The sequence below is a fragment of the Erpetoichthys calabaricus genome, chromosome 10 (genome assembly GCF_900747795.2).
Source record: "Erpetoichthys calabaricus chromosome 10, fErpCal1.3, whole genome shotgun sequence".
Lineage (NCBI taxonomy): Eukaryota > Metazoa > Chordata > Cladistia > Polypteriformes > Polypteridae > Erpetoichthys > Erpetoichthys calabaricus.
In genome coordinates this window covers 67213525-67285613 of record NC_041403.2, presented here as the reverse complement: position 1 = coordinate 67285613, position 72089 = coordinate 67213525, and the positions used below count along the sequence as shown (strand labels likewise).

Genomic DNA, 72089 nt, shown 5'->3' with positions numbered 1-72089 from the left:
CATGATGTTACTTGTCCTACTTAAAATGAACAAGTCTTATTTTTTATTTCAGTGGCATTGATTACAGTAAAATTAATATTTGTAACTATAAAACAGTTCATTTTCAAGTTCTAATCTATTTGAGTGCTTCTTTTAATAAGTACAAACTCTTTCTGAAACAGTAAGTGAAATATGTGCTACATAATGTTTTCCTATATTAAAATCAGAACTTTTGTGTGTCATAGGATCATCTTTTATTTGGTGTTTAATGCCTAATATTTATTTGGTATTTATCTGTGTGTTTTTATTCATTTTGTATCCTTTTTAATGTTGGTGAAGGGCTTTTCCATGAAAAGGGTTTCAAGTAAATAAACTATATTACTGCTAGTATTGTTATCATGCCATGAAATTTATTTTGCTCTTGAAGACCACTGCTGTCTTTTACTATGGTTGGTGTAAGAGAAGGCAGTTCAAGAAGAACGTAGTAATAACAAAATGGGGAGCGCATACATTACAAAGGGTTTAAAGTGCTACTTGTGTTTCAGTGGATTTTGGAAAACACTTGTAAATTAAAAACTGGTCTTAAGATGTAGAGATGGAGTTTGCAGTGTTGCAGTTTGCAGAAGTAGTCCAAACTTTTAGCATAAACTTCATAGTTATGTAGCCAAAGCCATGCCCCCTCTGTTGTCCCGGGGGGTGGGGGTTCCTGCCTTTTGTCAATTTTCTATTATTTATGTTAATTGATTGACTTGCTTTACTTACAAAATGAATGCCCATCTGTGTTTTGTTTAATCGTAACTAAGCTTATAATCACCAAATACTTGACCTAATTTAAACAGTGATAAAAAGTCAAAGCACTTACAGATTTATGGGTGGTGCGTTCATTTATTTGGAAGTTTATTCAGCACCACCACCAAAACTAATAACATGCAATAAATAAAGAAGTAAAAACAGACGGGAACCAGAAAGTGGGAGGACGCATCTTGAATGTGCACAGGACCGCTGCTGCCAGCGGAGATGAACACTCGACACTGTAAGACGGCCTCGAGTCCATGGACCTGTCGGCTGGCTTTGTTTCAGGTGATTCGGTGCATCATGGAGGAGAGCGTTTAGGCTTCAGGCCACGGCCTCGAGTGCTGCTCTTCTGTCCGGGAATGACGAGTAGGGTCTGGCTGCAGACCGTGCACTCTCCGCCACTGACCGCGCAGAATGGGGTGGTGCTCGGTGGAGTGACGTCAACTTCCGCCTGCTTAAAATCAAAGATTCGTAATAATTATATGGAGAATACATGCCATCTTGTATTACAATAAGCCTTTTTTTTTACTGTTTGTAAAAATACAAAATGCATGTTTACATTTAAAATTTACAACTTTGATTAGGATACATAAATGTTTTAGTGAATATCCTAATATTAATTAAAAATGAAACATACATTTTCATAATTCGAAACGCTGCACGTTTGTAAGCAACATGCATGGCAGGGTTAATGGGTCTGTTTCTACATTTGACTTCATTCCTTGAAGATATTGCAAAATAGTGCAGACATAAACATAACTAAGTTCAGATGTTTGTTCACTTATGGTTGATATGCTAAAAAGAAACATTTCGGTACAATTTTAAATTTCTTTAAGTTCTCAATGAAGAATTCTTGACATTTTCTTTATCTGATCAATTTGGGGCTTGCCCTCGTGTTGACTTTGAGCATTTGAAATCCTGACTGTGTGATCATTTGAATTCCACTAGATCCCCGAATAAAACAATAAATTCCAAATATCAGAGCCGACTGGCTGTTTCTTCTTTGTTTTAACTCCTCTGGTTTGCCGTGCTGTTGTTTTGTGTGCAGTTCCTCCTGCATGTGGGCTCACATTACCTACACACTGCTTCTTTATTGAATTCCAGTTCAGGAGTGTACATTTCCTTCATGTCCAAACCTACATTTTCTACTGTTGCATGTTTGTCAAACTTTACTAAAATTGCCCTTTTAATCTGTAATCCCAAATGTATAGTGCTTCATATTTTAAAACATTTAAACCTGTCGGTACCGTTTTCTGTGCACTTTTGTCCCATATAACTAGCAGGCCTACAGGTATAGATAGCTGTAGAGATGACGGCTGCACAGTATGATGGTGTGACTTTTGTCTAAATGATACTTCAGCAATGTGAGGAGTTACAGCACATACTTCAGTTTTCTTATTTATTTATTTTTTGCTGCAGAGCCATGGGTTATACCCCTCAGTTTTGAAGTGTAGCCATAGTCGTTTGATCCAAACTAAAAACTGGTCCTTGTCTGTACGTTCAGAGATGTGTGTATAGTCGATCTCGCCTTATATGAGCAGATTCTTGATATATTGTTATCCACACTCCTCATTCACCTTGCTGTCCTTTACTTGCACACACTTATGACTGCATGGGACAAAGTGAGTTAGGATAAAGGAGGAGTATCAAAAACAGACTCTCTTTCAATACTAAGACTTCAGCAGCCAAAAACGAGTTCTTTAATAGTCGCTCACTTCTTTGATCAGTAACTCCCCTGAAAGGAGAGGTCGTATGGTTTCATTTTAATGCCTTCTCCGAATGATTGTGGAAATGGCCAAGAAGTCTTTGGCAAGAACTTTTGAGAAGAATGCTAATGTACAAGCACCTCGCACATGCACCTTTTGTTAAATGAAATCCTTTACACCTAGCGAAACAATAGCAACATCCTTAGGGCACTGCTTTCTGGAAAACTCAAAAATTAAAACCTTACTTTAAATATATACATTTTTTGCTCCTTTTATAGAGCTATCATATATTTTATGATATCCGCATTTAAATCTACTGTGGTAAATTACTTTATTGGGCATGTTCCTTTTTTTTATCATAACCATATTTATTGTAATGTACAGGATTACTACCAAGACAGGTTTTGAAAATCCCATAAATTTATTTGGTTCTTATTGATTAAAAAAAAAAAGGTTACTTAAGAATTTTAAAGCTAAACTTACCTGTTTCTGTTACAGCATTCCCTGATTTCAGTAATGTAAGTGTAACTTCTGTATTGTACAGTGGGGTGGAGTGCCTAAGAGACTGGACTCCAAGATTCCTGGTACAAATCTCCCTTCCAGCTCCATGTGTGAATCTCAGCAAATCTTTTTATTCAGCTGGGCTCCACACTACCAGAAACAGTTGTCATCTCTGTCTGTAACACAGTATTTGAGATGGTTTGGAAATTTACTGTATAAAAAAAAATGGATGTTTATATTTCAAAAGTATTAAATGTCTTGTTATCCATTCATAACATGTCATTTTTAGTGAAGTTAGTTTGCATTTTTAAGCTCGACTTTAAGTGAGTTTTCATGGTAAAAGTAATCGTCTGAATTCCACGGTCTTCTATTTACAGTAGAGTTCACATAAATTCGCCCACATCTTATGCAATGTCAGTATACGAGAGATGTCAACAAATACAAACTTTCACTTTCCTGTCAGATGAATCAGAAAATTATGCAGTTTCACTGTCATTAGTCTTAAGAAGTCTTAAGTGAAAAATAAATAAATATAGAAATGTTCATTGCAATGGTCTTCTTTGGGGTTTGCCCTTCTTAACCTTTGGTCAATACAACCATAGGTGAGCCGTAAATATTTACAAGTAATATATGCAATTATTATCCCGTGTTTTGTGCAAAAACAGTGTGAATAAACCTAAATATTTCGTTTTGAATTTTCGGGTCATGTTTATTCACTTTGCTTTCGTCATCTCTTTATCAAATTAAAAGATGTTTGAAGTTAAAACTGTAAAGCTCTTTACTTTAAACTGAGCAGTTATGTGATCTTGACAGCTCATCCCTATCGAGTCTACAGAAAAGGCGGATGACTTTGCCTAATCGGATACAAGCAGGTGGAGGATGATGGAAGTGCGTGTAGTCACCGTTATGAACTCACCGTTATAAAGTCACCTGATGACAAAGGACATTCGGTTTTTCTGCTCGAGTCATTAACTGATTTTTGCGCTGCACTTTTCACCCCTCTGTCGTTTACCGTCTGTCTAATAACTCGGAGCTCCTTTTTGGATGCTAAATAATTTATTGTCTTAGTGTCTCATATATAGTCATAATGTCTTAGTTTTTGCCAACGATATACAAATACAATCGGGAATTCAAAACAACTTTAATAACCTCGACAGGTAAAAGGGTGGCTATATGACGTCATTTAAATAAAACATTTTTAACTTTTATATGAGATAATTGAAAAGCAGCAATGTTTATATTTAATTTTAAGTTTATAATGTATTCATTTGTTAAGCCAATTAACGGATAGACGATTCTTTTTACGTGGGTTACAACTGCTCAGAAAATCACTTTGTTCATTTTTTCCCTTCTTTTCATCTCGGAAAAAGCGTATGGTATCAAAATTGAATAAAACCTCCTTTGGTATCTTTAATTATTTTATTCAAAAAGGTTTCACTATCTACCTTTGCTTCAAGTTATTTCTACTAAGATATCAATAAGGCGTTAATCGTTAATTCAGTACTGACTACAGATACGTTTTAATTATTAATCGGTTTCAGTTATTACTTATGTTTAAAATTAATTGTATTTTATATCAATAAATATTCTTCTGTTTAATGTGTAATATCTTTGAATGAAATAATCCAAGTGTTTAAATTCACGGTCAATTTGTCAATTTTTAAAGATTTTGTTATTTTCGCATAAGCACTTTTCCATGAACACCACAAAATCAAACATTTTGCTTCAGTTATTCACAAATAAGTCGTTGGGGGTGCTCTTTCTTTTCGCTTATAATTACGGTGTAAAGGCTTTTTTTTTGGTTCCTTATCAACCACACATTCAAAGCCCCCCAATGCACTGGCGTGTCGCGACTGCATCGAACAACTCTGGCCAGGGGCCAATCTGTCGCAGGGCACACTCGCACTCACACACACCCACACACCAGGATTTGCCTAACCCTGGGAAAATCCATAGGTAGGGACTTTATTATGCCATTTTTGGTCGGTTTTTCTGAGGGGACATGCAAGTAAGACTTTCATTGTATGCTGCTATAGACAGGTTGGCGTAGTGGTTTAGGCGTTGGATTTCAAAGTCCCGCTACTGACGCTCTGTGACCACGACAAAGTCCCATCACCTGCTGTTCTCCAATTGAAAAAAAATCAAAAAAAGTAACCAACCTTGTCTTAAATGTCGTGAGTCGCTTTGGATAAAGGTGCATCTAAATAAATAAATCACACCGACGCGGGACAAGAAACGTGATTGGCCTTTGGCGCACCTGTCACTTTGAGGCGGCGCTGTTGGAACTCCGATGTCTTCAGAATATCCTGCTTTAGCGACAACTGCGTCTTTTTTCCAGTTTTGTCAAATAGTTTTTAAAATAGGAAGCATTCCGAAATTATTGCTATGCGTGCTGCTAGGAAGAACTAGTACAATGTATATGCGGTTTAGATGCTTTTGTGAATTTATATAGCATATTGGTTGAATGTAAAAACTGTTCATGTAGCTGCATACAAATACTTAGAGTAATCCCGAGAGCTCCGATGGTTTAGTTTTCGAGACAGTAGTCGGGTGCTGAGCAGCAATGATGGACTTCTATACATTGTTCTGCTGTTACATCTGGGTCCACATATGCTTCTTAAGCAGTCTTATTAGTTAGTGTGCTCTTAAATAAAACAGTGCTTCTGTAATGGCACTTTAGTGGGTTGTGTGGTAACTCATAGAACCATGGATGAATAACCAATTCATTCTGCAGGGTTTTCTGCATATGAAATTGGCTCTTATGTTTTTTAAAGCTTCGTAATATTTGAATAAAGCAGAAATCTTTAATTATATTCAGCAGGAGTTATTTCAACAACAGCAGACCGCGTGTTATTTCACCAATATGTAGCTATTCGTTGAGCTCGTTGTGGATCTAAATAAATAAAAGTTTCTCTCAGAAAATTTCGTGAAATGGATCAGCCGAGGCATCGCCCCGAAGAATCAACTTGGCACCTTTTATTTTTAAAAGTGTGACTTGACCCTGATTCTTTTATGCAGAACAGTTTGATGATTGTTGTCAGGTATTCCGCGGGTGTTGACATCAACACACAGGCTGGTACCTGCCGCCTTTAACTAATCCACAGCCATCGTTTGCGTACCATTCTAGTTTTTTCAATGGGATTAATTTTGTGTGCAACTCAGCGCGTGTAAAATAGGGATCCTCTCTTTTGGAAAGGCACCGTGGCTCAGTGCTTAGCGCGGCTCACTCGCAATCAAACTGGTTTCGTTTGAGCAGCTCCTTTTCTGTTTGGAGTCTGGGAGTTTCACTCACGTTGACGTGGCTGTTTGGCTCTCTTTCCTCGTCTATTAGACTTGATTAGTCGACATGATATGGGACGCTAAATGAACTCGACACTGAATGCCCTTACGATAAACTGACTCTTCACCGAACGACAGTTTATCCCCTGCGTGGGGGGATTTGTTCAAGTTCCCCGTGACCTATAAAAGTCTAGGTGTCTCTGTGCTCCTTCATTTTGCCATTTAATTGAAAATCATTACTGCAATGAATGCAAGGGAAATGTATAGTTTTTATAGCCCTACGGATTTTCTGAATCAGCTTTTTTCATGCAAGTTCGAAGGCGTGCATTCTGCCATGTTTTACATTAAAAAAAGATAAAAAATAAAGCAAAGTTAGACTACGTGACCTTGTAAAGTGTTTTTCTGTTTGTTAAAAGAAAGTTACTTTAATGTTTGAAATAAAAGATATTGAGCTTAATACAGAAAGATGTTGCTTATTAGAAACAGTTACTGTCAAAATACTGTAACTTGCCCTAAGATCAGCAGCATTCTGGATTTACGACGTGTGCTTATAATTGAATGTGTTCAATGGGCGACGAAGCGCTGACAGTGTAACCTATGCATTGTCACGAAAGGTAAAAAGTGCCGTTGATTATAATTGTGAACGTATTTCTAGCGCAATAAATTGATGTTTACTCCTGTATTACTGCAGAGTCATTTGAAGGGTTAATTTAAAGAATCCAAAAAGGTTCGTAGAAGTACCGTTCATCTAAGCTTCAACAAATCGTTTTCGCTGGTCAGGGCCGTGGTAATTTTCTTGCCAAAGTCTGCAACTTGATAGATAAACTTGGCAATTATTAATTAAGAAGCACTTAAGAAGATGGAGCTGCTCTTTATGAGAACCATAAAGTGCACAGAAGTACGAGGCGATCGCTTTATTGCCGAAGTGTGCGCTGCACTGCGCGCCGGCTGAAAGTGCAAACTCCTGAGTTCGTGAAATCCCACAAAAGCAAGGAGCAGCTTCACGGGACCCCCAAAGAGCAAGTCACTAAATAGAAACATTTGGAAGCCAACCAGATTGGAGCATCGACGTATCATGCATGATGGTGAGAACATCACGAACTGGCTTCATTTAAGAAATTACCACAAACTGATTCTAATGTAAAATATCCCAAATTTTTAATCTATGAGATTTAGATTTTCTGTTGTTTGAATAGCTGTGTGCGCACGTGAATCAGCTAGCTGACGAAATGACGTCCAGTCCAAAGCTGGGTGCTTAAAAACTCCAAGTCCTGTTGAGATGCAGGGAATAAGCAAGATATCAATGAATATCTTTTAACAGCGTAATCCGAATGACTATATTTTCGTAACCGTTATGATGGTGCATTAATTCTGTACAGTTAAATATTCTGACCACTCTTTATGTTATTTTACCAGTCTGCAGAAAAATCAAATATAGCGCCTATCAAACCGATAAAAACAACACTGTGAATAAATCATTGCATGTTAATTTAGTTCCCACGACTTAACAAAGCCTTCTAAAATGGACAAATGGGCTAAATTACATAATGACAAACATATAAGGAAATTCAAATTGAAATAATTTCGTCATTTTCAAACTTTCTAATTAGAGTGAGTAACAAATACCTAACAGAAAAGTAAAGTCTTCATGAACAGAGTTTGATAGTTAAAGCGCAGGTTCAGAGGGGAGATGCCTATTTATTATACTCCGAGATCTGATGACCTCAGCATCAACTGGGCTGTAAGCCAAAGATATGCATTATAGCATCGAACACAAAACACACGGATACTGAAATCGTAAGGTAACTAATTATGGAGACGAGCGGCCATTTTAATTTCCTTATAATATAAAACAGAAGTTGGTTCAGTTTGTGGTTGTACAGATATAAGATAAATTAAGTATTACGGTATCACAGTTTGTCTAGTGCATTTCTTGACTTCAGAAGATGGCTTTAACTTCGAACTGCTCCTGATTTATGTGGAGCCAGTTTCCCCAGACAGGTTGGAAAATACTCTGTAACCTGAGAAGGGAAAAGATGGTGAGATCAACCTTTAGTGAAAAGTCTGAGCCTCTGGCCAGTCATTAGTTATAAAATTTGAACGCCCGGACACGCTGTATGTAAGAAACGAATTAAATTAATTGGATTAACATAAATCATTAATAATTAGGATCTGGCTTTGTGAAACTTCTCCGATGAAGGGGGTAGGCGGGTGAGGAATAGGTGACTTAAAATAGAAATATAATACGCGAGGTCATTTATGTGATATTTTTATTAGATAAATAGACAATTAGTTGAAAATAAACTCGGTAGGCATAATACTTGTAACATTAATTGCGTTAGCAGTTCCCTTACGTTTTACATCACGTTTTGTTTTAATTGTTGACTCAAACTTCATTTAGCTTTTACGTACAGAGTTCACCAAATGAACAGAAAAAAAGCTAACTTAATTTAACATAGTAAACTTTTTAGAATTGTATTAAATAAATCATTGTTTACATTTTTCTGAATTGCACATCGACCAAGCAAGGACCTCCTTGTTCTTTTTTAAACCTTACATTTGATAGTATTTAATAAGTAGATGTCAAGCCTTTAATGCCTATCATTAGGCATTAATCACAAATGACAACATCTTAAATAGAGAGAGAGCTTAATTTACCTCACGCACCCCGAGGACTTCATTTTAGGCTAATTGCCGGTTTTGATTTGGCTCAGTTTTGCGTGTGCCTGCGATGGACTGGCGTCCCGTTTGGGGCTGGTTTGTGCGAGCCGCCGAGGTCTTTGGAGGTCTTTGACACTACTGGAGAATGAATGAACGATATTGACTCAAAAATATATCCACAAAGCGAGCCATTTATTTATGTATTGACTGATTGATTGATTGATTGATTGATTTAAAAACCCATCCACTTTCTGACACCTCTTTTTCCACCTCAATGTATAGTGACATTAGGGAGCAATAGGGACAAGACGTAGGTTTAGCGTTGAACTAACGCGAACTAACTTAACTTAAACGCATAGTTTTAAAATGCGAAGACGCTTGGAGTTATCATCATTGAATGTAACTCTGGAATCTTCATTTCAACACTTAGTTTAAAAACTGTTATTTTTTACCCGTCCAATCAATTTAGCGCCAAGAATAGCGCAAACACATTGTCTAATTACAAATAATTCTTTATAACAAAACAAATAATAATAACAATTAAATGCCCTTAGTCAGATATTAAATTAGATTACCATATTCAACAACAACAATAATAATAATAACAATAATAAAAATATAGCCTCACAGTTCCTGGAGATATTGCATCCGGGCCCACCTGCTCTATGTACATTTTGCCTGTTGCGCCCCAGTGCGCTTAGTTGCCTGGTGTCCTATCACCTCCCGCTGTGTCGATCCTGTGTGTGACTGAATGCGCTCTGCGACTGGCTTGCATCCCATCCTGGCCTGATTTCTAGCTTTTGCCCAGTGCTGTTAGGTTGGGTTTCGGCAACCTACGACGGCGAACGGAAAGTAGCGGGTTCAGAAAATACTACTACTACTACCAACAATATAATTACTAATAATTATAATACAAGATAAATAATTATAATAATGTCAGCATTTTCTTATTTTCACACGTAGGCCTACTCAGCTGACGTACTGATAAAAAATATGAATGTTTCAGACTGAGATTTATTATAACAAATAAAACTGAAACTAATTACAATCTGAACAGGAGAAAACAAACCAAATGAAAAGTTTGACCAGTCGTCGTGCCTTTGGAAGAAGATTTCTTGTCAACAATAAAGGCAAATGAATGGATCTTTAGGACTTCTGCTGTAATGTTCAATGCTTGCCAAACGAGAACTGCAATTGGCTTTTGAGATAACGCTGCATAAACAGCAGATTTAGGGTAAATTGTGGTTCTGATTTTATGAGCAATGTTCATTGAAACGCGAGGGCTTTGGTATTCCTGAAGGCCTTAAGCAGGCTGTTTATAGTCTATTAAGTGCATCTTTATGGGAAAGTCAAACTGCATGATTAGATAGATTTTTAAATGCCCCTTAGAGTTCAGGAATGCTAAGCTGACATTATTTAATAAGACTTAATTTTGACATGAAGCAGCAATGGAAGATAAACTTATCACTCTTATTAGACATTTTTGTTCTAGACAAATACATCTAACAACGTGGGAAATAGATTAATTGGCAAATAAGGAGTAATTGCCGTGCAGTCGTGTCGATTTTCTGCAATACAGTTTCATTTTATGATAGCAAACATCATGACGTTTTTTGTTAGTCTTTACCGACGAAAGTGATAATAATGATTTTCATTCATTTTTAAGTTCTCCGATTATAAGCATTTCATACCCCCCATCATCTTATATCTCACATACCAAGAGGACATTTTCTTTGTTGCAGGGGGGAATTATATCGATGACATTCATTTTGGTTTTTTTTATCATGATGTTTGCAATTTTTACGTTTAAACAAGTAGGCTACCATGCTCTGAAACTCTGTAGTATCGTATATTAAATTTTATAAGAATTTCAATTGTCCAAAAGTAAAACGTTTCTTTCTAAGATATTTTTAAATTGTACTATACTTACTTGAAATTACCCTTAGCAGCGAACATGAATATAGCATTTAATTTTTTTTGTGCGTTTTTGTTATGCATTTTTTATTATGACATCATTCTAAAAATTAACAATTCAAATAATTTACGTTTTCATGTAAACGTTTTAAGTGATTATTTGATAAAAATAAATTGTAAAGAGATATAGTAATATAGTAATTTTAAGCAGCAAATATTATAATGTTTAAAAAAATTTCAGACTTTAAATTTACATTGGGTTGTCACATCGTTTATACATCTGCTTAATACATTTTATATTGCACGTACCACATTTCATTTCTGGTCATTTGTGAAAGACTTTTGCAATGAAACATTTAATACACGCATGTTACATGTGGAATATACAGCTTTAATGAAGTTTGTTTTAATAAACTGCACTGTCAGGACGGCGTGGCGATAAAAATCGTGTGTTGTACACCGGAAGTTAATACGAAATTAGATGGAAAAAAAAGCTCATTAGTGTATTTCTTGTACTTTTCAAAACTAACTCTCTGTAAACCTTGACAATTTTGCTTGCTAATGTTCTTAAATATGTAGTAGTTGTGAAAGCTAATCAAATGCCTTTTTCCTGGAGCAACCAGTGGTGCCAATTTGTCTGCCCAGTTTCTGATTTTGGCTTTCGTTTTCAAGGAGAGAACTTGGTGGGAATGCTGTCCCTCCGGGGGAGAGTTATCGGATACACAAACGGGACCTGCTATGGGGCCAACGTTTCCTTTCAAACATCAAAATACCCTTTTCACTTTACTTGGATTAAATTCTGATCTGAATGTGTGTCAGGACTGCACTTTCCGCTTGGCAATTATGGTCTCTCTCTTTTTTTTTTAAACCTTTAATACAGAAACGGTGTTTCTGAGCGCGGCCTGATTGATTTGATCCCTGTAGCCCTCTTGCTTGCATTGCAGGTCTCCTGTGCAGTGCTGTCCAGTGACCCTGGTGCTGATTAAAGGGGCGTCGTGACCTCGGACTGTTTTCATTTCCCCTACTTGTAATAAAGTTTTACCCTCACTGTTGCTGGACGTATGGTAATTATTTAAAAAAAAAAGTATATTAGACCTTCTACTTTAAAATCAAGGTTACACTCTTTCTTTCTTTCTTTCTTTCTTTCTTTCTTTCTTTCTTTCTTTCTTTCTTTGCTTTGAACCACTTTCCTGTTTTAAAGCTGAGAAACTGCTAACGAATGTTATGCAGATATTATAAAGCGTTTCTTTTTCTTTAGTTGACTTCCTTTCTTGTCTGTCACTTTTATAGAGGTCTAGTGATCAGAGCAAACTTATAGGTGTTTCATAGTTGTATATCACTAAGCACGGTCTGCAGACATCGGGGTCTTTTAATGAGATAATATATTATAGTTTAGTAAAAGATTCTGCTTCCACGGGCTTACACTACCCTCATATGCTCGTTTGAACTTTACTCAGCAATCAAAATCATGCTCGTTTCACTTAGTAAAAAAAAAAAAAAAAAAAAAAAAAAAAAGAGAATGATCAGTAAGGCCTGAAGGTGTTCATTTAAAACACTTCTCAAAAAGCCGCTCCCATCATCACTGTTTATGGGTACCGCTAAGTTTATCTCACCTATTTCTTCAGAAGCGCAAAATGAAGTATGAAGGATAAAGAAAGACACGCTGCTCATAAACCGACTGCCTGTATTAATCTCTTTGTGTTCTGCAGTAATTCTAAACACTAATTACAAACTGCTTGCGGTGTCCCCACATGAGATCAATCTGCTGTGAATTAAGAACGTATATTTTACCGAGTCCTGTGTGAAATTAATTTAGCCCACATCATTCTATCACATATGTACTACAAGCACCTCTTGTTTAATTTTTATTGTCATTGTGCTAATTTATTCTTGTAACTTTATTCAGCTGCTAGAGTACGTTGTCTATAACTGATTAAAAATAGTGGTGCTGTTTCAGGGAAAATATTTATGGCATAAATGAGAATTAAGTGTACGGCATAAAGAGGGCATGCAATTCTATTTATATTCGCAAAACAATACTTAATTTTCTATTAGTCATCTGACTACCCAATTCAAAGAAGTGTACACACTTCTAGAGCGGGTCTAATAGTCATTTTATTTTTTTGTTTATCGGTGGCTTTTGAAAGCTTATAGTCTCTTTACATCAGATCAATTCCTGTTTATGGAGTCAGAAAAACAGAGTAAGTTAAATACGAAGAAATACAAAGACTGTTGTTTATTAGGACAGAAGTGCATGGGAATTTAAAACCCTGCGTCCTTTTAAACCACCTGCTTGTATGCTTTTAGTATAAATTAAAGAGTGTCACTGTAATCTGTTAATTATTGTCTTCACAAGAATGTTGATTTACGAATAAATGTTAACACGGGGATTTTAGCAACGTGTCATCGGTCATGTATACATCAATAAAATGGCATTGCCGAAGGCTATTTATTATACAATTGTAATATTGAGTATTCGCAACCATTACTAAGTGCTGACCTTCCAAGTCACTTTAAACCAACAGTTCAGGGAATCCTTTTATGTCTCCATGTTGATATCATTCCTTAATTTACAAATATAAATGGAATGTCTCGACACGAGTGTAAAATTAATTCCACTGAAACGGTTTAATTTTTGCCTCCTATATTTTAAATTGTAAATATAAAGCTATAGCTGTCCTTGTATCATTTAATTTTGGCTGAAAGTATAACGGATTTAGAATAAGGCATGCGTTCATCTATCCGTCCGTCCATTCATCCACCAATCCGTTTTCTTACCCGGAGCGCTGTTTGTAGTTTATCTGGAAAGCCTTTATCATCAGAGACACGTGATGAAAACTTAATTATCACACTTTTGATGCTTCACATTGGCGGAACAGTAGATACCAAAGTTGTTTCACGTAATAATAATTTACTCTTATATGAACGTAGATTTATTTGCATACAACATTGCTAGAAATAAGTGAAAATACTGTAGTCAGATGTCCAAATAATGTAAATTAACGGAACGTTAATAATAAATAATGTTTTGCTATCTATCTATCTATCTATCTATCTATCTATCTATCTATCTATCTATCTATCTATCTATCTATCTGCGTTTTTCCTTAGACGTGGTATTGTGGGAAACTTAATAAAAGTAATTGAAAGCAGCCATTCCAATTCCAATTAATTTAATGTTAGGGTTTTTTAAACCTTCATTAAGTCTGCTTATCAGTTGTAATTGAATTCTTCAACTTTATGCCACCTTATCTGCTCTTTCAGCCCTATCACCGGTGTTCACATTATTATTATTATTATTATTATTATTATTATTATTAATAATAATAATAATAATAATAATAATAATAATATTATTATTATTATGTTGAATGCAAAGAAGGCCAGCCTAATGTTGCAAGACAATCTTCTCACAACGCAGGATCGCTCTGATCCAGTTTACACCTATTAAGAAGGGCATTGCATGCAAAGGCCTATTTTTGAAGTCATGGAATTTTCACTGTGTAGACTACGAAATTAACACCCGCAAAACCCCTCACCTTTCATTTATTTTTCAGCAATCGTTTGCTCAGTTTAGATCGGCCAGGAATGTGTAACGAGCTGTGTTTAAATTTTATCAGGAAGACCATCAGTAAAAAGTACTTTTAACAAATGGTTGAAACAACTGCTGAGACAATATTTATAAAAACTATCATGATTTTCTTTTTTACGATACTACACGTGCCATCAAAATTATATCTGAAATGTTTTTCACTTCAGCTTGTCAGCAACTTCTTTCAGAGTGCTCATGAGCACATAACTTATCTCTGTACGAGAGCATCACGCAGCAGACACTGCGCGTCCACACATGAGGAGTCACCGGGGTGGATCCAAGTACTGCTGTTACGCTCTTGTGCCTCCACATCTTGGACACATCTGGCTTTAAACACCTCGTTCGCATCTTTCAGGCGGGACGTTTCAGACTCTCTGTAACTAATAAAGAAATTTGACTTGCAATGGCTCTAGGGGCATTTACTGTATGTATAGGCATTTGAGATATTAAATTGTTTACACAGAATACTGCAGCAGTTTCTAAGAATATAAATACGAATTATTGTATCATCATCATCATTGACATCATCTCTGAAGAGATGTGGAAATGGATCGTTATACTGTATGTAGTAATTATATTTTTTTTAGGAAATTGGAAATTGTTATTTAATTCACATAAGTAACACAAACAAATCACGGCTGAAGGAAGATGACACAGTATTGGCATTTGATCAATAATAATAATAAAAATAATAATAATAAGAAGAAGAAAGACTAGTCAGGTTTTCAGGTGATGACCACCATAATTTAACGTGTAAAACATTTTGCACTTAAAATCTACTCAGCACATTAATGTCCTTGTATTTATCTAGAGTTTGTTTTTATTTTTATAACACATTGTTGAGTAAGGATGGAGATGTCACCATAGGGTACAACTCCTAGCATATGCCTAACACTAAAATGCATAACTTACATACTGTGCGGAGTTAAATCTAATTTTAGTAATTCTCATCGAGTGTATAACATTTATTATTGTCATTTTCTTAAAAAAAAAAACAACTTAAAAATAATAAATTGGGGGCGTCCCTACAATATGCAGTTTTCAGGTAAAGTTTCATTGTTGTTGAAAATGTATGGCCTTATTGTTCCATCGCACGCGTAAAACCAGTCGCCAATGAACACATTCTTTGCAGTGTTACATATACTGTATGTTTTGTACAACTATGTGGTTTCAGTTATATTTGGCCATATTTCTTAATTTACCGGAAGATGTATTGAGTCAGATAATATAAATCACTAAAAAGTAATACCCGCACACATTTTCAAATCATTTTCTCGATTTGTAAAAATATACAGGCGAGTGACTTTTGTATTTCCAGTTCTGTATGTACAGTACTGTATATGTACCTATTTAGCGTAAAAATCGAACGTTAAGGTAGTAAGTAGTGCATGCAAGCTGTCTGGCGCCACTTTTTTACCTTTGAATAGGAATCAAGAAAAAAAAAAGAAATAAAGTAAACTTTCTCCAAACACATGTTGTCAGGGGCCTGAATTTAGGCAGATTTGTAGATGAAAAAGACAGACATATTGTACTGGCACCAATATGGGCGCTTCGACTGAAAGGGGGGAAAGAGATCTGGAGGAAAACTAATGATGAAAAAAATCTCCTCCATCCCAGTGCCTTAATTAAATGCATGGAAAGAGACGAAAAAAACACATCTGGTTTCAATCTGTAGCCCTTTGATGGCATCAAGTGTTCTTTTCCCAGATCAGGGTCTGGAAGCCACGGGCTGTCTATGGCAGCTTGGAGCCCAGACTCCTACCATTACAACACATGGACCCCCTTCTCTCCTGTCGAGACCCCTCACTCAAAAGGCACGCGATCCCCGACGTTTAATACCTTTCATCAAATAGGCCTGGTTTGCTGGAAGAAAAAAGAAAGAAAACGGAGACAAGCGTGTGCTAATTTATGTGCTTGACAGATAGCCTAATTCATTTATAATTATAATGCTTATGCTATTTTACAAATAAAAGTGCAATTCTTCAGGTCTTATCTTACCCTTCCTGTGCAACGAAGCACGGTATTTCTTTAGTTAATTTGAATGGAGAATATTACTAGTAGAATTGTATATGTTGTGACTATTTAGTCTTCTGTTTTGAACAGACACAATTTTTAAATAATTCTGGTTAATTAAATTTTTTTGCATATATGCATTTGTCACAATCAATTTATTTCCTTCCCTTCCTTTATGTCACAGAACAGAATACTCTCCGGTGGTGTCTATGACTAAAATTTATGTGATATTAAGAACTGATCGTATAAGTTCTTGTATACCTACAGGTTGCCTTAAAAAATCTATTCTTTCTGGCCCGGAGCGGAAAGCTGTAGAAACAGCAGGAAACAAGAAAGCTGATTGCATTGGATGTGGAATTTTTCCAACCCTCTCCCTGCAGTTCTTATCAAAACATGCAAATACGATTTTTGCAGGATCTGAAACAAATCGGGGGAGTTAATTCACAATGAAAATAATCACTGCGTTTTACAGGGAGTATCCTGTCAATTTCTCTCTCTCTCTCTCTTTTTTACTATGTTGTTGGATGAATATTACGACTCCTTAAGAACTCCAAGGCTCCTTGCCCAGCACACATGTTGCCAAGTATCCCCTTAATCAATGTCTTGGTGTCGATAGTGCTTGTGCGAGAGTTCTTACACGAACAGATCTAGAGAGGTAGAGAAGAGAAGGGGGAGAGTTGGGGGAGAGGGGGTTGCTAGGACGAACGGTGGGGTCTGTAAAACGTCAGAAACAGCACAAAGACATTGCCACGTAATTACAGACTCATATTAAGTCTATCTAACCTCCCATGGGTCTCAGATTTTCATTTATTCCCCGTAAAGTACCCCCTGCATGCCAGTCTTTGTCTTTTGAAGTACCAAAAGTCCTGCTTGATCTAAACTGAGAAGAATCCGCTTAAAAATCGACCATCCTGCCGCTGTAAGCAAATCAATAGAAAAAGAGGGTGGGGGGAAAGGGAGAGAGAGAGAGAGAGAGTGCGTGAGAGAGAGAGAGAGAGAGAGAGAGAGAGAGAGAGAGAGAGAGAGAGAGAGAGCGCTTGCTCACATGTACATCTGTAAGACATCATCTGGACTCAAAGCTTAGTCATTTATTATGAGTTCACGGGAGTAAGGAAAGGAGAACCGATTTCCTCGAAGATGTTGTTTAAAAGCTCAGACTTGGCGATTTAACATCGATTAAGAAAGCATTAACTTCTGGACTTTGGGACACTTTCGTACATTTTCTACTATTATTGTTCCAGTTCCGTCCCAATATACGTGGACTTCCTACTTTCTGATGTGCATGGCAAGCGCCGTAAGTGTCAACCTCACCGACGTGTGCTGGTGACCGCTTCTCTTTCTTCCGCAACAGCACTGGGCAGAAAAGGGTGAAATTCCGTTTAAAGCAACAGGACCAAGTCGTATTTTGAGGTACGCGTTTATTTTGTGTGCAAGGAATATTTTGGACTTTTTTCAGCTATGACTACTAGTTATGCTCATGTAATGGACAGGCAAGCTTCCATTTCTAGTCGTTTGGAGAGTCCGATTACAGCCAATCTGGAAAATCTACAGGCTAAAAAGAACTTTTCCGTCAGTCACCTGCTGGATCTAGAGGAGGCAGGGGAGATGGTTGGGACGCAGCCGGAGGAAGGCGCCACCGAGGCGGGACGGAGTATGCTGGAGTCCCCGGGTTTGACAAGCGGCAGCGACACCACGCAACAGGAGAGTAAGTTTGTGCTGCGTCGGAGGGTTGGCTTGGCTGGCAGGGCGGAGGGGGATGGCAGTTTCTCCTGCGATTATCACCATAAGGCTCTGTAGATTGTCACATTAACACTAGGATGCTAATTAGACGACGTCAGAAGTTTAAACTCCAGGAAATAAACAAGAGCAGAAGTTCAAAAAGACCCAATATGACTATTATAAGTAGAATCATCCTTATAGCCTTTGTCTTACGGGGAATTTACAAAAGAATCCATTCAGTTATTTTGTTGGGAAATGTGTGGATTGTACACCGCACGCGTCATATAAGGGGGGTCATTTTTTGCAAAAAAATAAAAAATGAATAAGTTCGTTTATTGCAATTAAATTAATCAACATATTATTGACATAAGTAAACCCTTGTTTTAAAGAACTGCAACAGTTTGTTGTGCCTTTTTAGCAGTACTTAACAGGACTGAAAGAAAGAAAGAAAGAAAGAAAGAAAGAAAGAAAGAAAGAAAGAAAGAAAGAAAGAAAGAAAGAAAGAAACTGTAAAATTTAAGGGGATGATTAAACATCTTTACATCAATCTACCTTGTACGTTTTTTGGCGGAAAAGCAGAGAACCCTGGGGAAAACGTACGTATACACCAAGATAGCGTGCAAGCCCCACATGGACAGGGCCTGGGTCCCCTATAAGCGAGTAGAGGAAACCGCTGCAGCGCCGTTTAAACAAAGAAATCAAAATATACAGACTAGCCGGGGTGAAAATAATGGACACATTGCTATGCGAGGGGGAGTGTTAAAGCACAAGCTGTCCCCAATGAAAGGTTAAAAACAAAGAATTGCATTTACGTAATCCATTTGTTAACAAGCTTCACCTCAAAGAAACGGAATAAATTGTAAGGCTGTACTACATAAATTCAATGTGATCGATACAATTTTTCAGTCAAAAATAAAATTATTCACTATTTTTTTACGTATTTAAAGGAAGCACATCGTAATGAGGAACAGCGAAATAAACATCTCGAAAATTTCACGTTTTAAAATGGAACTGCTTTCAGCGACCCACGCAAGGACGTATAGCAGCCGAATTGTGTTAACCGGTTTGTTGGAGTTGTTATAAATTCTTAAAACGATAATGCCGTATCCTTAAGGACACCATCCTACACATATACTTCTCGATTGTAATTAAGCCTCTTTGTTAAACTGCTTCCAAGACGTCTCCAGGACCGGATTAAATGCCCATTTCCACTTTCCTGGCTACTTCTGTTTATGCTTAGAGGTAGATTTCACGGGGTAAAGGACATACGACTTTTTTGCACTGTTGTCAGGTCAGGTAATTAGTATGACACCAACACGTCAATAGCTCTCAGTATAACGCTAGCAGACAAACAAATTACTGATTAACTATTCTTGGATGCCATCTAACTCCCTCTACAAAAGCTTTTCAGATCAGAATCTTTAACCCAAAAAGACTTCAGTTTGCATATTGAAAAGGAGAGATGTTAAAAAAATGAGTTAAACCCCATTCCTCCACATATATTTATTAGTACACACGCGCTACAGCAAGTGTCCGTTTGTAAATATTTAAGCTGTTTTTAATGGTGCCTATCTTAACTCTCAAGAACAATGTTAATTTTTCATCCAAGCAAGCCGTAATTAGTAAGAAGACAGTACTGAGTTTTGATTAGAATGACTGATACAAACCGATGAGAACAAACCGTTACGCGTCGTGCTTAAGTCTTTTAATAAAATGTGAGAGATATTTAACAAACAACAAGACTTCCCTTTGATTTGAATGGTAATAGTGAATGTCACCTGGGGAAGTCAAAGTTGCAGGGCTTTGCGCTCAAAGCCTTTGGACTGAGTTTTGATTCCTGGCCCGGCCGATGTCACTCAGGAGTTTGCACGCTTTCTTGAATGCCTGTTGACTTTCTGTAGAGTTCACAGATTTTTCTTAACATTCCAAAGATGTGCATTCAAAGTAAGCTACATTCTCAGAAATAAAGGTGCCAGGGTGGTTCTACCGAGCGGTGCTATTGGGGCACCATCAGAAAAAAGCTTAATTTATTTAGATCCGTCACAGGTTCCATAAACAGCCATGAGTGATGGTGACAGATAAGTGAAATACCAACAGGCTCTTGTGCATATAGTGGCACGGCCCAAGTTCAGATTTTCTTGACCTGTTAGCATCCTGCTAAACACACTACTATAAATGACATATTCCTGTTTTGTCCACATACTAGGAAGTTTTCAAAGTTCAAAGAATCAATTTGACATGTAAGAGCACGTCCAAAAATAAAAATTGTTCTTTGTCAAACAACGGTTCGAGGAACCACACAGTATGCGAATCTTGAGCCCGGTGCTGCCTTCATTGTCTCTGGATCCGCGCAAGCGCAATCAGAAAAATACGGCTCGAGAAAATGGACGGATTGATGTGGCGCTGCGACTGGTGTTTGTTACTTGCTAAAATTTATTGAAGTTTCTGAAATAAAACACCTTTTAAAATATTTGTCTTAAGGTACAGTACAGTGTATTTAGCAGTAAGTGTTGTACAACGGTTTAAAATGCAGTCAATACATTAACAAAACTGCATTTATATTACTTCTAAGTCAGGGAAATAAACCATATAAGAGAAAAATTTGTAATCCTTTATACCTTAATCTATTATATGAGTGATAATTTTAAAACTACATGCACATGATCAATTTTAACATATACCCACCACAATCTGTAGTATAAAATGTGTTTTAAATGTGAAAAAACCTGTTCATTTAAATTGAATTGTATTTCTGTTCTGTTTTCAGTCATTACTTCATCATATCCAAGGAATAATTTAAACAAACATATTTGATTAAAAAAAAAGAAAGATGATCTTTCTTCTCTCCAACTAATACACCATTGAAGTTCATCACTTTGATAATCTGTCACAGGTTTTTAAATGGGTCAGAATGACTAACGCGCACAGGCAGTCAGAATTCCTCAGTGGAGTCATTTTCACATAATTATTCACTTTACAGTTCAATAATAAAACCCTGAATAATGTCTATTGTAAATAAAAGAAACCCAGAGTGATAATTCAATTAAAGTATCAAGTGCAGTGGCTAGTGTGCAACTCACAGACTGACATTTAAATATCAACAAATAATTCAAAGGTAATCAGACTAAAGCTGAATAATTAAAAGGCCATAAGAGATCACTGTAGTAATACTGTAAACAGTACATAGCCATGCCTGTTAGCTGAGGTACGATGTTGCACGGGTAATAATAAAATTAGGATGTCCTCACATATAATTCTGAAATTAGTGGAAACAGATTGCTTTAATGAATGTGCTGTAAGAAACACATGTAAGCATAAAGATTAAGAAGATGAAGTGCATATGAATATAATTAAGTAAACGCACTTGTGTGGTCACTATTTTGATAACTTTTGAGATAAATCGATTAGTCATGAATGGTGTATTAAAGCCGGAGTCCTCATGGGGCAGAATTAATTGACCACTTAAATTGCAAAGCCAAACAGTATTTTTTCCCCTTGTTAACTCCTAAAGAGAGCAGGAAGACCAGACACCCTAAACAGAGATTTTACTCGGTCTCACAGGAATTTATTAAGTGTGGCCTACTTTTAGCTATGCATTTTAAGTTTGCCCTTTAAAGTATTTAAGAAGAAATAGTGCACATGAAAAGGATTCTTACAGAATTAGAAAAGTAACACTAAAAAAAAAGCTGTTTTTCAGAAATGAGTACCCTTTAACATTAACACACTGGTAATGCAAAATAAACAATGCTCCTGTGTTCATAAATATTACATTTTTTTGCTTTACAGGATAAACAATTTAAGGAAACAACAATTAGGGTTGCTAGTATACAACTTCAAGAGTCCCTATCACTACCTTTATGGAGTCTGCATGTTCTCTTTGTGTCCCCTTGAGATTTTCACCGCAAACTCCATTTTTCCTCCCCAATCCCAGCAAGTCTGACTGGTGACTCTAAAGTGGCTCAGCGAGTGTGGGTGATAACCTGGCACACTGTCCACGTTTGGTTTGTCTCTTGTGCTGGATAAGTGCAGGCTCCTTTTGTTCCCTGCATTGCATAAGAAACAAGTCAATGGAAGATTCACAAAAATCGGGTCATTTAGTAATGAGAAGTAGTTATTGCAGTAAAAGTCACTTTGGCTGAGAAGCAAATATGCCTTTGGAGCATGCAATGTGAAAAAAATGTATTTAAATATATGAGGAAATGCATTTTTACTAAGTTGGTGATGTATTATAACAGTATTGCAGAACTCCATAGTGAAAAAGTTAAAAAAGATCAAACTTTAGGTGAATAATGAAACATTGTGTTATGGAAATGAAGCCAAAATCTCAAAAAAGAATTTGATGAATTGCTAAAATTCAAAATTTCCTAACAACTCTGAGGTACATTCAGATGATTATACTCACCACAAAGTGTATCTGTTTAATGATTGTCCGATATCAGCCAAACCAGTTCATTTTAGTTCAGAAAATTTTCAAGACAAACAACTACACAAAATGACTGATTCAACCTGAATGAGGAATGACTGCTGTGAAAGTAGACAGAGACTTGCTTTGCCGTCTCGAGGTGTTTCGGCCCTGCTTTGAGTACCTTGTGTATTTTGTATAATCTCTCAGTGTATCTGTGTGATTCCCTTTCAAAGTATCCATTTTCTTTCCACAGTCTCACACTTTGTCTGAGTATTGGCAGTTGTCCTAGTGTAGGTGTTGGAGTGGTGATGACCTGATGAGTTCTCAAACGTTAGTTGTTGCCACCTCTTTTGAACAGATGAGATAATATATTTGCACAGTGTTTTTGTCCAGTTACTCTAAAAAGCAAATCTTTATGTACTGCACAGCAAAACACAGATTAATAGTGCAAAATTGTCTGCTTTAGATAAAGATTTCATTAGAAACCTCACTCCTTTTCCTATTGCTTAGAGTATTCATACTTCAAACCCAAACAGGGTCTTGTAGTTCACGTTCTCTTTAAGTGTATTTTAACCATCACTCAATTTCAGTTATTTAATGATTTTCAAATTGTGCAGTCAGTACGTCTACATAATTTCATTAAGAAAATCCCAGAGGAATCCCTGGTCATTAGTAGAACCAGATTTAAAGGTACTGACCTTCACTCTTATACTGAATAAACGAGCAGTGTCTCCAACAAAATACAGAAAGTTACTTTTTAGAGCGCAAGCATTTTTATATTCATGTATTCAAAACCAAAGCTGCTATTAGTGTTACAGAACAAACACATAGAGGCCAGATTTTTGAATCGTTCATTTTATTACAGGCTATCAGGATATTCACTAACAGTAAATGAATTTATTCTTCTACTCCCAGTAGGCTTACTGTCAGAGCCACTTACTGAGTTCCTGCTAGCTGTGTTATTTTATTTAATATACTATTTACTTATGGTAATTTTCTGAAAGTCACATTTTGAAATGTTTATATGATGTAGGCTTAAATATGTTTGCATCAACAATTCGAACAAAGTAAGCTGTTATCATATATGTGATCGAGTTGCTTTATTGTTAATAGAGCGGAGGCAGATATGGAACCAGCTGAGCTTCTGATACAAGAATTCACAGACAGGAATAACAAGGAAGTTTTGTTTATAGTGGGGTGCTGGTTATACACAAACATATAACAATGAAAGACTTCTTTTGACTATCCTACAATTTTTATTTAAAGACTGCGGTGATGTTTGCATTCTTCAATCTAGTGGCACGCTGCACACCAGCACCGTAGTGTAACAGTAATTTCTGTCCATGTTATTCACTGATTTCATTTACACAGTGATCTTATAATTTTACTTAGCTAGAAGCATCAGGCTTGTAATTAACCAGTGTTTGAATTGCTAGTCCTATTTTTGAAAAGTCTTAACCCCAAATATGAATGAATAAACTATAGGTCTGCTTTTCTATAAAATGTAGTCTGCAAGGCATTTTGACTGGATGGAGTTTTTTTTTTCCTTTATATAAATAGGCCTGTAAGGCTTTGCCAGCTTTTTAATTTATACTTGTGAGGCTTTTACTAATTGCTTACTACAGTTCCTATGTTAAAAATTAGATTCTACGTAGCTATAATAGCTGGGTTTTGCACGAATCAGTACACAACATTTTTAGGAGCAGTCATGGCTTGTTCAGCAGTCTCTGAAAGCACCGATCAGCATCTGCGGAAGACAAGGGGTCATTTAAAAAAAAAAAAATACATCTTTGCATTTCTTTGTTGGTTTAAATTGTTTAAAAGATTATTAAAAAGTTTTGAACACAAATAAAAAATATTAGATTGATGTTTTCCATGTTTTGTAAAATATGCGTTGCATACGGTGCCGCTTTAAAAAAAAAAAAATATAGCTGTAAACAGCGACTAACCATGGGATAGATCAGAGCATAACCTTTATATATTAATTAGAACGATCGTTTAAAAGTCAGCGATTATAACAATCTAAATTACTGTACGATACAATAATAAAGACAGTGATTACAGTTACAGTAACAACGTAATTATGAAAATGAATTTTGAATGTTCTGAGTTTAATCAGCTGTGTCGTTTCTCCTTCTTCTTCGTATTGCTGTCTAAAATCAGAAATTTTGATATTTTTTCCCTAGAATGTTGTTTTTTTTATGAGAATTCAACCATCATTTGTTTTATATAGCACTCTTAACAGGGCGAAGCGCAGCACGGTGCTTTGCAATGGAAAGAAACAAGTGTACAATCCAGAATATGAAAGTAAAATACATCATTTCACACCTTAAATTACAAGGCAACAAACCTATGACAATGAGTAGCAAAGCTATTAAAGCCAATAAAACGGCGAATCGTATTTGTATATTTTCCCCCTACTTTAAAAGTTGCTCCTCCATTACTGTATGGATGAAAGCTACAGTTTAATAAGAAAAATTCAACCCGATCTGTTCGTTGTCGCTACACTTTCATGTTCAGTGTTCATCCGCTTCAAATGTCAGGGAGGGTAGATACCCACTGAATCCACGGAAAGATTTCAAACGTTGTTATGCAGACGCTAATGAGTTGTATCCATCCTCACGCGCATTAACTTGAAGAGTTTCCAAAGTAGCGGCATGTTAATGCTGACGCTGTTATTATTATTATTATTATTATTGCAGCCACAAGTGAATGTAGCCAGTACTACTCCAAGATTAGTCCGCGAAGTTAAGGTTTAAATCACAATTGCACAGCTGTCCTTAACATTTCAGTAAACACTCGCTCTTAATGTGCTCATTCATATCAATCATTAAATCGCTAACATTTGCCCTTCTAAACCGTCTATATGTTTACTTTTCGCCACTTTCATATGAGACTAACACGAATGAGCAAAGTCGCACGATAATTCATAGCAAAAGATCGTCTTAGATCTCATATATTTTGCATTTATTTAATTTATAGCAAAAGATCGTCTTAGATCTCATATATTTTGCATTTATTTAATTTAAAATTCATTTATAAGGCCACATATATTAAGAGGAAACCGCATACAATATCTAGTTCAAAAATGCTTAACTAGTAAAGAGAAAAGTTAGCACTTTGTTTTAGTATCGTACAGAAAGTTCAAATTTGCTGCTCAGATGTCTGCTGAGTAGAGCGATTGCCCCTTTCATTTTTGTAGCCTAAGATAACGGGATCAGAGTTCAGAGCTGATATATCCATCAGCAGAGTTTCAGCCCCTCTGTGCTCTGAAGTTTTATTGCACTGATTTAAGATCTCTTGGATGTGTATAGAAGGGAGTGTGTCTATGACAGGACACTCTTCCCCCTGAGACGCGTTGTCTGCAGAGCTTTCAAGAGGAAAACACTTCACATTTTAAGCGCGCTTACTCGACCAGCCCAAGCACATATAAACAGTACATTACTGATAACAAAGATATTGCATTCATTGTGGAATTCCTTTATAGTTTTTTTCTCAGCTTTATCTTGTTTTCACCCAAAAGAAGTTGTTTTGATTTGATATTTTGGAGGGTTCAGTACGCTGAAAAAAATCCAAACGATTTTTGTATGTGAGGTTAAGGCGGTATAGGCCTTTAACTCTGTACTAAACACCATATTTTTTAGATCTTGGGTAGCTAAACCAGAAGACAATTTTTCATTAAAAGAGATCAAATGGCGTCACAAATGGTACAGCGCCAAACGAAAAGGGTGCTACTTTTAAGTCAAACACGTTAATTTGAAATTCAATTAAATTCACAATTGAACTTCTAAAAATCAATTATTAATCTGCATACAAACCGCCCTCTTTCCTCACCAGTAATTTATAAAAGCCATTATGACACCAATCAATGAGTGTATTTACTTGGAATGAAAAACTCTTTAAATTTGAGAGTTTAAAGCGCTTGTATACGAAATTAGAGGTTCTGCAAGAATATACCGCAAGCACATGAGTTTTTAAGAAGTATAAAAAAATGCACATTCATTCGTGCATTACATTTCATAAAGTTGTTTATTCCAGATTAGGAAATTGGAGGGCGTATGGCTGATCCCAAATTTGTATAGGATGTCAATCCATCGCGGGACACTCTTAACAATACCTACATCCACACGCACGCACATCCCGACCATCAGTATAAACTGAACGCCTTTTTGTACTGCGGGAGAACACCGAGCTACCATACAAACTCCAACAGAGTTCTCCCGGCCCGGAATGTCAAACTGAACCCGATCTTTTATACGGATTTCATCATGAAAAACCCAAGGCCATTTGAAGGATTAGGCTGGTTTCGAGGGAGTGGTTCTCCTTAGCTTTCTGAGGGCCGAGATCGTAAAGCGGGTGTTTCCAGCTTCGCCATCAAAGAGAGGGGTTCCAAATCATCCAGAGTCTGCTTCGTGGTTGGGAAATTTTCTTCGGGGCCTAGCCCATTCCATCATACCCCTAGATCCGGCCTTGTTATAATCCATTTGGGCAAACGCGTGAAAAGTCAGTCAGTCAATCAATCAGTCTGTCTATCTCCCCACAAGTATGTATGTATTTATTGTTTTTTCTATTTATTATCTCATTTTCAAAGAACTGCAGGCAATATTATCTGCATCTGTCTCTAAACTGGCTCTGTATAAGTGTATGCGTAGCCTGCAGTTCCATTAAGCTCCTGCCTGCACTGGCGACCTATGGACCTGCATTAGATGAAAGGGTTAGAAAACTAATCGCTGAATATTCCATCTAATATATATAATTGCGATGGTTAGAGCTAATGGAATAACGAGTCGAATGTATTTTATTTCGTTAATAATATACAATGAAATAAAATATTAATTATAATAGGGCAAGCAGTTTTTTTATAATAGGCCTAATACTAAAATAAGAACGAGAAAGAAAGAAAGAAAACTGGCGTTTTTTAATTACACAGATACCCAGTCTTATAGATTGAAGAGTATGTTAATTTTATGAAAGTACAAATTGTCTGAAAGTCTTCATAATATGCTATGTTTGTAAAGTTAAGTGGTACAAATGATTACTTAAGCAACGTTTTAAATAAAGATTCGTTCTATGGTTTTATTTTCATTACACAAAGAAAGCCAACCATTATTTGCCTTTTGTCTCACACACACGCACTAGCAATATGTATCGCTAAGCTGCAGAATTGTTTACCCAGAACTCCTCAACATACTTGTAAGCATTAATGTTTCGGTAAAGAAGTTTCTCATAATCTAATTTTGTGAACGGTTATTGTCGTGAAAGGGCTGTCACAACGTTTATGACCTGTAAGTGCGATGCCGGCATATTTGAAGTAAAATATATTTTTGAAAATAATTTAGTTTTTTTTTCCAATTAAATTTAAACACGCTCAAAAATCCTAACGATTTATTTGTAGATGTTGTTTATAAGTAAACCAGATGAAGATGAACAGAGGAGTATTTATTTAATACTTCCATCAATAGAATCCAATATTTGTCCCAGTTGGAAATACCTTCTCAAATCCCTGCCTAGTCTGTGAAGCTGTGCATGACTTGTGTGACTTGTATAACTAAATAAGTAAAAGCTGACTGGATTGACGTAACTGGCCTCATATGGCACAGTAGCAAGAAAAAAATATACATGCATGTATACACATATAGTATGTAGTAAACTTTATTTCATTAATAATTTGACACCACATTTGTTTTGTGCAATGCTAATTTATTTGTTATTTTTAGTATTACTGTGTACTTTATAGAGTTGCACTGAAACCAAAAAAAAAACCAATAAATAAGCATTATGCAGAAGTGCAAGGGCTAAATGTTTTTTTTTGGCAATTTCATTTCATTGAAATCCGTAAGAGAAGTAGAATATGTTATAATCACTAAACACAATATAATATGTATGGGTAGATTTTATATTTACTAAATGTGTATCATCAGGAGTACAGAGTGCATCTTTGGCAAAATATATTATTAATAAAATGGGCTGCTTTGCTGGAAAATTAAATTGTTCATTAAAAATATGCTGCAGCATGCCCAAACAAAGTAAATCTTCCAAAGCAAATTCATAACAATAACAAAGGAGTCACAATGAACCCTATGAAATTGTGTCCCACAAAGACAGCTTAAAACCCAAGGGTTCAAAGAGGTGTTATCTCAATATAAGCTTAGACGTGAATGTAAAATGCTCAGAGTTTTAATATCACATTACTGAATCCAGCCTGAGTGTATGAGGCAATGGAAGTTGGCACACTAATCAGTCTAAGCATGCCATGCAAGTTGTCTTCCATTCCAGTTACTGAACCATATTAGGCTTTGTTAAAGTCCACTATTAACAAAACAGAGGGCTGCAAAAACTTCCACGTCCACCTTTGTTGTCCATACTGACCCATGTATTTTTGTGTCCGTTTTATTGCTACCATCTCAGAGAAGTATCAATTAACTGGGAAAACGTGGGATGAAAAAAATGTCAAGAGCTATATCATTTAAGCAGTTACGCTTCTAATTATTAAATTAATGTCTTTGCAAAAGTGAAGGCTTAAAGTAATACTCCAATCATTTAAAGATACTTTAAATATTTATTTGATATATATTTTTTCAGAAATTACTGGTGCTGTCAAAATTATTCTTAAAGGGATGAAACTTTTGTATGGGTGAAAATTACAGTGGTCACTGATCAAATTATAGGCAGAAGCACTGCTGCTGAGCCGCAGTAAATATGGAGACTTTAAGGTTTGTTGTGTGTCAGCAAACTGAGGATAAGGTTGGACTGGGATGACTGAGCTACAACATGAGTGGCACAAACTCTGTCATTAAATCTAATATAGATTATAGCATACAGTATGTTTTGCAGAATTCTGAATTACCCTCAGTACGTTAAACATGCTCTACATATAGTTATACCTCCCCTTGAGTAGCTAGGCCTGATTAGTCTCTGCAAGTGTCACTCTACCTTGTTCACATTTTTAAACTCATTTGTGTTCTGTAGGAGGACAAAGGGTACAGTAAGTCACACATCTGCCTCATAGTGTTTGGACCCCAGTTTCCTTTCAAGCTGGAGTCCATTAGTCGCATTTCTCAGGCTCAAAGGCCCAATAAATGCCTGTGTTTGTGTGTGTACTAAAATGGACAGACTTCTGCCTAAAGCCACGAGCCACTATATGAAAATTCAGCTGCAAATGGTTCTGTCCGGAATAAGTAGTTTTAATAAAGAGCATAGACAGATGTTCTGTGCTTAAACATGTATTTGCTTGTTTAGAGGGACAAAGATTACCATTTTAATGTTATTAGATACAAGTACATTTATGACTGACCTCTCGTAGATTATGTACAGACATTGCGGGTTGTTGCACGTACAATCATTAGTTAAACTATACCTGATGTGCAATACTGACACTGATTTCAGTTTAAAGAACGCTTAGTAAGGTTAGCAGTGCAGAAGGACATCCCAGCTGTAACTCTGATTACATCTGAAATGACTGACTTTTGTAGCTGTTCACAAAAACAAAATCTAAGATAAAAATATATCGTCTACTCATGTATACACTCACACATACTCATGCCAGTCACCTATTCATTTTTCAGACATGTGTTTGGATTAAAGGAGGAAATTAGAGTACTGGGAGAAAACTGACACACTCATGGGAAATGGATTATTTCAACACTTAAAATATAGAACATTTTATAAATAATTGGAGAACATTAAGTCAATCAAAGCCCTTTGTCCCTATATCATCATACTCATGTACTTTACTTGGTATTTTCATCCTGATTCTAACAACAATTTGTATGCAGAAATGCTTACAGGATTCTGTTGTAAATGTCATTCCATTTTAGTTTCATTTGTGTCTAACAGTACTTTTATTATTCTTATTTTTAGTACTTGGTAGTACTACTGTCCTGTGTGCAGAGTACACTGAAATTTTTATTTCCATTTCCAACGAACATTCAATACGTTGCCACTCTCTAGCACCATGATAAACAAGAACGTATTTAAATACAAAACTTGATTTAAATTAATAGAGAAGTCAAGTCAGCTTTCCTTTTGTACTCTTTATATTTGTTTCCATAGATTGAATAAAAGACTTCCACCTCATCAAATGTATCAATGCCTTTGAGAATTTTCTTGTCCTGGATTAGGTCCACACGCACATCTCTCCACTGTTCAAAAGAAGATGAACACCGTCTAGATCTGCTGTGTCTTTTTCATAGTGATATGACCACAAATACTGATAGTCCTCCTGAAACGGTCTCACTAATGCATCATACAGTGTGAGCAAACCATCCTTTGATTAATATTCAATAGTGTATAGAATATACGCTAACATCTGAGCAACTTTCATAATTGCTTTTACATTCTCCCATGCTAACATACAGTACATCTCAGAATACAGTTTCAGAGCTCAACCAATGACCAAACCAGAAATGCCAAGCAGGGCACTTGAACTGTGTGGCAGCAGACATAGTCAATGAGCAGGGCCGGATTTATATGAAAAGAGGCCCTAGGCTATTCCACTTATGAGGCCCTTTCACCTTCCATTTTTAAGTTTGTAAATTACATGAGAGATAATAAAATTTTGCTAACAATTTGAATGTAGGCCCCTCTTGATCTTGAGGCCCTAAGCTGAAGCCTAGTTAGCCTATAGGAAAATCCGGCCCTGTCAATGAGCCACCATAATATCCAGTTCAGATTTCAGCACATTTTTACATGCAACCAATCGGTGTTTTCTCAATTCATGTGCTATATCATAAATGTTTAATGTGAATTCTACCATGTTTACCAAGATGCAATATTTAGCCAATTGACATTGTGTATTGTTGCACTTATACCTGAAATTATGTTTAAAATTGATTGAAAGGGAGATAATACAAATTCTTATATGTATTGTTATAAATTTCATTGAGTATTTTATAAATGCACAATAACTGTATCCTGCACACAGGCTTTCATACCAATAATATTCACAGACCCTCATAGCTGCAGCAATCCATGTAGTGTAGTTGTTTTCTTTTTCATTATTTTTATGCACTTCCAATGGCAAACTTCAAGGCCAAAGTGCATTCTTTTAAAAGTTCTGCTGTTTGTTTTGAAATGGCTAGAGTCACGTGACTATCTTGCAAACACCGGCCATATACACTGATTCCATATGTGGGTTTCCTCACATGCAGAGTTCAGTCTCACTTAGTCTGTTAGAAGCTCTTTATGTATTTTAATGAATTTATCTGAAATTAGCTCCATTCTTTAACACTAGTCTTGATCCAGTTTTTTTATCAGATGAAGGTCTCATGTCACATCCATGTTTTTTACCTGTGTTTCTTGAATCTCAGATGACCAGTTAAACTCAGAAGAGAAGAAGAAAAGAAAACAACGACGAAACAGAACTACCTTCAACAGCAGTCAGCTTCAGGCACTGGAGAGAGTATTTGAAAGGACGCACTACCCTGATGCCTTTGTACGAGAGGACCTTGCACGTCGTGTAAATCTCACCGAAGCCCGTGTCCAGGTAATACTTGCATGTGGGAAAAATTAAATCACTATTCCATACAGTAATTCATATCGACTTGCCAAAGCAAGTTAACCTTAGCTGACAATAACTAATCCCTTTGAGGTTTGCTCTTTTTATTTTATCATTTTTTGACAAGCAATAATAGAATACATGTGTTTTTAATTATCTGATTTGAAGTGCGTATCTGTGCATCTGTAAAGTTTCTTTATGCATGAAGTTTCCAACTCTGATTTCTTATCACAAAGCATCAGAAAACAATTTGTATAGCAAAATCAAATATGACAATATTCCGATGGTAAAGACAAAAATTAAGAAACCCCTTGAAACAACTTTTCTGTTTTAACCAAATTTGGATTCAGAAAAGTACAAAACATTCATTGTGATTTGCTATGATCATCATGTAGGCTGCAGCCATTCAGTTTTGTAGTTTTTTTTTTTTTAATTTTTCGGTTTACAAAAATGGCAAATATATTTTATTTATGACTTATTCAAAAAAGGAAAAAGACAGCATATAATGCCCTGTTTAGCTGCCTATTCGTTTCAAAGTATTGGTTCAAAATGGTAATTATGTAAGATTATGTACTTTTTACAGACATACTGAATCTTTAGGTCGATCCATTTTTTGAGCCAGCAGGATTTTAAGGCGCCATTGCCTAACCTGGCAATAAGGAGCAATTGGCCTAAGATAGCAGCCAGACTTTGATGAGAGGCATTTCCGGTGCAAGACACAATACCAATTGAACATGCACTCTTAATAGTCTAGGATACGGGTTACCATGAACTTAGCCCTACTGTTTTGGGCAGAAGCAAAGTCCTGGTGGAAATCCACCTAATTTCAGGGTGCACATGTAAACTCTTTTTGAAAGACTTCTCACCTGAGGACTAATCAGTAGATGTAAGGCAACCTTGTTACCTGTTTGCCATTTTGGTTTACACCAGTGGTGTGTGGTAAATGATTATTGCACAGTACTATTCTGGTTAACAGTATCAGAGTCCTGGACTGAATTCCCAGCTCATTTGCTGTATTGAATTTAAATGTTGTCTCTGTGTTGTCATGAGTTTTTAACATTTCCGTTAGATTCAGGTGGTCTGGTGTGCCTGTGTGTACCATGTAATGACCTGCCATTCTGTTTAGGGCAGTTTTCTGTCTTTGAACTTTTGAGATATACGGTGCTCATATTTCCTCAGAATATATTTGGCAAAAGTGAACTAATAATGGTGATGGATTGATGTGAAGAAAACCAGAACTTAATCAAAAGTAGTCTTTAGTTTTTGCAGTTTCTGGAATGTGAACTCAAACGTGAAATCAATATTTTAATTCTCCAGATAACTGACCTACAGAAATTTCAGAGTAATTATTCATATTCAAAAACATCTCACATTTAAATTAGTATGATTTGTTTCAATAATTTCTATTATTAGCTCATTGTATGATGGAAATACTTTTTTAGGTATGGTTTCAGAATCGGAGAGCCAAGTTCCGAAGGAATGAGAGAGCCATGCTTGCCAGCAAAAATGCTTCCTTGCTCAAGTCCTACTCAGGGGACGTGACTGCTGTAGAACAGCCAATTGTACCTCGTCCTGCTCCACGGCCTAACGACTATCTCTCCTGGGGCACTGCTACACCCTACAGGTGAATCACAACCCGAGTGTTTATCTTTGCATTAGTTTCTACATATTCTTGGTGTCCACTTTTTCTTTTTTTCTTGTGACATCTGTCATGGATCACTTTCCTTTCTCTTTTGTGGGATCTAATTTTTTTTGTCTATTTTAAGATTCTTCTTTTGTTTCTTTCCTTTTTTACAAATCAATGCATGTCTATTGAAGAAGGTGTGAAAGTAAGAAATATGAGTTTTGTTTAGCAGAAAGTATGAAAGTTTGAAGTAATCAAAAGGTTGACCTTATACACTACTGAATTCCATTCTTTTAACGTAACCCATTCAGATTTTGTCAAATCAAGCTGTGCACGTCATGACTATAACTGAAAAAAAACAGTTCAGGGTCTGGATGGATAGAAGGATGGATGGCGTACAGAGTGATATTCTTAAGAGGGAAAGAATAATTAATCGCACATATGAGACTAAACTGTTTGTGCTAAATGGAAATCCTAGCAAATAATGCATCAGTAGTAATAATAGTAATAGTATTGTCACATATACAGAGTACAATAAAATTCTTATTTGCATGTTCAACCAACTTGCAACATGTTGTCTCTTTGTGGCTCCATGGGAAACCTTTAAATATTATATCTAAACTATGCTTCCAAGAAAGTATGCCTAATGCATTTATATAATGAATAAATTAATATAGCTCTGCAATGTGAATGGCACTATTGAAAATAATTTTTAACACATGTTAATATTTATAACATTGAGTTATCTTTCAAACATCCCAAATTTCTCTGTTTCTTGCAAATGTTAATACACAGACATTGAATTTGATGGTAAATAAAGAATTATGTTCCAAAATTCATTCACTTCTCTATGGTGATTTTTGAGATGATAACAGATATGTGCAAAATATGAATGGATGTGCTTTTGAAGATATTTTTTTTTCCATTTTTCCCTGAAGACTAGTATTATTTTGTAAGTTCTATAATTTTTCTATTTAATTCACGATTTGGATTGAAGATAAGTTACCTTTGTAATTAAATGTAAAGATACACACAATAGCCTGCTGTTTCACAAAAATCCAACACATTTAAGTGTAGTAAAAATGTTTGAAGATACCAAGAAAATATACATACTTATATTTGCATAATATCATTTATTCAGTATTTTGTCATATAAAATCATCTAAAGTAGAAACAAAAAATGAGTAAAGGTTATTAACAAGCAAAAAATAACAGGAATGTTGGAGACACCATGTTTCAGTCTTATATCTACTTGTACAATCAAGCCAGTTTTTTCTTTGTAGATGCACACCACTGCAGCTCTTTACTGACTCCATTATAATCCATATTCATTTTAAAATTTAGAAAATTGTACTTAATTTAATACAGGAATATAAACTTGAGTTAAGTCTTTTCAGTGATTAGAGTAGAATAAGCACAAGAAATCTTAATAGTTGCAGGGAAAAAAAGTATTAATAGACATTTACCTTGAACCATTTGATTTCCAGTGGGAAGTTTTGCAAATTACTTTTAAATGACGATAATGGAACTGGAGACAAATTTGTCTGACAAGATGATCGTGCATTAAAGAGACCTTCCTGCAGCCAAAACAAATGTCAAAGAAGTTGCAGATTGAAAACATTACTGAAAATGCGGTGCTTACTACTATATATATGGCATATTACATAACCAGCTTACTATTGTTTTAGTTTGATGTTAAGAAATGATATGATAACCCATGGAATAATACATGCAAATATTATTTATGCTGGTAAAAATATTCTTTCAGTTAGGTGTAGCACTGAAGGTGGTACTGTGGTTAGCATAGCTGCCACATGGTTATGGAAATGGGTGCTTAGCTTTCTTCAAACATTTTAAATACATCACACATCTAGGGTTGTCTCCTACTAGATAAGCTCCAGCCCTCTGTGACTGTGAATTAGATTAAACGAATTTGAGATCACTATCTTAAAATACTGTATCTATATGGGGATACTTTTGTGGTTCTACTGTATGCTTTGTCGACCATTCAGATCTGCTGATGAACGGCATCTTGTGATGCCACCTCTGCATGGCATCAGATCTCAATCCAGACTATTTTCATTTGTAGCTCCTAGCTGATGGAATGCACTACCCACCTCCATTTGAAATTCTGACTCTTTCAATGTGTTTAAGAAACGTTTCATAAGTCTCTTGTTTGGTGAATTTCTGTCTAACTGATATTAGGTTTTTGTAACCTATGAATTGTAGCCAGCTTGTTGTTGTCCTCACTTCTTCACTTGTGATGATCAATTGTGTTACCTTGTCCTGTAACTCCAAACAGTCCCCCAGACTAATGTTTATTTCATTTTACTGATCTCATATGTAAGTTGCTTTGGAAAATGTAAATTTTTATCTAATTCTGTTAGCTGTGCTTGATAGTGCACATAATTTCCCTGTAGTCCTGAACACTGAATAATGGTGGTTTAATAATAATAATAATAATAATAATAATAATAATTCTTTACATTTATATAATGATTTTCTCACTATTCAAAGTGCTTTTCATAGTGATTCAGGAACCAATTCAACCATCACTAATGTGTAGCATCCACCTGGATGATGCGACAACAGCCATTTTTGCACCAGTATGCTCAACATACATTAGCTATTAGGTGGTGAAGGCCTGAGAGAGAGAGACAATTAGAGAAAGGGGATTATTATTAGTGGGGGAGGAGGGTTGACTAAGCCATGGAGGGCAATTTAGTCTGGATGTCGGGATTCACCCTGATCTTTTATGACCACACAGAGTCAAGACCTTGGTTTTATGTCTCATCCAAAAGGACAGCGCCATTTTTACAGCACAAAGCACTGCGGCATTGGGATCAATACACAAACCACAGGGCAAGCAATAGTTGATGACCTCACCAACACCTCTTCCAGTAGCAACCCAAGTTTTTTCTAGATGGTTTCCATTCAAAGTGCTGACCAGGCCCGAACATGCTTAGCTTCAGGTGGATGACCTGTTCTGAAATGTATAGGAAATTTACATATATATATTTTTTTTTTCATTAACTATTCATGCATATCTTGACTGCATCACCCATTGCACTTTCACATAGTTAAAACAATTAAAATATTCTACTGAAAACATATAAAATGAAATCTTAATTATTAAATAATGGACCTTGTCTCCTGCTCCTTGTAGTGCATGGCAGTCAGTTATATTCACACACACAAATTCCAGTAGAAATAATTACATTAAAACAATGAGCAAAATAACATTCCAATGCAGAAAAAAAAGACTGAGTAGAAAAAGCTTGTTTTTTAACTTGTATTTTATTTATGTAAAAGAGGTTGAAAAACAAGACAAAAGTGTCTTAAGAACACTTGTCACAACAGAAGACAAGATGCAAAGGAAGACAAAATCTCATTGTACAAGTGAATGGTGGCATAAGGAAACCATTACAGGTTCACAATTTATTTATTTCAAATTGGCATCTGAGTCCAGAAGGAGCACCAATGATTCTTTTGCAAAAAAGTCTGCCTTTCAAATGCAAAGACGTTTTGATTTCATTCACGGTAATTTTAGTTAACTTCAAACAGTGTAAATGTCAAGTGCGGAAACAATCGTAGTCCTAAATGTTCCCATTTGGCAAATGTTATTTTTCATGCTTCAATCAATCAGACAATCAGTTGGCCATTTCAAACAGAACTGCAGCAATGTTACTCTTGGTGTTTATTTAAGTGCTCTCTGTGTCATTTGTAGATTTTAAAGAAGAAATGATAAAAAGCAAAAGGCTTGTTTGTGGCACATAATCTCTTATTTATGATTTTAATGAATAGGCAAAATCTGAGTTTGATAACTTGTTGCCTCTTTTGTAAAAAAAAAAAAAAAAAAAAAAAGAAAAAAAAGTAAAATAAATAATACACCTTTTTAGGAAAAAGTATGGCGGCACAAGGCCTGTCAGCACTGTGACCTCTGATTTTCACTGACTTTGTGTCAAATCCAGTCCAAGCACTTCTTGTTTCTCCTCATGTCGGCATGGGTTTTGTTTGAGTACTTTGGTTTCTTCCAACTTCCCAAAGCCGTACAGATTTCTAAACTGGCCTTAAATAAGTGCATGTGCCCAGCTAGTACCCCTTTAGAGACGGGTGCTACCTTTAGACTGATGCTGCCAGAATATAAGAAAGTAACAGCTTTAAAAAAATGGATTAACAAGATTACACCCATGGCTACTGTTAGTACTAACTCTATGCTCCTGGCACGGCAGTCTAATCATTTTGTTCCAATGGGCACTGCCTAAAATAATGAAATTAAATGTGCAACATTTTTAAAATGCCCACATTTTAACTGAAAAGCTGTGTTTAGAACTAGCCTGCTTAATAAAACTGAACTCTTAAAAGTGTTCTGTATTGATTCTAGCATAGTGAATCTGCTACTGGTAGTTCTTTGTTACATTATTGTTAAATGACAAAAGCAAGTATTTCCACATTACACAAACAAAATATTTACATTTGAATTAATCTCATGTAAAGCAGACCCTGCACTACTGATATTTTTTCTGAAGTAATTCAAAAATCCAATTCAGGCCTGGCAATTTTGTTATGAATGACTTTTTTGTTTTTTTGTAGGGACAGCTCTCCACTTTGTCCTAACATTATACAGTAATCTGCCATTTTTATTGGCATAATATAATATAGGCCTGAGCAAACACAATAAAAATAGATATACATGTTTTTTGTGTGGCAGAGTTAGACTTGACCACATGGCATGTTGTATCTGATTTCTCAAAAAATCCTAAATGTCTATGAGGCCTTATTTTTGGATGGATATTGAAATTGATAGATTATCATAAAATGAAGGCAAAAATGAGATCTTATGCAATAGGGATCGGCAGAGGTAATTCGTTTTTTTTTTAAATTATTTTATTGAATTTATTTGAAGAAAACAACACTGCATACAATCAAGTCAAACTTAACAAGCAGAAGTAATTCCCTATTTGGCATTTGTGAAAATATCCATCTTCCATGGTGAAGATTCAGTATTTTTCAAGTTTTGATTGCTGACACCAATATAATTCATTTGCTTTTCAGCATGTATATCTCTGTTAGAATGACAATCTATTTGATTTTCAATATTTTCTAAAATTAATATAATCATGTTAATTTATAATTTAAAAATAATCCTATATGTTTTGTTCTTTTCAGTACCATGGCTACCTACTCTCCCACATGTGCAAACACCAATTCCGCCCAGGGAATGAACATGGCCAATAGCATTGCCAACCTACGCCTTAAAGCAAAGGAGTACAATTTAAATCAGGTACCAACTGTCAACTGATGGTAACAGTGACTGGGCACCAAGGAATTATCATTGTACCTGCTGTTATCCATTAGCCAAAAGGCTAAGAACACTGACACAAGTTTACAAGTATTGCGCTTGGCAGACACAATCCAGTCACTGGGATGTGTACAGAACCTATAATGAATTTGTATCGTTGATGGATGTAACGAAGGTGCAAAATCCAACCTGATGGGGGGGAGGGAGAAAGACTGAATGAATCTTGTCTCTTTAAGAGTGTGGCTTGGTGGCCAGATGACTTGAAGCATTGATTGCAGAAATGTGACATTTCTATGGATGCTGTAAATTCAATGAATGTGGAACAGTCTTTCCAAATATTCACCAAGAAGGATGCACAATAAAATAATTCTAGCAACTTTCAGAGGGGTAATGTGGATGGAGCATATGTCATTAAAAAAAAAAAACAAAAAACAAATCGTAAAATATTGTGAACAGATGTTCTTCATTTCAAGCCCATGAGATTTTTAAAACATATTCAGTAGGTTACAAAAAGACCTAATCTTCAGTCATCATTCAAAAGGCAAGATTTTGGATAAAAAATATATATATAAGACAATCAGTAGAGGGTGCTCCTCTTACCTGGATATGGGAATTTTACTTTAACCTGTTTTAAGTCTTAAAAAACATTTTTGTCTTATACCACTGCCATACAAGTGTCAAAAATGCATTTTCTTATATAATGTACATTATCGATGCAAGCCTGTAATTGTTTTGAACAGCAAAACCATACATCTGGACGTGAGACCTCTTGTTTCATTTTTGTATAATGTCTATATCTGTAACTACGTTACTGAAAGTTTAGAAGCTGATTTTTAACATAATAAAATATGCAGAACAAAGAAGCTGTTGAAAATTGTGTTAAACCGTCTGGCATGGGATGAGTTTCAAATTCATAGGTAGCAGTGAAGAAAGATCAGCCGGTGCACTGTAGCGAACTGAAATAGCTCAATGTTGTTTATTCTTGTTTTGTGGTGGTGTTTTCTTTTAGTTTAAACTTTTCTTATTAATTTAAAAGAAAAGACTAATATTTATTATTGTAGCAAGGACCAGAATTAGTAAAAAACAGAACAAAAATGTGCATAGTGATAAACAATGAAAAAAATATTGAAAAAGAGAAATTCGTTTGGTAAGAAATATGAAATTGAGCCATAAATGTGTCTTAGCTATCTTATGATTGTAAATATATATAAATTACAGCAAACTTTGAAGCAATTATTTGTCAGCTAAACAGAGGCCAAAATATATTCCTTCTAAGAATGGTGACATAGTGTCCACCATCTTATCAAAGTTTGGTTTTACTGCGTAAGTAGAATAATGTATGGGAACACACTATTGTGATTCCTAAAATATGAGTATGCCACACAAGTCAATAATTAATCATTTGAACGTGATTCTTAGAAAAGGGAAATTATGACACCACTAGAGGGCATTAATGGTACTATCTGCATCAGCCTCCATGTCTGAAAGTTCAGGTTACCAGAGGGAGAAACCAAACTAAATAATTATTTTCTCTTTCAAAAATGCTTATAAGACATATTGTTTTTAATAATAAAAACCTTCACCATTTTATCCCAGATCCGCTCTTTCCATAATGTCCTCTGAATATCATTTCACACTGAAAAGCAAATAAACCCAAAACTGATATGTACACATCTCATAGTTTCAAAGCTGGATGTGGTAATATACCAGAGTTCTCTTCCCCTACAATTCTGCTTTTAGCATGGTTTCTCTGCATAGGTTTATTTATTTTAAAAACAGATTTTTTTATGAAGCAGGAAATCCCTATTTCTTTTAAGTGGGCCCTGTGGCCTCATCTGGTTTGCTCCCGTTGTAATGTTGTTTATACCAAATCTTCATCTAATTTTGCTGCCTACATGCAAAACATAAAAAAAGCAATAAATCTGGCCACTCTTACAGTGTTATGCTTGACAGAAGCTACATACAGTACTTGCATTAGAATTATGTTATCAATTTCTCAGTCTGACACATTGATCTTACACCTGGGAAGCCATTTCTACAGTCATGTAGCAGATACATTTGACATTTTCAATGTACAGTTAAGAATTTGCTCCTTTAATTGCAGTAAAATGAGACTATTTGTTTGGGTTTAGTTTGAGTCTTGGGTACACTTAATTCAATGTCTGAATTTATTTAGATGAGCATTCCTCAAGGTGCCCAACACTGCCTAGGTATAAATAAATGGGGGAAAAGCTGACTTTTGGAAACACAGCCCATAATAAGACAAAAAGATGTATTCTCAGACAAAAGTTGTCATCCTACAGTGCGATTAAAATGTGATCCAAACTAGCTGAGAAGAAAATGCTGAGATGCATGCAGATGACAGTTTCTGCCCATCAGCTGCAGTGTATGCCTGCTACCTCATGGGAACTGTTGTCCCCACATCGGTATTGGTATTTGGATGGCCCTGCTCACATTACAACCCCTCTCCTTCATATACAATATAGCCTTTATTTTAAGTTAGACCAACAGCAACACACATGCAAAATTTTGTGAAAACCATTTCAGCATGATTGACAAACAAACAGATATCCAAACAGCTTACAAGTTTATTTATGTAGATTGCCAAACCTGTACTATTCAGGAATGGTTCCCACCTTGTGTATGGATAATCATTGGCTTTCTTTGACCCTGCTCTGGATAAAAAGGGTATAAAACAGAGTCAAAAGGATTAATTTAGAATGCATTATTAGAAGAAGCTAGACCATTTGGAATATGAAGTAATATTTACTGGCTACAACAAGTAAAAGACTGTAAAACATTACTGTACAGAGCCAAATGGCTTGAGAAAATGGCAATTACAATTTAAAATCTGACTCTTTATTGTGGAATATTTTATGTTTTATTTATAATCATTTTTGTTTCTAATAGATGTATTTAATATATTAATACTGTTTGTGAAGGACTGCTGTCCTGTCTGTGGTTTGTTCCAGGGTGACAAATTAAAAAACAATGGGTGGGTATATTATTATTATTATTATTAGAGGGCTCTGCCCCCTGCTCGCTTCACTCGCCAACCCCTGTGCAGGCGCTACGTGCTAGCCACTTGGCGGCTCTGCTGCTCGCGTATGGGGAAGCAGATGTACAATTTAAACAGATTGTTATTTTCATGGGAATTATTACATATGCATAATAGAACTAACTATTTTACATTATAGCAAGTAATTAACCATAGTAAAAAATAGTAAAATGTAATAAATTGAAAGAAAATTATGTTGCATGTTGTGTTAGAGGTATTCATTGCGTTATACATTTTCGTTCTGTTTGGCATTGAAATTAACACACATACTTTTTAAACTTACACTTTTACTGTAAAACTTCAGTAAAAACAATATTTGGAATTAACTTTTCGTCAATATTGCTTTGAATTTTGATTCCGTGTTTGGAGTTATATCGTGACAACACAACGTATAACTGCCCGTGAGTGAATATCATTTGTTTCTCTCTAATAAATAAATCAAGTTTTTCGAATGTTTGTCCCTGTGATTTGTTAATTGTCATAGCAAAAACTATTCTAACAGGAAACTGTAAATGTTTTATTACGAATAGTATAGTAAGATCTCCTTTGGTGTCTAATGTTTTCCGCGCAGAAGATGTACTACATTACCTTTCTTGTTGCTTGTTAAAATTTTACATGTCAGAATTGTTCAACCAATTTTGAATACAATTAATCTTGTCCTATTGCATAGCCCATCACTCAGACATAAATTATGCAATAACATTACGATACACCCTTCTTTCAAGTGTAATTCGGCCAGTGGAAGACCAGACAGTGTGATAACGGTTGTAGATATTCTATGGGATATTGTAAGTTGATGTTTTCATCTTCCGCACAATCACCACCAAGTGTTTCAACATAGTCTATTGATATTTATTTAACCAATATGTGGTGTAACCGATCGACAATATACGCAGAAATTCGTTTGACTTCATTGTTTCTCGGTGCTAGGATTGCCCATGAACTAATTTCTTCTGTTGATAACCCTTCAGGACGAAATTCTTCATTAAGATTTGGACATAATAAGTCTTCTTTTATTGGGAACTTAAAGCGAGGAAAGCGTAAAAATTTATAAGAGCTGAGAGCGCAGGAACTGTGTCTGTTAAAAGCATGCACATGAATGAGACGTGAGAAGAATGTGGGCCATTAACCATAAATGGTTGAGAGGAGGCGGGACCTGATAAAATCTCTTGGCAATAGTCTCGTCTCGTGGGACTTGAAAAAATCTCTTGTAAATAGTCTTGTCTCGTCTCAAGATTTTTTTTATAATACAGAGATTATTATTATTGTTGTTGTTGTTGTTATTATTATTATACTGTGCTAAGAAGTTATTACGCAGTTGAATTTTCAAATCCAGGTCATAAATCTATCTAAGCAGAATCGGGTGCAAGGTCAGAACCCACCCTGGAAAAGGCATGCAGTCCAGTGCATCATACATACATGCAGACTCACTCATTTTGAGTTAATTTAGTGTTGACAGTTAGCATAGCTACAATTTGTATGTGCAAAACCCATGTAAACATAGAGAGAATGAGCAAACGTCACCTGGACAGTGACTCTGGTGGGATTCAACCCCAGGATTCTAGAGTGGTGAGACTGAAGTGCTAACTGTAAACTTTCAAACTGTTAATTTCACATAAAACAAAGCGTTTTAGAGTCTAGTGGTGGAAACAGAATTTAGTAGACTTCAAAGGTAAACTTAAGTAAACGTACAGGATGATACATTGAGCTTTCATGCTGGTGTGGAGTGGCTGTGTACTGTCAGTAACAGCCTTCAGAAAACTTACACACTTGCAAGGAAAAAAAAAATAATCTTAAAGTCCGAGACGAGACAAGACCTTGAATATCTGCAAAGGTCATCCTTAGCTGTCCAGCTGAATGCTTTCATGTCAGCTGTTTCTCTCAACAGGAGATATCCATCCCACCCCTCCTCCCCATGTCTATCCATCATCTAGATAAAACTCTTGTAAAAAGGATGACAGTGATTTGCTTTGTTGGATCGTGGGATGGCTATCTTTAAATAAAAGTCTCTTTATTTATGTTTTGTAACTCGTCTCTCCAAAAATGTTGTGCCACACAAGAAAGGAGCTCCACCGCTTACATGTACATTATGTTTTTCAACTTTTACCTTTGTGTGGTGCAGCTTTCTTAGTTGGAGTCCTATACCTGATTGCTGTTGTTGTGGTGTTTGCATGCTTCTTTGTGTCTGTGTGGGGTTTCCACTTGGTATTACAGTTTTGCCCTCACATTTTAAAGACAGTTTAACTGGTGTTTTAAAGTTGGCCCTGTGTGACTGATGGACTGAAATCCATCCACTGTCCATTTCTGCTTTGTGATCAATGCTGTCTTAGTCTTAGGCCCGGCCCCAAGTCTCCCCCCACCCGACTCCCCCACTGTGACTCTCAATTGGATCAAGCAGATTGTTTACATTTACTTTTATCTTTGAACCCTTTCCATTGTTAACTTTGATAGATAAGCATGATGTGTGTTTCATGGGCAGTGTCTTTTTGATGCCTATAATTGTTTCTTTTCTTAGCATGCCATGTTTTCTCATGCACAGTTTTATGTGGTATAAATGCATTCTGTCCTTTTGTGTTGATAACACACTGATTGATCTAATGTCATTTTGAGACATTTTAACTAATAACATGTTAAAGTCAGACCCACAGAACATGTGTTAAAAATTACAAGTTCAGATTGCAAGTCTAAAACTACTGAAAAAAATATTTTGTAAACTAGAAATGTGTTTTTCCAAGTTAGGGTCAAAGTGAATAGTCTCTGAATACATTCATGCTTATCATATTTGATTTAATTATCTTAAAAACACATTTTTCCTATTAAATTGTTAAGTATGTTATATTAATAACTTAAAGATACAACATTTGCAATTGGTAAAAGGGAAGTGACTATTTTGTGAAGTCATTATAATGTTTGATTATGAAAATAACTGGTGAGCCTTCTTTCTTCTTATCACACAAATATCCATAGCTGCCCGAAACAGCAGAAATTCAAAGATATCTTGTTGTCCAATCTGACACCGTATCTTTATCAATCCCCGAGGGGGAAGTTAACTTGCCAACACAGTGCATTAAGACATAAACACGTACTGCAGCCTTGACAATTACTCCAAGAATACACAAAGCAAACTATTCATGCTTAAAATAAATATAGTAAACAGTCTTTATACGTCAATCAATAAATCAATGCTTATTTTATGTAACAGTATATTCAAGCCATCATTTAATAAGATCACAACTTTATGATTACAATTTAAAAGCCTGATGGCGCACAAATGGCTGCAAATAAAATGGATTTCCTGTATTTCACAGTGGTGCAACAGAAATTCATGACTACAGAAGATATTAAAACGCCAAATTCTAAATAGAAGAGAACTTTAACGACATAAAGTGACAGACATTTTAGAATTTCTACCTGCCTGCTGTTTTCTGAACAGAATGCAACAGTAAAAATAAAATTTCCTGTTAGCTTCAGTGATACTGGATATGGTCTAGCACTGTAAATCTAAGTGCTCTGTAGACTGGTTAACAAAATCAAAAACTAGTAAATTTTTAATAGCCGCCACTTGCAAAAATGTAAGGTATATGTTATAGAAACAAGCAATTTTATACCACCGTAGTTATCTGTCCTGCTTTGGGTCCTCCAGTGATTAACTATTTCCAAAAATCATTGCATGGTCATGTGCACAATTCATTCATAATTGTCTGAATCTGTGCATTATATTGTTGAGATATTCAGAGGGAAATGTCAGGGTGAACTCTTCCAAAGAGAACACTATTGGACATTTGTCAGGTATATTTACAATATTCTGGCATGAAGATCTTTGGAATATATGTGGAACATACATGTGGGCAAGGGAGAATATCCCAGTGTCCAGCCAATTGACCAAAGTGAGGTCCCTGGCAGATCTAACCTCTGCACAATAGTGCTGTTATCATTTGTGAGGAAGTCAAATGAAAAAGTAATGAATTTAATAATAACCCTCAAGCTTGGGATCAGGGATGTATTAGTTGAGACACAAGTATTGAACAATTAAAGCACAGATACAAAAAACATTGAAATAAAAAAAAAGGTATAAAAAGCAGAATAGAAAGCATTGAAAAACAGAACTCCTTTGAGCAACAAACTGGCAGCATAGATAAACACTTCAGAATTGACCCCAAAAGGCCATATACATTGACCTCCAGATGTGTTTGTTGGAATGCTTCCTATTTGCAGTGCAGAAGACGGCAGTAAAAAGCAGATCAGATGGCAAATTCATCAGTCAGCTCAGTAATTGCATTATGTAAACTCAAGTTTGACTTAGAGCCGCCATGAATCCTTGTTTCTTCATCTTATTCTCCCCAGGGGAATCTCCTGTTAAGTCTAGCATTAAAAGAATGAAATGATGAAGCTCCTGGTGGCTGTGTAATGTTGTTCTTCTGCTCTTTTTTTAAACTTCTTCCAGGCTCTAATGATTCTTGCTGGGTCACTGGGATCTTAATTCCCACTAATATACCATTTTACACTTTTCCTAGTGAAACGTCAACATCTTATTTACGTGCTTGTTCTTTAATCAGGACTACTAAAATCAAAAAAACAATTCTTTCGAATTCACAAGATGTCTCTTAAAGTCTCATGTATTTTTTACATGAGTTAAAAATAGAATGTTACTGAATTTAGAAAAAGGAAAAAGTGAATACATCATTTCAGCTCTTGCTTAAAGAAAAATAAGTGTTGTTTTATAGCTGAAGTGTTTCACAAAAAACATTTTATTTGCTAATGTTAAACTGTTTCTACAGCTATATTCCTCTGGGGTAAGTTTGAAGAATGAAGTGATTCAAACATGTTATTACATCACATTTTTTGTATAAGGAAATAATAACTTAAACTTGTGAGTCCCATTAACAGCTTATGTATGATTTGAAACTGGCACAGACTTCCACATGACGAAAAACCAGTGTTAGGTTTTTTCTTTTCTTTTCCTTTTCCCCTGATGTTTCTTTTCCTTTTCCCCTGATGTTAGTCAAGTGTAATTGGTGAAGAAATCTAACCTTAATGAGTTAACAATTTAAAATGTCAAGCCAGGTTTAAAAATAAAAGCACTATGCAGAAGTGTGGTTCCGTTCTTCATATTTCAGGCTTGCTTACAATGCTTTCTTTTCTTATTTTTTTAGAAAATAGGGCAGTTCCTTAAGATATTTGACAGTAAGATTTCTTTGCTCAGAGTTATGTTAAACTGATACTTTTCTGCTCTTACTTTTTCATTTCTTACTACAACGTCTTTAGAGTTTCCTCCTACGTAACACTGTAGATTGTGCAGCACTTCATGGGTGAGACTCATTCGGTAAGAAGAACATGGTAGCCAATTGCCCCAATAGATATGGGGATGGCACACAATTGGTAACATTTTTCTTAACTGTTAAATTAAAATGAGCAGAAACACACTGAAATACAAGTTACCAATTCAGGTTCTAGAGGGCTGATGCTTATGAAGCACAGGGTATAAAATGTCACTGGAAAGAGTTCCAGCCCATCACAGGGTACACATGCACTCATATACATGGGGCAATTAAATATCAAAAATCAAACTGTGTTTTGAATGAACGTGGGAGTGACCATAGAAAAAAAAAAGAAGATTGATTATATAGTGAGTACAATGAATATACCATGTACTGTATGGTTTTCCCAATTAACTTTTAAATATGCGCTATCTACGTTACCTGTTAATACAATCAATATAAAAATATTTGATTTCAGATATCTCTTGCCTTATGTGTGTCAGCAGAGTTCCTCCTATACCTTTCCTTTGCAATCTCTTGTGTTTAAACCTCTCTTGCCCAGTGCTTCCAGTCTTGATCATGTTTCCATACTGCCTATCAGAGTCCTCACTCACCTTCTATATGCTTTTTGACTACCACCAATACCCACATCATTTGTTTTCTTGGGAATACTTCCCTTCTTTGAAGGTGACTCCCAGTGTTCCCCCTACACCTTTCCTTGGTATGGTCATGTGTATGTCAAGCTTTCTTACCCAGCACTTCCTGTCTTGATTGCATATGACTTAGCAACCAACAAATCAGTCCAAAGCCAACTAGACCAATCAGATTGCTTGAATGGACTGGACACACACACACATACACACACACACATTCACGCAGTAGGGTTTTAATATATAGTACTCTAAATAGGCTAATTGGGAAATCCATCTCATAGCCTAGGTGTTTTGCAATAGGCCAAAGTAACTAGAATAATTGCAATGAGACAGAGTTTCCTTTTGACCGTTTGACTACAGTATAAATGTATGTGATCTACGCATGTTTTGTTTCCAACTTGCGCTTAATACTGAGTTTGGCTCATCAATAAACTTAACTAAATCTTTTAATAGAACATAATTTGCTTTGTGACAAGACTGGTTATGAAAGGTTATATTTAGGATATATTTTGATGGATGAAAGCACCAGAAATCCTTGTGGAATGTATGTTTTTCACCATATTAGTAAAATTGCATATTTTTGCCAACAAATGTCTCACAGCATTATTATGTAACTAAGTCTGCTAATGATGGATGTTGGCTATATTTTTTTACAAATTGTTTAGTGAATACGCATCAATAAGAATGGTACTACCATACATCTAAAACAGCCATTTCTTCTGATTTTTAGAATTGTGAGAACACATTAAATAAACAGCTGCCAAAAATGTTGGAAAATTGTGTTTTTATCATGGAACTAATTTAGTTCAACACGCCACGCCAGGCAGTCTTTCCTCGAAACACTAACACGTCCGTAAATAGCTTCAGTAAGTTGTATGAGTTGCGCTGTACTTCAATTCCAAGCCATATTTAGTTAAGAAGCAAACTGTAACAATCGCTGACAATTATAACCTAATATCAAAAAGAGTAAAATTAGTGGGTGCAAAATTACTTTACAAATATGTATCCTTGTAAGATATTGGAGATCACAGGAGGGGCAAGCAAATTCTTTACTGTCTTTGAAAATGCAAAGATCTGGTTAGCTTAAAGCCTCTGAAGTCTGATTTAAAAAAAATACATTGTCATTTGGAATGCTTAAAATGTCTGCTGATACAAGCTCTGAAATGAGCCTCAATCACCGCTGACAGCATTCATCTGAACTGCCAACTGTCTGCACTGTTGGATAATACACAAGAAGTCTACCTCTTTAACATTGCATCTGGAAGCAATTAACTGCAAGACAGTTATAGACTGAGTGCTTCTATATGCCAGAGGCCTCAGTAGCTGATAGTTATGACTTTGATAAATCCACTTAGGGTCACAATGTCTTAAAATGGCTCCTTTATTCCCTTTTAAATATCTTTCTTAAAACAAGAGGGCAACTATTTGATGCAAGAGAATCATATCAGTGGTACGATATATCTAAATCATTAATGGCTTTAGTTTGTTGTCATTAGTGTGGAACATCCAAACATGGCCAGTACAGTGAGCAGCATTATGAGAGGAGTCAGTACTTAAATTATTTGTGTTGCCATAAACTGTATCAATGTGGATCTAATAAAATGTTGAAAATGACAGGCTCATAAACATGGATTATATAAGCCTCATTTTAAAGTATCAGTCTATGTAGTATATGATGCTGTAATAAGTAAAATATTCCTGGAGTCATAAGGTCATCAGGAGAACTTATGGCATGGAAGGATCCCAAGATGCCACATACAAGTGAAGTGGCCATCCTATAATGAAAGTTTAGGAAAAAATTGGAGAAAGGGAAAGTTTGGTCATTTTAACATTAGGACAGTTTATAACACCTAACAGGAACAGCTCATGCATCTACCAAACTGTATTGTTTAATAAGCTTAACATTGATTCTACCACCTAAAAAAACTTGCACAATGTGAAAACTAGACATGTGGGAGATAACAATAACACAAAACACTGCAATATATTTGTTAAAGTCAATTATTGATACACTGCGGAAAAGTTTTGTTGTTTTTTGTATTTTTGTTTTTTTTTTGCCCCACCTACAGGAATGCTAAGGCCATGCTTCTTAGTGATACTTGTGTAACTGCAGGCACTGATTTTATATTCCCATAGATGGCACACAGCTAGCGTTAGCATTTCTGAAGAGTTTTCAGTGTGTATACTTTATGATTATTTAAGCTGAGCATTAAATTCACTTTATTTCTCTGGGAAGAAAAAGCTTGGTAAGAAACACAAAGTCACCAACATTGCCCTATGAAAATACTGTAAAATTCTCAGGCTCACTATAGGCCAGCGTTTCTCAATTTTTAAGTATTTGCGACCCGAGTTTTCATAACAGTTTTAAACGCGCCCCCCCCCCCCCCCCCCCAACATTTTTTTGAAAGGAGCCCACTAATATCAATTTGTCCTTTTTTAATTAATGATATATTATAGATGCATATTTTATTATACCTACTTAACTTTTATTGACATTTATCTAACTTTATATTTATTTATCTAGTATCAGAATGTAATTTAATTTAATTTGTTTTGGTTTCAATAGATGTATTTTTCATATTTTCGATTCTTGTTTTCTTTTTTGCACATCTTCGCGCCCCCCTTTATGTTACTTGGCGCCCCCCTAGGGGGGCCCGCCCCACAGATTGAGAACCATTGCTATAGGCCATGGTGTTCAGTTCCTTCCAGGATGGTGCTTTAAAATTCATATTTGCTATACTGTATCTCTATATATATAAAATCCAATGTCTGTCTGTCTGTCTGTACGTGTGTCCGTTTTTCATGCGAGAACTACTTAACAGATTTAGATCAGGTTTTTTTCTAGAATTTGCTTGAACATTCTGGTAGATTTTGCAATTTCTCTCATTGCGCAGCAATCATAGTTCATTTGCAGGAGCGATATATTCGTGCTAATCCAAGACAGAGGCTGCAAACCGAGGGGAGGGAGAAACGTGATGTCAAGAGTGGAAAGCTGGGCAGGGCCCTCCTCACTGTCCTGTTTCACTACTATGCGGGCAAAGCCGTGGGGGACGGCTAGTTCAAAATAAATATGAAAGCATTCTCTTAATTATTGTGCAATGATTTAGCAGTTTGGGAACTTGCAGGACCCAAATTTTGTCTTACTTTTTGTTTAAAAATGTTTATTGAATGTAGAAAATTATTTTTAATTATTTACCACAATTTTGTTACTCATTTTTGTTTATGGGTTCCCCATTTTGTGCCTTTTCTAAATCTTTTGCTATTGGTAATGGCTCCTGTTGCCATGTTGTGTCTCCAGAATTAGCATTGAGTAATTTCATTAAGTATTTAACATATTACATACTATTATTAATTGTCCAAGATTGTGGATAAATTTAAAATGAATTTTACTTTGCTAGATAGTATTTTTTTGTTGTTTGATTAAAAGTCATTCTCACCAGTAGGGGGATTTTGACAATAATTTTTGGTTGTTGTTATGGGCTTTGCTGATTTGTCTGGTTTTCTTTTTTGATTTTGACCTAAACCCATTTCTTATTACATTTTCTCTCATCTCTCCATCTATCACATTGACACTACATATTGGCTGATACCCTACTACCATTAGGACTTATTTCAAATGGAATCATCTAAAGTGATGCTCAAATGGGTGTTGTGCACCATAATCAGATATTTGTTGCCTTACTGTGGATGCTGCTGAGATGCCTGAAATCAGTTTTTGTATTTAAAGCAAATTTAAGTTAAAGTCAGCAGGGTTCTCCTATTAGATGTAGTAGTATAGAAATTTCTGCCTATAGTGATCTCAAATTCAATGTTAGTGACATATAAAGTGGTTACATTGAAATATATCTCAGAGTTGAACAGATATACGTAATATGTTGTAAGACACAGAAAATCATAGTTTTATCATAAGATAATTTAAGAATCATGATAATATTTTTTCATGTCCTTGGCAATGTTCATATACTGCTGTTTGCTGTGCCTGAAATAAACCTTGCAAATTGAGGGTCCACTTTTTTTGCATAAATTGTTTATTAAGTAAAAAATTCCTATTTTATATTATTTACTTTTTAAAATGAACAAACTAATAATAAACTAAATATTGGCATGTTGCACAGAAGTCATGAACTACCTAGCTTACACTCTCTCAAGATGCTCATTCACTATTTTCAAGACTAATATTAAAAAACACCTCTTAATCCCATCTACTGTGGGCATCAAAAAGAAAAGGTAAAGAAGATATGCACTGATAAAGCAAACATGTACGTGAAATTTTATACACAGTAAATAACACATTTACTAGATTTTAGTTTGGTTTTAGGTAACATAAAAAAAGAGAATTCTGGACTTAAAGTACACAATATTACAACTTTACAAGTCAACATATTCTCTAGTAAGTGTTGTAATAGCTCACGTGTTGAAAAGTATAAAAATTCCTGTTTAGGGTAGAGTACAAGGCCAATCCTGGCCTTCCTTTTTGTCATTTAGACACAGAAAAGACACACAGGTGGGATGGGCTGTGAACCTGTTGTTCAAAGAACACATATAGCAGTAGAAGATTGTTTATTGGAACATCTGAATGAAGTGGTGAACTGTGAAATTAATGACAACTGGATTTGGTGGCGGCATGGTGGAGCAATAGTAGCGCTGCTGCCTCGCAGTTAGGAGATCCGGGTTCGCTTCCCGCGTCCTCCCTGCGTGGAGTTTGCATGTTCTCCCCGTGTCTGCGTGGGTTTCCTCCGGGTACTCCGGTTTCCTCCCACAGTCCAAAGACATGCAGGTTAGGTGCATTGGCGATCCTAAATTGTCCCATGTGGGTGTGTTTGTGTGGGTGCCCTGCGGTGGGCTGGCACCCTGCCCAGGGTTTGTTTCCTGCCTTGCGCCCTGCGTTGGCTGGGATTGGCTCCAGCAGACCCCCATGACCCTGTAGTTGGGATATAGCAGGTTGGATAATGGATGGATGGATTTGCTGTTAGATAGTCGTATTTAGTGGCCACTGCCAGTGCAACATTTGGAGCAGGGTTCCTCAATCACAGTCCTGGAGGGCTGCAGTGCTTGCAGGTGTTTGTTCTAACCCGGTTTCTTAATTAGAAAGCAATTCTTGCCAATAATTTAATTTCATGGCTTGTTAGTGCTTTAACTCTGCTTTGTTAGGTAATTCTCATATCCTAGATTTTCTTCCCCTTTCTAAGGATATCATCCAAATGATTTGAAGGCTAAACTGAATGAGGAATTCTCAGTCCTTCACTTTTTTCTCCTTACTTTCCTTCCAAGTATTTAATTAAACTCAATAGTGCATGATAAATACACGCAAAGGTGTAAATGGCAATAAGCTAAAGCTAAATGGAGAAATGCTGGTCTCTTTTGACATTTATCAACTCAAATGAAGCGGAAGTGTTACTTGAGCAGTAAGTGCTTCTTGTTAAGCAATTAGTTTGGAGCCAAAACCTGCAGCCACTGTGGCCCTACAGGACCGTGATTGAGGACCCCTGATTTGGAGCAATATCAGAAGCACAAAGTGAAGGAGACCTCATACTGGTAAAAAATACAAGTTTAAAAATGAAATTTTTAAAAATGCATATTATACATGAGTAAAGTAAAATAAATAAGAAAATGACAGTCATGTTTTTTTTTCCTGATTCATCATTTTTCTCATGAATCATCCATGGGTCCTTTAGTACTGATTTCGGCTTTAGCTGATATTGTAATAATGAAAACACAACATGTAGTCAAAAGGCAGAACTCAGAAAAGAATTTCAAAGTGCCTCACATGCAGATCCTTTTGAATGACATTTCTATGAGAGTTTTTACTATTGCAGCATTTTTCCACAAGACATTCCTCCAAAGTTCTGGTAGATTGGAGTCCATGACCACATATGATGTGCTGAAAGGCTGATACATGTGAGTCTGATGCTGTGAATATACGCTTACCCCTGGCAGTTGGAACAACAAAGCAGCGTTATAGCCATAAGTTGTGGGATCCAGAGAGAAACACTTTTGGATCCAAAGCATTTTTTCACTTTCCTGACAGTCATTTCAAAGACAGCTCTCTATCCAAGTACGCCATGACAAATTGGATTTTTGGAATTTCCTCGCTTTGAGGCTTGACTTTGACCTCAGACAGTTTGTCTTCACCGCTCTCAGCAGCTTCATCTAATACCCATGACTGTTAAGGTTAAGATCCTTTAAGATTATACTGGATAATTCTGAACAATTTTCCATTTTCTTGTATTACAATAAAACACTATAATTAGACATTTTCCTTCAAAGGTTATCCTATAATACATATTTTGGCCAATATAACCAGCAGCTATATAACTTCAGAATTGGGCAGATTAGTATTTTAATTTTCCCAACCATAAATAGGCTAGTAAATACAGTTCTGTGGGAAAAGAACTGTAATTGTGGCTTCTGACATGACGCACATTGAAGGCAGCATTATCATATAATCATCTTTAAATTTACACTAAGAAGTGCATTTTCCTCTCTGTCCAAAAATATTTCAAGTATTTTGTAAACCACCATGCTCCACCACAGCATAAAAGAATATATTAAAAATGGTTGCACATTTGGTTGCGTATATACTATGCTTTAGTCAAATTTATGGCCTTTGGGTCACATGGAAATAAAACTTACAAAAACATTGGTCAGACCAATATGATTGCCAGGTGAGAGCTCACATCCAATGGGGACGTCTTGAGAGGGGTGGAGGAGGTTTTTTGTGTACAGTCTTATGATTTCAATGAGTTATGAGAGAATTTTTCTGCAACAGCTAACATTAGGAAAAACTGTAAGAAAAAGTATATTACAATTAAATTGGCTTATATTTTTTGAATTACAGTTATCATCATTAAAAATCAGTTACTAAATTAAGACCTAATAACTATTCACCCCATGTAAACCTGTTAAATTCCAAAGATGGCTCTTGGGAATGTGAAATAAACTCCTGAGGCTTATAGTTGAACACAGAATCTTGAGACATTTTTAAAAGTTCCTAGATGAGATATTGGGACAATGTGGGTATTAGTCAACTCAATGGGCTTGATGGAGTGAATGGTACTCTTATTTGTGAAACTTCTTATGTTCTGCTGTTTTATGTTGTTGTAACATTGGTGTCTGACATACATTGTGTACTTGTCCAAACACATGTTTCATCTTTTGTAAAATCACAAATAGAAATCGTTTAGTTAACAAGCCTACTGCAAATGTTCATTACCATTACAGTAAGAGCTTGTCATGTCATTCAATACTGGATAAATAATATCTGTATTAATGGAAAACTACATTTAACATAATCATCTTGAGATACAAAGTACACCATTCTGAAAAAGCACAATTAAAAGTTCTGTCATGTGGTAATGGGCTATAATGCTCATACACATTTATATTCCAGCAGTAGGCTGTCCTAGTCATGGATATTAATCCCATTTACACGATATCCATGCAACCTGTGGTATCTGTGGTCCAAGTCTACAGGGGCTGAACAACACAATGAAAACACCACAATAAAAAAGAGCTTAGAACCGAAGTAACTAAATCAGAATTAACAATGTAGCTGCGAAGGTGAGCCATGTTAGACTGAATGCCAAGGTTAGAAAATTGCAAAGTACACTTTGATATGCTGGGTTTATAAGGCAACACAAGGCAGAACAATTGGTGTCTAATTTGCAAGTGAATTGGTCACACCCTGTAAAATACAAAAGTATTTCATGCATCAAGGGTAGCAGTTCCAAAATGATTGGCAGTATATGTCAAACATGGACAAACTGCACTGGAAAAGCGAAAAATGGTTGCAAGTCAAAGCCCACCAACTGGGGTAGAGGGACATTTCACAAGGAGGTTGCTAAAAGCTGCAAATGAGTACCCTCTATTATGATCAGGGAATATGAAGCTAGTTTACAGGAGCAGGAGTACCCACCTAATGGTACAAAGCACTGTTCTACCATGATGTCCCCCTATTCCAGGGTGATAATACCCCCCCCCCCCCACTTGACACACACTGCTAAACTCATTCAAGAGTCCTTTCATGAACACCCGAATGAACTCAAATGCCTTCCACTGTGTTTTTAATCACCAGCCCCAATACTTAGTGAAGACCACTTTAGAAAAATAATTAGACTTGACATAACAAAGTTCAAAACTTGAATATGAACATTCCAGAAAGGTGTTCTAACAGCAATGGGTGGGCCTACTCCTTATTAATCTTTGAAATTAATATATTGTCAGCTGTTTCAATTTTTTTCTAATTCATACTTCATGTTTAATTAGACTTCTTAAGGCTATATCACATTACACAACTTTTCCAGAAATTTTCAGTCATATCCTTTATTTACATAATCTTAGCAAGTCGGAGAGAGTCAGTGGAACGTTCCCACGAAGCTGACAGCCTAATGTGACATGTCCAAGGACTGACTCCATCTAGTCTGTGACTCACTCCAATTATAGTGAGAAGGTCTGATTTTATCTTTAGTTATTGGGATGGGCTTGTGTGCATGAAAACCAACAACCAATGAATACTCATCCATGTTTTTTATTCACTATAATACAATTTTGATTGTAATTAGACACTAAATGAATGTCAAAAATGTGCCTTTTATTTTAAAAGCAGGTTGCAACGAAGATTCTTCCTGCAGCTTTATCCATCATCTCACATTCACCAGTCAGATAATGTTAAAGGGTTTTGGCATTCTTCTTGTATGGGCACAAAAGATGTTGCTTATTCACCATTTACAATTGATTTCTAGTAGCATGACCTTAAAGTTCTACATTTGCTCCCCAAGGACCCTGCAGACAGATGAGAAAACACAGATCTCTGATCATAAGGATTATAAAGATTATTAAAAAAATGTTGCTGTATGAATAAAAAGACTGGAATCAACCCAATATTTAGACAGAAGGGTTGTGCCATAGCAAATCATTTTATTAAACAACTCTTCTGTTTATGTAAATATTGGGTTTTTCATTCTTACAAATTTAGGATAGTTGCATGCTTCATGCTATGACAACATCACAGCATGTGCCAGCTACTTCACAGAACTGCAGCCAAAATATAAAGGCAAAATATTCTTTTCTAGTTGCATGTACACAACCTACACTGGAGATGTTAAGCAGTTTTTGTTTTTTTCAAATTACACAAACCAACAGTACTCAGACTGGTGACAGATTTAGGACAGGGTCAGTTGCTGCATGGCTATCAGCCCAATGTAATGTCCCAGTTAATAACCTTGGATTACCAAAATGGGCATAGTTTGTGTAAGTCACTTACATCATCGTCTTGTGTACTTTTGACTGTGGCAAAGAATACCCTGGTTTAGAAGATGGAGCGATGGACTTAACATTTTATCATTTTCCATTTCTTCCAGAAGAATGTAGGAATGATTTGTGCTGTACTCAAATACCGGGTTCAGTTAGAAAAACCTGAATTGACACTTACAAGTACTTAAAAAGGCATATCTTCCTCTAGGGTCTTGGGTTGTTTATTTTTGGACTTAGTTTGTGAATAATGTTTTATTTTGTGAGGCTGTGTACCAAAAGCATTAGTAAATATTTTAAATAATATGTGTGATTTAAAAAAATAGTTTTTAAACATATGCCATTGAAGCTTTCCAGTTATGTTAGATTGTGGTAGTGAGAAAAAGCTGTTATAAGGAAAAGATACCTACAACTTCTCTGGAAGCTGCATCCTGACTCTATAGTTGTGTATTAATTCTTGGAATTCTAGTTCAAGGTCAATCTAAATTCTGTCTTGAGCTTCATCACTTCAACACAGTTTTGTTATATCATTTGTGTTATGAAAATATAGTTGAAACAAAACAACTCCATGTTTTTTTCAGTGTTTTCTTCAGTCATGAGTAAGGACCAGATATTTAGCATTTATTGTATAGAAATGTGTGGGAAGTGCTATGATCTATCCAACTGACAAAACTCAGACTTAGGCAATAACTCTAAAAATAGGCCTCAAGACCATAGTGAGGCCTAGAATCAAGAGTCAATTTGGCTCTAAATTCAAGGAGCATAATGTCCACAATGAACCCAGGGCTGAAAAAAATGAAAATTTAAAAAGGGAGAGGGGAACAATTGGAAAAAAAAAATCTGGCTTAGATGTCAAAACTAAAGCTTCATTATATTTTGGGATTTTATTAACAGAAAAATACAAAAGAATGCCATTGAAAAAACGGTATGTCTAAAAACAACTCCAAGTTTGAATCTAATAATTCTAAACCATAAACAAGAGCCAAAATTCAATAACCAGACAATCAAAAGAGAGCACTTAACAAACAGATGAAATCTGAAATTCAACAGAGAGACAAACACCCTGCTTTTGCTGTTTGGCCAAACTGCCTGCTTAGTTGCTAAGCTGGTAATGAAGTTTGATGGACAATTTTGGCTTTGAGCTGCCTCTATGTAGGTAACACATTTTACTTTTGTATGCACACTCATGCAAATACAGACAGCTCAACTATCCAGATTACTATGTAAAGCTAAATCTCAATGTATAGTACATTTTACTCATTAGTGTGTTCTATGAAGTTATGTATTTTAATACTTTCTAATTTATAATTGCTCCAGAAATCCATTTTAGGCAATATGTTTCATGTAGGTTGGACCTGCAAGTATGGATTTCACAATTTACAACTACAGCTACTACTCCTTTTTGAGCTCCACTGCTCCATCCAGTGTTCTTTGGGATCTCACATCCATGCCAGGCCCAATTTCCATTCCTTTCTGCTCTTTTTGAAATATCTTTTCACTACTATTCACAATTTTCTCATGGTGGTGTACTGAAAACATGAAATACACATCCATTTATAAATATTGTGGAACCATTTTCCTTCTAGAACTTCCAAGGACACTTTCCTCACAAGCAGAATACAATGTGAATAGAGAGTGTTGAACTTTCTCTGGTGAAAGCAGTGGTTCTATTCAATAAAGGCGCGCACAAAAAAGCGACCTTCAAAAGGGCGACCTCAATTGGGCGTGGAGAATAAAAGCGCATATAAATAAAAGCGATCTTCAAAAGGGCGACCTCAATTGAGCGCCGAATAAAGGCGCGCGTAAATAAAGGCGAGCTTCAAAAAGGTGACCTCAATTGAGCACGGCAAATAAAGGCGTTCATAGATTATTTAGTTGAAATGGCTCTGGAATATGTGAAGAGCAACAAAGGTGCAGATCTACTCGTAGTCAAAGGCTATACATTCAGAAAGGAGAAAACTATCAACGGGAAACACATCTGGAAATGCATTGAATATAGGATTGGAAAATGTTCGTCTCGCTGTCATACCAAAAATGTCATTGCCTTAATCTAATTTTCTGTAATTTTGAAAACAACGAAATATAGAGAGCTTTAGAAATAGTTCGTTAGAAGTTCATGCATTAATTAATTGGATGTTTTAATATTCTTGCTTTCACCTTTTTATACGTTCAATCATTGCCTTTATCTAATAAATTTTCTGTAATAATTCTGTTGCGTTTGCCTTTATTCGCTGCGCCCAATTGACGTCACCTTTTTGAAACACTCCTTTATTTATGCGCGCATTTATTCGGCGCTCAATTGAGGTCTCCCTTTTGAAGATCGCTTTTATTTATGTGTGCTTTTATTCGCCGCACCCAATTGAGGTCGCCCTTTTGAAGGTCGCCTTTTTGTGTGCGCCCTTATTGACGGATACCGAAAGCAGTACAGTATGTGGAACCTCTAATGTTATGAGAAACTCTATCAAGTGGAGGTCTTGTATTCTTGACTCTAATGTATGTTTGGGTTAAAATTAGGAGTTGAAGGTCTAAAGTATAATTGAAGGCATTCACTAAGTATTACAAAAATATGCAGGCTGATTGCAGACTATACAGAATATACAGTAGCACCCAGTAGTAAAAGTAAGACATAGATAGGTGTGGGGAAGTCAGTAGATAGTTAATAGTCAGTCGTCACTTCTGTCATTGGATTATAGTGGAGGTAGGTGTGTTCTTGTGACCCTAAAAATTCAAAATCTTGATGGTTACAGTTATTTATACAGCTGATGGAACTGTTCTTACCTGTTGTGACCCACTTGGCTAGCTACTTTGACCAGCTCTTTAAAGCTGATCCTCTGGCTAGAACATTGGATATGTTTGGGTCCATGGTTCTTGAGGCTGATCCTCCAATTAGCTGTACAGGTGGTGAACCAGCGGAGGGTAGGGAAGGCTGCAGGGATCTGTGGTACCTGTGGTGAACTTCATCAGGCTGGTAGTAAAGCTGTCCTCCTGGCATTGCAAGCAATCTCTCTCTTCCATTTGGGAGATAGGCATCATCCCAACTGACTGGAAAATGGGACTTGTCATCCCTATCTGGAATGGGAAGGGTGATTACCTGGATTGCCGCAACTACAGTTGGATAACACTGCTCTTGGTGCCGAGTAAGGTCCTTACTACAGTCATCCTCAATAGGATTTGTGATCATTTGCTCACCTACCAGCAACCGGAGCATTCTGGGGTTCGTTAGGGATGTGTTTTGTTTCAATTCTGTTCTATGCTTCCACGGAGTGGGTGTTGGGCTGGTTTGTGGGGCATCTGTTGGTGAAGAGAGATTCACTGATCGTGACTTTGCCAAAATGCTGTGATCTTTGCAGAGTCAATGGAGGCTCCAATCAGGGCTTTCAAGAGACTGAGTGAGGAGTCTGAGTGTCTGGGCTTGCAAGTGTCCTGGATAAAAACCAAGATCCAGGCCTTTAATGACCTTTTAGGTACAGCTGGTGTGTCTGCCTCTGGAGAGAGTGTTGACCTTGTTGAGAGGTTTACTTACCTCGGCAGTGACATTCATGTCTCTAATGACTGTACCTATTAAGTCAGTAGATGGATTTGGAGAGTATAGGGGGTCATGAGGTCCCTGGGAAGGGGTGTGTGGTGCTCCTGATATCTTTGCAGAAGGACAAAGGTCCAAGTCTTTAGAGTCCTGGTGCTTCTTGTCTTGCTATATGGTTGCGAGACATGTATGCTATCCAGTGACCTGAAGCGAAGACTGAACTACTTACTGTGTCTCGTCAGAGAATCCTTGGGTACCACTGGTTTGACTTTACCTGCATTGTGAGTGAGCATCAGTTACGGCACTACAGCCATTTGATGTGATTCACTGAGGGTGACTAGGCTTGCAGGATCCTCATTGTTGAGGACCCGAGAAGCTGAACCAGGCTAAGGGGATACCCACGTAACACTTGGCTGCAGCAGATAGATGGTTATTTCCGGTGGGTGGGATTAGACTGTGTGTCTGCCTGGAGGGTTGCCAACCAAGATCCTGAGCTGTTTCGTCGTGTGGTGGGTGTGGCAACGTGCTGTACCAGTGCATGCTTTCTGACCTGACCTGACCTGATGGTTACAGTGAGTCATTGAAATAAACATCCCATCGAAATTTGAGACATACCAACAAGCTGCCACTTTGGTGTCTATACTAAGGTCGATAAATTTAGAACTAATCATTTTCTAAAGAAAACAATCAAAACACATTTTTTCACATTTACATACTCATATTTTGATTTGCAACACAAGCCGTTTGCTTCTATTTCAATATGTGCTTCAGACCCCAGCCTGTAGTCTATATAGTTTACATTACATTTACATTTACCCATTTAGCAGACACTTTAATCCAAAGTGACTTACAAAAGAGATTAACATAATGGAGTAAATACCAATCAGAAAAACTGCTTGAGAAAGAGTTACAGGACAGGTTACAAATTGATCATCATAAATAAAGAGCTCAGAAACAAAACACAAGTTAATTACAGTTCATGAAAAAGGTTTGGATTGAGATTTGATGCCACGCAGAGGTGGCATCACCAGACACCGCTCATCAGCAGACCAGAGTGGTCAAGAAGGAGCATTGCATTACATCACCTGCACACATTTTATGCTGATAAGATGGCCTCTCTCTCAAGGGATTAAATGCACTGAAAAGCGTCCCATCTTGTTAGAACTAAGCTCAATAAAGGGAACATAAACTGTAACACTCTCTATAGCTACCACCATACACATGAGAAATTAAAGATAAACTCCTGTATATATTAGAATTTGTAGGCTATTTTGTCATATGTATTATAATATTAAATACAGCTTAGTCATCTCTATTGTTGAGAACTTAATATCGTTAATTTTATTATTAAAATATTGGTATATCTGTTATTACTTCAAATGAAGTTTTGTAACTGCACTGCCCAATTGACTGTCTTTACCATCCTGCTTTGTTCATAAACATGCAGATCTGATGAAAAGACAATTACTGAAAACATAGAAGACCAGTAAAATAAATTCTTTACAGTATTTAAAAATTTATTGGTAAACAAAAGTTAGTGTAATCAGGAGTGTAACCAATAGTTATGGTCATCAAAATAAAGACATGGCTGAATTACAAGCCTAATAAAAACTGAATAAGAAAAGAACCCTTCAGTTGTTTAAGGGGGATTCTCCCCATTTACCCAAGAATTAAAAAAAAAAAATTCTAGTCTCTCATTGAATATTTTTAAAATAACAAATTATAAAATCAAATCAATTCTTGATTTGGGAGTCTCAACAACAGTGAGATTAAATATGCTGTTAATCAATATAATAACAGAACTTCTTTAAATGCTGAGTAACTACATTAGTCTATTTTTCAGAATTTGTCATTAGGCTGTTGCCTGCACACTTTTTACACTTATATGGATTTTATCAGTAGAAGTTTGTATTTCTCTAGTAATTTTTATCATGATTGGTTTTCTGTGAAAATTTATATTTATATTGGTTTACTTTTCTTTTTTCCTTTCCAGTTATACTTATTCATGAAAATGAATTCAGCGATCATAAGCTAAGATGTCTGTGTGTTTGTTTAAGGATGGCAGAAGAATAATGCAATGGAAAGATGAGACAAAGGATTTGGAAAACAAAAGTGGAACAACGCTTGACGTGTACAGGTCTCTAAAATGTCATGAAATCATCCCTTGTGAATTTCCTACATACTTCCACAGAATTTTAAGTACACTTTCCTATGCAGAGTAACTGGGACAACAGATATTTTAGTACATGTCAAAATGCTAAATTATTTCAGTTCTTTCCAGTTATACTTTTTCCAAATAAAATGGTTGTTCCTTGATATAATTATCTCCTTTTATCAGGTTAATCTGCACAATGACAAACTTCATGTTTCTTTTTGTCTGTTCTTTCTCATATTGTAGTAATCTTATCACCTATTTTGTATGTAAATGGGACTGCTTCACTTTTAGTTTGAGAAGAAACAAGCTGTATGGTTTCTTTAAAGGTAAATCTATGCAATTGACTTTTCATTTTTACAAAAAAGACACACTGGTCAAAGCAACAGAACTTCCAACCACACGGCAAGATGGAAATGCAAGGAACACAGAAGAAAGATCTGACAAATAATAAGGAGATCTGGCATTTTTCTGGAAGTTAGTTCTGAAAATGGATTTAAATAATAATTTGGTCGGCTATCAGTAGTATCATATTTTATTTTAATAATACTACATGTGGATAATACATTGAGTAGACTTGCTGCCTTATGGACCTTTCATCCTGGGTTCAAATCCTATGCCTGGTTATTTGCTTGTGCAGAGTTTACATGTTCTTCCCATGTCTATGTTTGAGTTCTTTGGGAACTTTGATTTTTCTCCCATAATCCCAATGATTTACACGTTAAGAGAAGTGGTGAGTATGGTGGTGTGAATGGGTGGAACCTACAATGGACTGGTGCCGGAGTTGTTTCCTGCTTTATGTCTAGTGCTGCTGGGATAGGCTCTACCTGCCCTAAAATGAATTAAGCAGATTTCAGAATGTTTTGCATTTTCCACACCTATGTTTCTGTACATCAATATTCCCTGACAGCATGCCTCCTTGTGCAAAAAGACGAGGGAAACCATTTTAAAGGGAGTGAGAAATCAAGACCTCTGCTGGTTATTTTTGCAACTTGCATCTTATCTACACTTTTCTTGACTGGCCTGGCTCCTTTGTTAGAGCATCCAGCCATCCAGTCTCACATAATGGTTGAGAAATTGAACACTATGAATGTTAAATCATATATATTTCATTATGGATTCAAGACTTTCTTTAAAATCATTTGCAGATATTTAAAGTATATGACACCTTTCCAATAGTCCAGTACAGGAGCTCCTCAAGGTTGTGTTCTGTTTCTATTACTATTTATGCTCTATATTAGTAATCTGAGACAGAACAGTGGCCATTTTTCAGTTATCAAGTATGCTGAGAACAACATGCTGATAGGGTGAAATAGCTGCGGAGAATAAAAGTTATTACTTCAACAAAGTGGGCTGTTTAGTAAACTGGATTAAGAAGAACAATCTTACTTAAACGTCAAAAAGTCCAACTAAATAATATTTGACTTTAACAGACAGAAATCACTATGTTCACATCTCGTTTGTTCTGGGGGAGGTGGGAGAGATAGTGACTAAAGATATATATTTAGTGACTCATCTAGATAACAATCTAAATTGGAATTTTAACACATAGAATATCTGTTCTTAATGCAATCACTACTTGATTCTCCTTTGTAATCTCAGACTGTTAAAAGTGGACAATGACCTCATGTTGGCCTTTTATCACAATGTGATCTTGTCTGTCGTCACCTTTAGCTTCATTGCCTAGATTAATGGTTTAACAAATCAAAAATTTATAAAAACTCTGGCAGGTTACCAAACATAAAGCCTGAATTATTCAAACTAATGTAAATTATTTGATAAGTGTGTATCCGTGATCAGTGTTGAAGAAACTGGGAAACAATGACAGACGCCTTTAAAGTGCTTAACTTTCCTTCAGTAAATCAGTAAGGCTATTTGTGATAAAGACCCATATAAACAACTCCAAAAATTCCTTTTTTCATAGAGGTATATGGCTTTTTAATACAAAATATCAAAGATACTAAAGAGTTTTTTGAATGTATTGTGTAACGTGCTGTTTTTTTTTGAAATGATGTAAATGGTCCAAAAATACAGTGTAACTTTTAACACATGTTTTGTCTTTTATTGGATGCAACTGAGAAGGCAAGTTTAATGCTTATTTGTGTAAATGTAAAACCTCAAATATAGATGTCTCCAAGAGTGCTCTGCATTCCTTTCAGCAAACAGGCAAAAGTGTGTTGGTTCATACATGCACACCAAGACTCCAGGGGTACAAGACAGCCATACTAACCCGCTGTTTTATCATGTTATCAGATCACCTCTGACATACACTTAACACAAAAGGTACCAACTAACCTCTTATGTTCTTTTCTTAATGTGGGACAGAAAGAAACAGCTATTTAACTGTTATGTGTAACCTCACTTTCCATATTGTCCCCATGTATTAAACCCTAGTGACCTCCATCACCAGATAACTCACAGACTAGGATTTTCTTTTATTTTCTCTCTTTTACCTGTTTACCACCAATAGAGGATATTTCCAAAACTGTCCTTTTGAGCCTTTAAGGGATCCGCAGCTAAAGAAGGAATGATCAACCTTAACATCTCTGTTTGCTAGTAGCAATAAGGCAGAGGCATTGATTTAAGGTATCATTTAAAAATTGTATTTATTTGCATCAAAACTATCAGCAAATATAACCAAAGTATTACACAACCTGGTTGGGTTCATATAGTCTTCATTTAGTCCCGGATGACACTTCCCAGATGGCCCAGCTGCTTAGTCACAGATTATATATCCTTAATCAAAAAATATAAAGAAAAATTTCTTGCCAAAGAATGAGCTTCTTTTCCAAGTGTCCATCAGCTAGATAACAAGCTCTTTTTGAATGTAAGTGTCCATATTTACTACTGAGCCGAGCTCTTTACAAAGATGTCAGAAAGCCATTAAAGTAAATACTGCATATTGGCAACAAAGTACTAACTTAACAAAACTGAAAGAAATATTTTTTGAAAAATGTCTCACACCTAAATAAGTGCACACATCCACTAGCAGAGTAGACAGTTTGCTACATCATTATCACCAAGTCAAGGTCAATTCAGATGGGAATCAAAAGCTGCATTTTCTAACTAAGCAAAAAACTCTGAATCCTGTTTTGCCTTTCAGCTTTCCCAGCAGACCCTCCTCTTCTGTTTAGCTTGACAACACTTTCAGGCTAAGGCCTGTTACCTGAAATCTGTCAGCTGAAAAGGCTGAAGCATCTCTCACACACACACAAAAGTCAAGAAGGGGACAGCCACCTTTATGAAAGAAAAGAGAACTATGTTATTCTAATAACTTAGGATGGATTTAGGGTAGTTTTCTGTTAAGTAAACAGGCTTCTATTTCAGTAAGAACTCCCAACAATTTTGAGGAAAAAGAAATAACTGAAACAACCAACAAAAGTGCCAGAAAAAAATGTATCCCGCATGATGGACTTGAGAAATGTACTAATGGTCTCATCTTCTGGGCTGCTGAATGCATTCTACTTGTTACACTGCACATTGAAAAATGTCAAAGTCAAGACACGTGATTAGTGTCAAGTTGTCATGAGTGAAGGCAGAACTAATATAATAATAATAATAATAATAATAATACATTTTATTTATATAGCGCCTTTCCTATGCTCAAGGCACTTACAGAATATAATAAAGAACGGCAGCGTATACAGTATATAGCATTGTACAAACCAGATACATAAATAAAGAAGATTAAGGCAGTGAATTCTGAAAAAAAAAACAGACAACATAATTGATGGTCTCGCACACACATACAGGTTACACTGACATCTTGACAGAGAAGCAAACTGAGAGAAGGGTAATAAAGTCAAGTAGAGCTAAAAGCCTTCCTGAACAGATGAGTTTTGAGTTGTTTTTTAAAATTCATGGAGTCAGCTGACCTGATTAATTTCGGTAGGTCATTCCAGAGTCTGGGCGCTATACAGCTGAAGGTCCTGTCACCCATGGAGTGTAGATTAATATACAGTACAGAATGGCTTAATGTAATACAAACACTCAATTGGAATTCTAATAGTTTCTAGCTTTTGATAATTCTTTTTATAATAAATGTTTTCCAGTTTTCCATTTGTTTTTTTCAGTTTTAAATTTTAAAGAAATGCATAAGTATTTATTTTCCTGTAGCTCATTATAACACCCATCAATCAACTTTAAAACTGGATATTCCCTTGTGTAAGTAATTGTGAATCGGGGAAATGGATTAAGCAGGTTTGAAACTGGATGGATGTTTTTTGACAGTAACACAGGGCACAGGGCAGACGTCACCTCCTGAATGATACTTATACTCTGCTACCCTCCCAGATTAATTCACAAATGTTAATCAAACAGTCTAATTTACCCTCAGACTTTGAGAGAAAATCAAATAAAAAGAGGGAGGCCATACTTTCTGTACACAGAAATAAACCTTGATTGGCTTAAAGCACCTTAATTAAATCAAACTGTTTGCTACACCACTGTGCCAAAATGCATGTATTTTATTTCAGGATAAAATGAAATCAACATATACATTTTTCCATTGAATCAAGTATTTAGGTGACTTTATCCTCTGGGTCAAAGAAGTAATTAGTTTGGTTTGTGCAGCAAAGGCTGAAGCACATACAAAGTGCCAGCTGTGCTTTTTCCATTAACAGGACACGCAGCCTAAAAAGAATTTGACTATCTGGCAATGTCCAGGCTGCACTGCACACTTGGCAGAGATGTTTCAATAATACCAGCATGTACTCGAAAAGTCCCTGAACTAAAAAAATGACTTAGAAGCCACCCAGACTGCTAGTGAACTGTTTTTCATTGCAGAAATAAATGTACAATTTAAATACTCTACCAGCCCCAACAATACCAGTTTCATTTCATTGCCCAATTTTCAGATTCCTTCAATTCCTTTCTCTGGCGTTGTTGTACCTAAACTTTGGAGAGTTTGCCTTTACTTATACCAATAACAAAATATAGAAGAGAAGCAAGATTGGGAGATGACTTTCTCTCTTTATTGAAGGTTCCCGGCACAAGAAGCTACTTATAGACTCCTTTCCTTCTATAGCTTATGTACCATCTTTATATATGTACATTTTTTTAAGTACAGAAAACCCTAAGGCCAGGTTTATACTTTACAAAATGTGATGTTACGCAACAAGTGTATTGTTTAAACTTATTCTTGTACTTTATGTAAATCTGGAGTATTCCACCAGGTGGCAGAATGCATTGCTGTGTTGTGAATTGCCCAAAACATCCATTAAACTTCCAGGACACCTTGCCACAGTATCTCTGTAAAGGATGGATGTTTCATGATTACATTCATCAATCCAGGGATGCGCCCATTCCAGGAAGCATCAGGCGTGAGGCAGAAACAATCCCTGGAAGGAGCATCAGCTCATTGTAAGGTGAATACAAGCACACCCATACACTAGCGTCATTTTAGTATCACCAAATCCCCAAACCTGCATGTCCTTGGAAGGAAAGTGGAGCACACTGTGGAAAGCCACCAGGAAAACATGCAAACTCCAGGCGGGGAACACTAGGGAAGTGACTCCCCACGAAGCAGCAGCACTACCGCTCTGACACTGTGTTGCCCTCACATGTGTAATTATTAACAGTATTAATTATTTAAATAAAGTTAATGATTAATCTGTAAAAGGTAAAATACATGCTTTGACACATTTCATCATGAGAGTGATATCAAGTATAAATCTAAGGATTTGAAATGTACAGAGAACTGGAAAATCATAAATTTAATGTGTTCTTTGTGGCAAGTGCTGCCTGCCGCTGCAGTCAGTGCAGGAGGAAGCCCCACAAGCACTTAGCGATTAACTGGGTTGGTTTAAAAATGATGTGTACAACATTCTACTTTAATGAGAAAATAAACTTTCCACTTTAATCCTGAAATAGACCTTTTTTTCTTTACTGTGTCCCTAATTTTTTTTCTCTGTGGCTCAAACACGCTTCCATACATTCTGATGCATTTGTGAAAAAAAACAAAAAAAGACGGCACAGAAGATGGTACATGAGACCTATAAAATGTATAGTGTCATTACGATGGGGAAAATTTGATGCTTTTATTGTCTTTGTGAGAAATAGATGAAGAAAAGCACCATGAATACATTTGTACTGTAAATCAGCATTTAAGTTTGATGATTTGCTTCACCACATCGAACCATTCATTGAACCATTGATCTGCAAAGCGGCTTGCTGTCACATGTTGATAGTAAACAAAGACGGATGTCATGTTCCAACGTGAACACACTGCGCCCCCCGATTTCTTGCTGGTACTGCTACTTGTGCACAAGTCGCGTTAATTTCTGAGGACGTGCTCAGAGGACATGTCAAATGAATGCTGGGAATTCGTGGCAGCCATGATGCGCTGTTTCTGAGCATGAGGCATAAACCATCCCTAAGAGAGTAAAATATTATTGTTAACCTGAAACTTATGCATCTTCCCTTCTTAAAAAATCTCAGAACACATTTGTAATAAACTGGTGGCATTGCACTTATTCTTTTCTGCATTTTACATTATGGAGGGATTCATAATTTTCATGTCATCCAACACCAAATCCAACCATGTCATTTATGGCCACTCAATTATCCTCATACATCTACCTCCATTGTGGTACATCTCTTTACCCAGTCATCCCGTTTTTTGCTCAACTTGCCTAAATCACCTTAGTCTGGTTCTCTTATACCCATGCATCAAAACTTTACCTCAACACAGCATTCCTCTACCTCTTACTATATAGAATCTAAGATAAAAAGTTTGTCATCTTGTTATGAGCAATACTCCTGCTCCCTGTGGTCTCAAGTTAGATATATGAATACAAAAAATAGATGGAGAAATATGGAATAATTAGTGTAGCATTCACTGAGTATGTGTGCCAGAATTAGATTATATGTTTTGACATCTGATGGAATGATGGATGAATTCATAAGCACATTTGAATTGTTATTCACATTAATTTTACATGTAAAAAATGATAATGATAAATAACCAATTATTATTATTTAAGTGAGTAGAACAAAATTTCCTTTTCCATTTTTAAAGTCTGACTTGCCCTTGGGTGGCAAAAAGATCCAGTGGCTAGTACTGCTGCACAAGAGCACTGGGATAAATATCTTGTCAAATCACTGTCTTTGTGGAGTCTACACAGTCTTTCTTTGATTTTTCTGTTCACGCTTGTCTCTTACTCTGAGATTGTTGTTGCTGGAATTGGCTTTGGCCCTCGTGCCTTTAAAATGCATAAAGCAGATTTAAAAAAAATATTTGGATTTTTGTGTGCATGTTATTCCATAGCGCTGCTGCCTCGCAGTTGGGAGACCTGGGGACCTGGGTTCACTTCCCAGGTCCTCCCTGCTTGGAGTTTGCATGTTCTCCCCGTGTCTGCGTGGGTTTCTCTCTGGGCGCTCCGGTTTCCTCCCACAGTCCAAAGACATGCAGGTTAGGTTGATTGGCGATTCTAAATTGGCCCTAGTGTGTGCTTGGTGTGTGGGTGTGTTTGTGTGTGTCCTGCGGTGGGTTGGCACCCTTTCCGGGATTGGTTCCTGCCTTGTGCCCTGTGTTGGCTGGGATTGGCTCCAGCAGAACCCCGTGACCCTGTGTTCGGATTCAGCGGGTTGGATAATGGATGGATGGATGGATGTTATTCCATTCTGCTCTTACAACAAAATACATATATGTTACACTAGCTGGGTTATCTGGCTTTGTCTTAGAAATTTCCTAAGAGAATGTGCCTTGGTTATTGTGGTTAAGTGGCTATATCAGAAGTACTAAGTACCTAAGTACTTCACTGTATATGATATTTGTCATTTTTTATAGCTGGGTAATATTAATAATTCACTGGAGCACCTCACTCTTGACTATGTGACACATACAACTGCCCATCAATGAAAAATTTGTGCTGTTGATCAGTTCCTGCTTTTCCTGCCTACCAACTTTGGCGTTTGTTGATGGTCATTGGGAAACACAATTTTACAGGAAACTTTATTATTCTGAATTCAAATAACTACTTAGAAGCAATAATGGAAATTTTGAGTTTAAATATAATTTCACCCTGTAGCACAACTTGTAAAAATGGTAACTTTAGATGTGAATATAACATTTAAAACTGTAATCTTGTACTTTTACAAAGTTTTGGAGGGTTTAGACCAAAAGCAGTATACACTGAATCATGGTTTAATTTAACCTATCATTACATAAAGCATTGACATTTATAGGCTGCACATTTATATAGTCCATGGAATGAACTGAACTTTTAAGAACTGTACAGAAAAGATCAGGTGAAAAAAGTAATATGGTGAACAAAGTACAATATCCACCTTCTTTACTTACCATCAGGCTGTGGGTAACCCTTTTACTGAGCTGCCCAAGCATTTAAACTTACCAAGGCATGCAGCCACTGCAGGGTGGTGTTGTACAGAGGGCCTGAAGTGGGGTGGTGTCACATTGGCACTTCATTGTTCTTGATTTGCAAACCATAGCAGCACTATGCAGTCTGACCTTGAAGGGGACAACCTATTTCTAAGTAATACTGAATGTATTGTACTACAAAGGGATCATCATCCCCCACCCAGTTGATTGAAGCAAGTGTATATAAGCACGCTCGACAGTCCAATCCATCTTGAATTTGTAGGTATTTTATAGCACATCATGAGCAGTAAGAAGAACCTAATAGAATAGGAAATACAGTACTAAATGTACCCAATGATGCAACTCACTCAGCATATCTTGCTTAGAACTTCACTGAAGTTCCTTCCACTACGCTTTGGATAGCAGCATTCATTTGTATACACCAACAGCCCCATTTCTCTGAGCGATTACAGCCTCCAAAGTGGAGCCTGGTCAGTGGCGCTGTTGTGCTGGCTGCCTTTATTTGCATGAACTGTAAGCCCAATTTCTATGTGCTGAAATGGAAAAGGGACATGTTGCCTAAGAATACCCATTACTACACAATTACCAACAAATATCGACAAATAGCATGTGTTGGCTAATTTGCTTTTTTCTATAATGTCACTAAGTTTTTATTAAATCAATCAAAGTATGTTTGAAATTTTTGTGCATTTTGAGTTTTCTTTGGGGGGGTTACCTTTAAATATTGATGAACTAAAATGTCCTTTATTACCAGACACCTATAGCCCTAGATGTACAATCCTTCAAGATTTCTACTTTTAACTGAATGGAAAATAGTGTTTTTGTTGATGAGTGAGTGAAGAGAAGAAAGGAGAGGAGCGGAGGAGAGG

At 36.2% G+C, this 72089-nt stretch overlaps 2 protein-coding genes across 6 annotated transcripts in view; both read left to right on the top strand.

Moving 5' to 3' along the window:
* Positions 1-365, top strand: part of gorab (golgin, rab6-interacting) — a 12344-nt gene extending 11979 nt beyond the window's left edge. Inside the window, exon 5 of the mRNA XM_028811365.2 lies at positions 1-365. This exon is cut by the window's left edge and continues 1490 nt beyond it. The gene's annotated coding sequence lies outside the window, so the exon portion shown is untranslated.
* A 17109-nt stretch (positions 366-17474) lies between these two features.
* Positions 17475-63086, top strand: prrx1b (paired related homeobox 1b). 5 transcript variants are annotated; one of them, XM_051933239.1, is made up of 5 exons: positions 17475-18145; positions 31873-32048; positions 33503-33684; positions 37137-37198; positions 38854-38909. In XM_051933239.1, the coding sequence occupies exons 1-5, from the start codon at positions 17899-17901 to the stop codon at positions 38907-38909; spliced, it is 723 nt and encodes a 240-aa protein (XP_051789199.1). In that variant the 5' UTR covers positions 17475-17898. The 5 variants fall into 5 exon arrangements, with proteins under 5 accessions (XP_051789199.1, XP_028667196.1, XP_028667195.1 ...); XM_028811363.2 differs by lacking the exons at positions 37137-37198; positions 38854-38909 and adding exons at positions 53772-53853; positions 62721-63086 and having other exon boundaries at positions 17480-18145; XM_028811362.2 differs by lacking the exons at positions 37137-37198; positions 38854-38909 and adding an exon at positions 53772-54221 and having other exon boundaries at positions 17480-18145.
* Positions 63087-72089: the final 9003 nt, after the last annotated feature.

Excerpts from the sequence above, each read along its gene's own strand:
- prrx1b (XM_028811361.2), top strand. The coding sequence starts at position 17,899 with ATGACTACTAGTTATGCTCATGTAATGGACAGGCAAGCTTCCATTTCT. Across the intron at positions 32,049-33,502 it reads TCACCGAAGCCCGTGTCCAG|GTATGGTTTCAGAATCGGAG; the intron begins GTAATACTTGCA and ends ATACTTTTTTAG. Across the intron at positions 33,685-38,853 it reads GGCACTGCTACACCCTACAG|TACCATGGCTACCTACTCTC; the intron begins GTGAATCACAAC and ends TGTTCTTTTCAG.